This window comes from Acanthochromis polyacanthus, chromosome 2 (genome assembly GCF_021347895.1).
Source record: "Acanthochromis polyacanthus isolate Apoly-LR-REF ecotype Palm Island chromosome 2, KAUST_Apoly_ChrSc, whole genome shotgun sequence".
NCBI lineage: Eukaryota > Metazoa > Chordata > Actinopteri > Pomacentridae > Acanthochromis > Acanthochromis polyacanthus.
Window position 1 is genome coordinate 40,718,655 of NC_067114.1, and position 71,400 is coordinate 40,790,054.

The 71,400-nt window shown below is 38.5% G+C and overlaps 5 protein-coding genes and 1 long non-coding RNA gene across 7 annotated transcripts in view; 3 read left to right on the plus strand and 3 right to left on the minus strand.

Moving 5' to 3' along the window:
- Positions 1-4,859: 4,859 nt before the first annotated feature.
- LOC127532963 (high choriolytic enzyme 1-like) lies at positions 4,860-9,388 on the minus strand. Its single transcript, XM_051944892.1, has 8 exons — positions 9,377-9,388; positions 8,774-8,801; positions 8,623-8,673; positions 7,920-8,051; positions 7,036-7,153; positions 6,779-6,957; positions 6,263-6,344; positions 4,860-5,010 (listed from the first exon to the last, which is right to left on the minus strand). The coding sequence occupies exons 1-8, from the start codon at positions 9,386-9,388 to the stop codon at positions 4,860-4,862; spliced, it is 753 nt and encodes a 250-aa protein (XP_051800852.1).
- A 97-nt stretch (positions 9,389-9,485) lies between these two features.
- LOC110951641 (uncharacterized) lies at positions 9,486-13,645 on the plus strand. 2 transcript variants are annotated; one of them, XR_007940277.1, is made up of 4 exons: positions 9,486-9,569; positions 10,341-10,509; positions 11,804-11,957; positions 13,160-13,645. It is a non-coding gene; the product is annotated as an uncharacterized LOC110951641 (long non-coding RNA). The 2 variants fall into 2 exon arrangements; XR_007940276.1 differs by having other exon boundaries at positions 11,804-13,645.
- An 11,371-nt stretch (positions 13,646-25,016) lies between these two features.
- LOC110951640 (high choriolytic enzyme 1-like) lies at positions 25,017-31,362 on the minus strand. Its single transcript, XM_051944896.1, has 8 exons — positions 31,111-31,362; positions 29,559-29,586; positions 29,397-29,447; positions 28,608-28,739; positions 27,280-27,397; positions 27,023-27,201; positions 26,623-26,704; positions 25,017-25,616 (listed from the first exon to the last, which is right to left on the minus strand). The coding sequence occupies exons 1-8, from the start codon at positions 31,360-31,362 to the stop codon at positions 25,466-25,468; spliced, it is 993 nt and encodes a 330-aa protein (XP_051800856.1). The 3' UTR covers positions 25,017-25,465.
- Positions 31,363-43,447: 12,085 nt separating this feature from the next.
- LOC110951638 (NACHT, LRR and PYD domains-containing protein 12-like) lies at positions 43,448-58,713 on the minus strand. Its single transcript, XM_051944897.1, has 10 exons — positions 58,631-58,713; positions 58,439-58,555; positions 58,056-58,170; positions 56,711-56,776; positions 52,994-53,219; positions 49,433-51,218; positions 49,186-49,359; positions 47,258-47,431; positions 47,108-47,154; positions 43,448-46,135 (listed from the first exon to the last, which is right to left on the minus strand). The coding sequence occupies exons 1-10, from the start codon at positions 58,711-58,713 to the stop codon at positions 45,552-45,554; spliced, it is 3,372 nt and encodes a 1,123-aa protein (XP_051800857.1). The 3' UTR covers positions 43,448-45,551.
- Positions 58,714-63,598: 4,885 nt separating this feature from the next.
- LOC110951637 (troponin I, fast skeletal muscle-like) lies at positions 63,599-70,604 on the plus strand. Its single transcript, XM_022194813.2, has 6 exons — positions 63,599-63,617; positions 66,103-66,215; positions 67,602-67,730; positions 68,564-68,653; positions 68,902-69,078; positions 70,283-70,604. Exons 1-6 carry the CDS (start codon positions 63,599-63,601, stop codon positions 70,367-70,369), a joined length of 615 nt encoding a protein of 204 aa, XP_022050505.2. The 3' UTR covers positions 70,370-70,604.
- Positions 70,605-70,716: 112 nt separating this feature from the next.
- aph1b (APH1B gamma secretase subunit) overlaps positions 70,717-71,400 on the plus strand; it is an 8,810-nt gene continuing 8,126 nt past the window's right edge. The window contains exon 1 of the mRNA XM_022194810.2: positions 70,717-71,008. Within this exon, the coding sequence (XP_022050502.1) occupies positions 70,896-71,008 (113 nt within the window). The 5' untranslated portion in view covers positions 70,717-70,895. The remainder of the gene's footprint in view (positions 71,009-71,400) is intronic.

Consider the following 71,400-nt stretch of genomic DNA (forward strand, 5'->3'; position numbering starts at 1 on the left):
TATCTTTTAAAAGAGTTCACACCTGAGTTTGGAACCAAAATACCTGAATGCTACTGACTGTATAATGTAGTATATGAACAGTTGGGTTGAAAATGTATCATCTTTTCGTGAAAGCCTGGAAGTAATCAGAAAGTTTAAGGATTTGAGAATATTTAAAAGCATATTATACACGTACACTACCATTCAAAAGTAAAGGGTCTCATAGAAATGTCCTTTTTTTGAAAGAAAAACATTTTTTTCAATGAAGATAACATTAAATGAATCAGAAATCCTGTCTAGACATTGTTAATGCAGGAAATGACTATTTTAGATGCAAACAGCTGATTTTTAATGGAATATCTACATATCCAGCAACCATCACTCCTGTGTTCTAATGTGTTAGCTAATGGTGTTGAAAGGCTCATTGATGATTAGAAAACCCTTGTGCAGTTATGCTAGCACATGAATAAAAGTGTGAATTTTCATGGAAAACATGAAATTGCCTTCGCTACCCCAAACTTCTGAATGTGTATGTTTGTGAAATGAAGAAGACATATTTCAGGTTCTGCACTTTTCTAGGTCATCAATCAAACTGAAGCAGATTATTTACCACGTTTGTTGAGTTGCAGATGAAACTCAGCTGCATTTGATCGACTCATCAGAGGCTCAGTCAACTTAAATAACCTGCAGCTGTTGTTCACCTGATAGAAATAAGGTGGTGGCTCAAGCTTCCAGCAGAATGTCGACTCCAAAAATGTGAACGATTGCATCAACTAAAGGTACATGAAATCAGATAGAAGGTTTCTATTAGGGCAGTGCATGAAACTCTAAAACACTTTTTAGAAACTGGATCAGTATGATCCAAAGTACAAAGTGAGCACATCATCAGAAGATCAATGCATGAGGCTTTGTTCACTAAAAGACTGAAGAACAGCTTCAGCTCAATCTGCGTCTCTCCTGTGGAACCAGCTCCTACTTTGGGCTTGGAAGGTGGACACCCTCTCTATTTTTAAGACCAGCGACACCAAAAAATATATACATTTTAATTTCACAATATTCGTTCAGTTCTTGTGTATGATCTTTGGTTTGTTATGACGATGAATCTTTCACGTCTCGGAATGGAATTGTGACATTGTTACATTTTCTACCGTTGCTGTGGTCGTTGCTATGGACGCTTAGGAAGCTGTCCGCTTCCTGATCGTGGTCAGGAAAACACAGGGGAGAACTGATACATTTAACTGCTTCTATTTAAATAAAATGTGCGGAGACGGTCGTTCAGTCTTTCTTATTTACTGAAGAACGGTGCATTAAATTATTCCACTTATCACAGTTTCTTCTGCCGCGGTCTTTACCGGCTAACACATGAACAACAACATAACAACGTGCAGCACTTCCGGCACCTTTCTTCTTCGGTGGTGTCTGCGTAAAACAACGTGAAACAAACAAACTGAGGAAACATGTCTTTTGATATTTTGGCACCAGGACAAACTTAACTTCCCACAAGACAACATGGTTGCTATGTTCACATGCAGAGTACGATGCAATTGTGACTGTGATCATGCAACTATGACCTCTGATCTCCGTGAAGGCCAGAAGCGGGCCCGAGAGCCCACAAGACCCAGGCGAGCCGGCAGCGATCCCAGAGCAGAGACCCGAGCCACCAAACCACGAGAACGACCACGGATCGGCCCGGAAGCGGGCAGAGGGAGAACCCGGCCAGGACCCCCAGCGTCCAGCTGGGCCGGGCCCCAGGCGACCAAGACCGGCGGAAGCCAACCCCGCCAGGGGCCTGAGGCCCAGGGCGGACCCAGCACAGGACCCCGGGCCCCAGGCATCCAAGAGGCAACCCCCGCCCCCCAGGCAGAGGGCCAACACCACCAGGGGAACCGGCCACCCCAGACGGCCACCCCAGACGGCCACCCGGCATGGGCCGGTGCCTCCGCCGCAGCCCAAGATCCAGGCCCCCCACCCCCACCACCCACCAGTGCCCCCCTAAACATGAAAAAATAGGACATGGAAGTCATTTTACGTAGAATGATTTATGGCAGAATCCATGACCTGAATCAGGCTGCTGTTTGTTAATTATACTGAACATTTAAAAAGATGTGTATATCCTTGATTTCTCTTTGAAGTTTAGGGTAACCGGATTAAACAGTAGAAGATGGTTTTGCATGTAGATTTTGGAAAATGTCTGGAGCTGCAAATATAAAGACAACCGAGTTTCGCTTTAGTACCAGCAGTATAATCATAGTAAAATAATACAATTCTGCACAGAGGTAATAAATAATGATATAACAATCATGAAATGAAATGTTGCAGATAACATGTACACATGATTAGATTTCTAAAAATTTAACTGTTAAGTCCCTTTTCCAGAAAGCTTGTACAAGTTCAGGTCCAGAGGTGTGAAATGTAGTAAAGGTGTGGTAAACAAGATGCAGAATGCATGTGGTGATTTACAAAGTTCTAGCATGAAACATGTTCATTTGTTGTGAAAACCTGACTTATTATAAACAAGGATGCAATGAAAACTGACCTAAGCCACATTTGAATTGATTTAGTTCAAGTTATATTTGAGCCACATGCTAAACAAGAACATTTTTATAAATTATACAATGTATCCTTTAAAATGTGTGCCTAATATCTGCATTCTCATCAGAGTCCTTCCATTACGGGCTTTTTCATTTAGCCAAATTCAATAAATAAGTGTGGATGTTAGCAGGTTAAACTCAAATGATCATAAAACCCTCAGTGCATTATGTTGTTGTTCAGGTATGAGGAACTGCCCATCTCAGGCTTTTAAATGTAGGGACTAAGAATCCACTGTCATCTCATCCTGTTTAACCTGGCATGGGAAATTAAATGTTTGACGCTTTTAATTGCAGACAAAAGCTGTTTGGAAAAACCCCTGTGTTTCTGATTCTGCAGGTCCAATCAGTGACCGTGTGACCGTGCTGATTATGAGGAAATACGTGCGTCTAGGTGACATTGCAACATAATTGTGGTCTTATCGAGGTAAGAGTTTGGCAAGAAATCTGCAACTTTATTTAGCTGTGCAGTTTTTCAAGTTCATCTAGCAGCAAGTGTGAAACTACCACAGATGCACGTTAGATTCACTCCAGGATGCAGGAGTGTTTTCTGAAAAACAAAAGACAAGAAATTCTGTTACAAAAAAACAAACCTTTCATGGACAAACCTTGAATTTGTCTTGACATCAAAAATCATTAGAGTACAGTGTGAAGTGTATATTGGGAGGAAATTATCAAAAATTCCTACTGGATCTAAACTCAGCACTAATTCTTACATTTTCATGATTATTCTTTTGTCAGTGTGAAGAGACAGCGATCTGTGCCTCAGAATAAACTCTGATCTCTGTTCAACACTGTTTATACTCAGACTGTCATCACAGCTAGCAGTTAAAGTGAAAACATTGTTCGCACATTACTGTCATTACTGAGAATAAAGAATTTATTCATCTGTGAATCATTTCTCATGTTGTGACTGGCTGCTGATGAAACCCTGTTATTAATGCAGTCATTCTTGCTTCAGAGTGACAAAAACTCACTAAACATTGACCAAAATTCCCTAAAAAAGGAATTTCACAATCAGATAATACTAATTTAAAATTACAAGATTTCAGAGAACAAAAAGCATTGTAAACCTATTTCTATCAAGTATTTTTCTGCTCTGGAGAAGAAGTCAGTTTATCAGAGACATGTTGCCCTGTCCGGTTAACATTTTTGTCGAGGAAGATGAGCTCAAACACCTCAAAGCTTCTGACTGTTGTGGATTTTCCTCTACGGTCACCTGATCTCAAAGCATCTAAACACTTAGGAGAAGGTCAAACATTTCTGATATGACAAGAAGTCGTTCATGATCGAATAACCAGGTTTGAACAAACTGGTGGATCCATGCAGCTCCAGTGTAGCTGTTAAAGGCCTTCATTTAAAAGGCCCATTTTTATTGAGTTTGGCTGCTCTTTTATATATGGATGTGAAAAATAAAAGCAGTTTCTATATGAAGACATTCACTATTGTCGTTTCTCAAGCCCTCCAAGATTTGCAAAACACTAAGAATGTGACATACAACAAACATACGTGTGCAGAGTTCATTCCTGTTATATTTAGCTGTACTGCTCTCTACAGGCAGACAGCAGTAATTACAGTTTCAAACTACTTTGACAAAACACGCTTAATATTAATTCAAGAAACCTGCAAACGTGCTAAAAAAAACAACCAAAACGTATGATGCTGTGAAATAATGAAACTTTGATGCGCCCTTCTAGTAGAAATGTGAAAGATTTTATTGAGAAAACATGTCAAATGATTCCAGAAATGAAACAAATTCATTGAATATCTATCAAAAACAGCTAAATATCTTGTATTTTAACAAATAAAAAAGTTATAAAAAAAATAGAACACACCTTGCAGAAACAGATGTTGAACCTTCAAGTGTGGCTGCAGTTTTATGAACTAAACAGGCAAATTTCTGCCCCTTCATTGAGGTAGATCCTGATAAAAGTTGTTGTTGTTTTTTTTGTTTTTTGTTTTGCAGATCGTGATTCCAGATCAATGGAAAACTATCTGTATTATCATCTATCTTTTCATTTCTAAACAAAAATACACCAAATTCAACAGAAACTAACCTGTAAGTGAGGCAGAACTTCACATTTCTGAATCACATACAGTCTAAATGAGAATGCAGCAGATTTTCTGTCGTTCTGAGATGATTTTCTTTTACTGCAACAGAACAAGGTTGAAGTATTTTCAGGTTGACTCTTTCTGGCTGTTGTGATTCTGGTTTTGGAAAAAGAAAAGCAAACCCAATGAGCCGCGTGAAGTGTTCACTGGGTTCTTATGCAGTATACAGTATGATTTCATTCAGGGTTGTTTGTTTTTGTACTCACAGCATCTGTAAAGCCTGTTGACACGTTGGATGTCATTGGCGCTCATGGATGAACGTTGACCGAATTTCTTGTTTGGATCAGACTTGGCGACGATGGTGGGTCGGCCGTTTTTGGAGAAGGCGTACCTGAAGGAAGATTACAGATCAGTATGTTCAGATAATTAAAAAAAAAGCTAACCTTACATATTTAACATTTATAATTCACTATCAACTGTAATATTTCATGTACAGCATTTTCAGTGTAATGTGCACCATTTTATTTTATCTCATTTTCATGTGAATATTTATCATGTTTCATATTACTTGTTACATATAATTGCCAACATTAGTTGTTACTGGGCTATAATATTAGCTTATTTCTATTCAGTAATCTGTTGCATTTATATACTTTTGCTTTTCTATTTGTAGGCTGCATGTCTTGTGTAATTCTGGGTTTGTTTTGAGCAATAGCTACCACAAGAATTTCCTTTGAGATTAATGAAGTTTAGTCTTAGCTTAGCTGATAAGTTGTAACTTATCTTGTTTTATGTTCTCTTAGCTTCTCCCATCTTATTATATCTTATCTTACTTTAGCTTAGCTTATTACAGTGTTATAAGAGTGTGTGGCTCCGTTGTGAGAGAGAGAGAGCGATGTAATGCAGCAAGAGTGAGTGAAGATGAGTGCCGGTTAAGAGAAGAAGAGTTAAGAAGCGTAGCTTCTGGGTAGTGTAACTGTAGGGTATTGTCACAGTCAACTTGCAATAAAAGGCTGCAGCATTCTCAGACAAGGTCGGGCTCCTGAGTTTTGCCTTCCACAACTGCTGGTGAAGTGAAGGGGGTTAACCCCGAAGTGAACTACAGTAACTTTGGCCCTGGAGAACTGACCTCCCCTGTGCTTTCTGACCACGGTCGGGCAGCTGAGCAGGAACGGTTAACCACAGCTTATCTTATCTTATTTTAGCTTCTCTTAGATATGCTTCACTTATCTTGGCTTCTCTCTTAGCATAGCTTCTCTTTGCTCAGTCTATTTAACCTTAGCTTCTTGTAACTCATCTAATTTTAGCTTCGCTCAGCTTAACTTATCTTACCTTCTTTTATCTTGGCTTCTCTAGCTTAGCTTCTCTAAAATATGTATTTTATATCATATTTGAGGTCCTTAACTCCTTAAATGTTGGTTTTTAGGAAGGTTTTGATCACAGGACTTTTACTTGTACTGGAGTATTTTCACTGTGTGGTATTAAGTAAAGTCTTCTTCCACCACTGCCTAAAATAAGCTTTCTACATCTTAAAATATTCAAACTATAAATCTTTGGAAGTGTGGTAACTGAAACTGTCTGTAGCTGAATCTAACTGCTGATTTTTGCACTAAAAGACTGAAAACATTCACAGAAACACTCACTTGCTGTAATGCATGACGGAGCTGAAGTCGTAGGAGGTCTCCAGGTTGTTGGTCGGCACCTTGCGGAAGTTGCGTTCTCGTCCTTCACAGGAAACAAAAACGAGCAGAATATTTCAGCGCAAGTACAAATTTAACCGTAAGGGTTGAAATGATTATCATTACGAAACATTTTGGGGGAACAATTGAATTCTATGACTACAAACAAGACTAAAATACATTAATTTAACCCCCTGACCCCCAAAAACCCACCAGCAGATTTGAAATGCACCCAAAAAAATGCATCATTTATCAAAGTAATAAACTGTAAAAACAGAAACAAGCCTCAGGTTCATGTCTGATGTGAAACTCTATCAACTCTATCTGTCAAAAATAAGTTTAAAGTTGTGATACTTAATTGAAACCACATCTTTCTACATGTATGTTTTCACCAAAAATTACATGTTTGTAAAGTTTTTTAAAGGTGTTTTAAGGTCATGAGTGACTCAGCTGTAACCAGAGACTGAAGGTTTAGCCGACCTTCGATGATGTTCTCGTTGAGGATCCGGACGTATTGGTCTCTGTCTGATCGGGACTGCTCATGGTGGAAGCTGAGAGCATGGAGAATCTCATGCTGGATGATTCCTGTGAATAAACATCCATTCTTCATCAGGGACACTTTCTGTTGTCCGCCCTGACGGCCCACGTAGGACCAGCACCTGAACGCACCACGAGAAACACCAGTGAGAATCATGACGATGAGAAGATCCAACTTTGTGCTTCTTTTCTGTTCCTACCCATCTCCAGAGAAGAAATAGATATAATTAGGATGAGAAGTCCTCTGGACGAAGCGGATGCAGGTGAACTCGTGGAAAGTTTCCAGGGCCTTGATGATAGTGTCATGTTGGGACTGACCTACAACACGAAGAACACAAAGTTATTCAGCATCTCATCTTTTATCTCTGATGTTGAACACAGAGCTGACAAATCTCTCCTCCATCCTCATTTATCATCATCTCCTCATTCTCTTCACTGTCATCACCAGTTTCATCTTTGCTTCTTTCATAAAATGAGTCCAAACACACCTCAAAGCTTCTGACTGTTGTGTATTTTCCTCCACATTCACCTACATTTTATTTGTATAGTGCTTTTCAAAACACTCAGACACTTTACATATAAAATCAGCAAACTGTCACTTTATTAACACCGAATATTCAATTCATTTAATAAAAATATACAAACATATGCACAAGTAAGTAATAATATCAGTGATTCAGTTTGTAATGTAACTCATAAAAATGAAAAGGTAGCTTAAGATACAACAATTCTGTCATTGCTATATATCTACTGATGATAAAAAATTTCATCTATTTTTTGCATAATTGTAAAAAAAATTCCAAAAAAAGAACAGTGATGTGCTTTGTTTTCAAATGTTAAAAAGTTATATTATTCATTGCAGAAATACTGTGCTGTACTTTTCATTTCAAAAACTACTTATTTGATGCAAACATATGATTAAAGACACGTGAACATCAGCATCTGTCTCCATCTCTTAGTTTTAGTGAGTCCTGAACAACAGCAGTATTTTTACACACAATGAAGCTTTTGTAGATTCTACTTGAACCAAACAATGCTCATGTTGATGTTGGCGGTTTTCAAGAGTCAAAGTTGAATTTCTTACTGTATGAAGAGGAAATCTCATAGGGAACGTCGACGAAGCGGGAGGATTTGATCCACTTGCAGCTTGTGGATGTGCAGAGATCTGCATTCCTGGCAGAAGATGTCATGATATCGTCCTGCAGCAGCCGCGATTCTGCATCGAACAGACAGATATTTAGCGTGTGAAGATTTAAACCACAAAGCTGTTATTATGGGAGTTAATATTTCTCTGCTAAACTGTTCAATACTACTGGTTTTCCTGATTTTTTTTATAAATAAATACACATATAGATAATTCTATAGATAAATATAGGATGATAAAAAGAAAACTATAATAATAAATTCAAAAGTAATAAAAATTACAATAAAAGAAAATCAATAATAATGATAATTATAACAATAATTAAAATCAATAAACAAGAATAAATCTGTTGACTTAATAGAATGTGAACCATCTGTGCAATTCTAAATGTGTGTCTATGCATAAATGTATGGTTATTATTTTTGATTAGATTTTTATCTGTATTCAGTGGAAAACACTTTTGCTGAGCTTAAGGTTTTATCTTCAGGCTGTTTATCAGGAATAAAATAAACTAAAGCTAATTTTGAAATTTTTACTGAGAAATGTGCTTTTCAGTGTGTTTTTGTAAAACAACAACAAAAAAAACTATTTATTCTATAATATTCTTGTTCTAGTCAGAGGAGTTGGAAAACTTGTGTCTTACGTATGTTTTCGTTGACTTTTGCGATGAGGTCGGTGACGCTCAGAGACTCATCTGAGGGGAAACAGAAAATAGCAGCAGTTTAACTTTTAAATTCTTCATGTCAGAAAAGATCAAATTGGACTTCTAGGAAATGCTCTTTTGTTCTACTCACTCCTCTGATCTCCATCAGCAGTCACTCCCTAAAACACAAAGACACAATCACATTGAAGAAACAGTGTGTGCTGCTGTGGGACTCACAAAGCTGAATTATCTGAGAAATGCAAATAAAAAATTCACTGCAGGTTTGTAACAGGAAAACAGATCAAGATTAACGTCATAAATCTGGTCAGAGATGGAAAGTTTAGTGAGGATGCAGGATTATGCCGCTTTTAAACATTTAGAAAACGTGCATTTGTCTTTATTTTTGCATTTTTTTTGCTTTCATTTTGCACTGAGAGAATTCTGGTGCAAAAAATTCAAGTAGCAATAAAAAGGAGTTTGATTATAATCTATTAACTCAAATGCATTACTTAGCACTGATGTAAAAAGGTGCCACATGTGCATTTGAAGAAATTAATAAAAGAGGACAGGAGAATAAATAATGTCTATATGTGTTGAAGCAGTCGAATAAAGAGAGCTTTACTAATTTATTCTGCATTATATTCTGAATTAACTCCTGAATTTTATGTTTTCTTTTATGCAAATTTGGACATTTCAACCACAAACTGATGCAGAAAAGACAAAAAAAAATGCAGCAGAGTAGTATTAACCATACATCACTGTACATTTCTACTGTTCGGCGGTAACTAAAACACACCGCTAGGTGGTGCTGTAGCACTGCATGTTGTTCGGCTGAGCCAAGGCTTTCCAGCGATTTGTCTTTTCCAGGACACCGTAGTTTACATTTGTTCCGCAGAAGGCGCCATGTTGCGCTACGTATTATTCTTTTTCTTGTGCTGGTGTTGAAGGTGAGCAGTACTCCTGGCAGCCCACAATGTGTACAAATTCACAGGTTAAACTGCAGTTAAACCATTAATGTCTTTAAAATGCGTTTCTGTGAAGTTATATGCACTGGTCAGTCTGGTTTTAAGGACTGTGTGTTGAGAATTATAGCCTGAATGACAATTAACAATGTGTGCTAATGTCCGTGCTACGAGCAGGTAGCTTTGTGGGCGTGCAGTCGGACATGTTTATATTTCCTCAGGGTTAGCAGCTGCACGTGTGGCTTATTGGTTGTTTGTACTCAATGAATGGAAGGATAATGCTGTTATTTTGAGTACTACAGTATGTGTGATGTGTAATTTTTGTTATTCTCAGCCAGTTAAGAGAAACTGTTTACAGTAAATGTCAACATAGAGAAACAAGTATTTCTTTTATTGTTGTTGAAAGTTGTATGAGTGAGAGCAGTCGGCAACAATTAAGACCTCTTCTTTCTCTGATCCTCTTCTCTCTGCATGACACCCTGCACCCAAATACATCAAGGAACACAACGCAGAGCTATGCAGGTTTTGTGGAGGGGCGCTCCACATATTGCAGACACCAGAACCTTTGGGTTTTATTAGTATTGATACTTTATGGTGCATTTTTGGATTCAGCACATTTTTATTCATAGTATGTTTTACACTTCATAGTGCATTTTGGATCTTCATATATTTTCTATTTCTATATCGTGTTAGTGGTGTTCACGTTACTCTTCCCGTTTCCTGTTGTAAGTGTATTCATTTATTTCTATTCTATAGAAATTCCCCAGAATGCAGGAGATTCAGCGTTTGATGCTCAGAAGTTTTAAAACCTCAGTCAAACTCACCAGAGAGACGGCCGTCACCGAGAGGAAGAGGAGGAAGAGGAAGGCTGCTTTCATGATGCTGCTTCACTTCAGAGCTGAAACTGAACAGAGTTTGGTTTCAGGTGTGTGATGCTGGATGCTGCAGGTGTTCTGCTCTCTATTTAAAGGGAACTCACCTGGTTTTGGCTCCGCCTCCTTCAGTGGTTGTCAAAGTCACTTGTCAATCAGAGTTGTTTTTTTTTTAAATGGTGTCAATTTGAAAAACTGAACCAAAGTGTTCCAAGGAAATTAGTAGGGCTGGAATATCGAATATCCGACCATTCGGTCGAGACAGTGGTATCCGAGTATTTATTTTGAGATCAAAATATTCCGATGTGTACCCCCTTCGGACATTATGAACCGAACCAAATATTTGGATATTCGTCATTAATCAGGGCCGAATATCTGGAGCCCTGAAACTGCCATTCGGGCCAGCCCTTGAAATTTATGAAGGAATGCATGAAGAAAGGATTCAAATAATTACTCTACCAAAGAGGCGGAGACTCGGCAGAGTTATGTAATGATTGATGTGGGTTTGTATGTTTGTCTGTTAGCAACATTACTCAAAGACAGACTAACAGATTTGGACGAAATTTTCAGGGAACTTTAGAAATGACACAGGGACCAACTGATTAGATTTTGTGAGATAGCGGCACAGCGTTACTGTAACTATGACAACAAGTGAACACTACGTCAGCTGTCTGCTGATGATCACGTGATTGTGATCGTACTACAAATTGACAGCTGCAGACTTATCGGGACTTATATCTCAGAAATGCTACAAGGAACAACTGATTAAATTGTGAGGTTGTTTCCGAGTCCCATCAATTCCTGCCGACCGCTACATATTTAAGTCAAGCAATTTGGCATCCGTACATAACATACACATGCATAACACACGCCTGTGCTCAGCGCAACGTCATTTTTTCTTAAAGATTTCAATCGTCGGAAATGATACAAAGACTGAGCAGCCTTGTTGGAGTACTGCGCTGTCTGAGTGCTTTAGTTTTCTTACTGCAGTGAAAAGTTTATTATTACAGTAATAATAAATCATTATATTAAAATGTTGGTTATACATTAATACACCAGTAATGCTGGTGGATTAATGAAATGCATGCAAAAAAAATGTGTTTTGCATGTTAAAAAAATAAGCAAAAATGTCATTACAAACTGTTATTTTTGCTCCTTGTGCTTCATGTTGCATTTCACTTCCACATGTTCCATTTACAATCCTACTTAAGTAAAAACATAACTGCTGGTGCTCTTTCTGTATGAAAATTATCTCTGCATCTTATTTGTCCCGTTTTGATGGATGTTAAATTTTCACTCAAAGCCGCCAGGAGCTAGGTCTTTACAATAACCGCCGTCTCGTTACAGAGTGAAAGTAGCAGTTCCTCCTTCAGGTCAGAGATTGCAGCATCTGAGGGCCTCTTCAAAAGAAGACGTTCTGATGAAGTTGAAGGTGTTCTGGAGCAGGACCAGAAAGACCACGACCAAGCAGTCTTGAGATCTTAGGCAGTGTCTCCCTCAGGTGGGTGTCAGTGGTGTTCACGGTCAGGTCTGTGGTAATGCTGTCAAAAACAAAACTGAAAAAAATCTAGATTATAAATCAACATGTATCCAAAGCACTCTGTGTATAACGCCATAGTATAGGATGTAGTTCAGAAAATGTCAAAGTATAGGATACTTTTCAAGAATAACATAGTATGGCCTGTAGTTCATAGTGTAGCATGTCAGCAAAAAAAGCATAGATTATTATGTGGTTCAAAAAGCGCAAAATGCCATAGAATAATAGTTCATTGCACAAGTAAAAGTATAGTAATTTTTAAAACTGTTCAAATTCTTATATGTTGCTAAAAAAAAAAAACAAAACCTAAAACAAAAAAAATCAAATCAACTTTATTTATATGGCACTTTTCATACGATACAGTAACACAAAGTGCCTCACAGAGGATAAAAACAAGAACAACACAATATAAAACACTATGAAAAACCCGAAACCTCCCACCCCCCACGAATATACACACAGATACACAATCACATATACATTCACACTCATACGTAGACATACGAACAGACATACATACCCACACACACAAACATACCAACATACACACACCCACATACACCATCTGTCGGTAGGAGATATAGAGGAGACATGGCTGGGCACCGAAATCCGAGGTGAGGAAGAAGCCACCTTTGGGGGCCACGCACACCGAGAGGAGTCATGGACCATGACTGCAGGGGCGCCGACACAAGGACCACCCCAGCCCAGGCAGACAAGAGGCTCCGCAATTCATAGTAATATGTCAATTAAAAAAGCATAGTATAGTATGTAGCTCTAAAAACATCATAGTTTAGCCTTTGGTCCACAAAACGTTGTTCTGTCGCTGCTGTCTGAAGTAGGTGAGGAGCAACACAAAAACAGTCCAAACGCTGGTTTCCAGAGGGTTAGACGAGTGTTTATTTGAAAGAGTAAGTTTACAACAACACACCATGTGAGGGGGTTAAAAGCAAATGGGTGTTAGTAAAATAAAAATAAATAAACAGAACTAAAAGTGAACTTCATGTTGACATTGATGGGCATTCCAACCAGGAACAAAGTAAAAGATCATCAATACGAAAAAAAAAACCTCTTCCTGTTCACCTCTTAAAACCCAAGAACACACCACATAGCACCCTAAACTAAAACTACCAATGGGTTCCCCGTTTTCCTTTCTGAAAAATTCAAAGGTCCCTATCTATCTCCCCACACATCCACCAGCCACTGGAACACATCTCCAAAGTTCTGCTGAAGCTCAGCTTCCCCTCAGAAGAAGTACCGCCAGATGAAGGAGCCTTTTGAGAGGCAGCTGGCATCGTGATTGGACGGCACTTTGGTGTGACCCAGTCCAGCTTCAGCTCCAGAGACGGCAGGCGGGACGAGTCAACGGAGGCCGGGTGGACGAAGGCATGAAGCTGAGTACAATCCAGAAAACACCAGAGGAGGAGAGCAGCGGCCCAGGGCCAGAACAAACAGAGGAGCACAGTATGTCTCTGAGAAAACATCATAGTATAGCCTTTGGTATGAAAAAATGCAAAAACGCCATCATATACATCGTATACTGTACAAACAAGTCAAAGGAAAGATACATTGTAGTAATTGTGGGCTGACTGATTCACTGATTATCAGTATTTTATTTTTTACTGATTTACAGTAATAAATTATTTAAAAATGGCGCTACTTTGGCTCTGAACCTTTATCTGGCTGTGGTTGCTCTGTCTTCTGGAGTGATTTGATTGGTTATACGTCACGAATAAAACTCCTTTAACTTAAAGCCCCACCAAGGAAGATTTTTATGCTCGTAACAAAGTCTCATATTAATGTGGATGAATCTTCGTTATTTACACTTATTAATGCCCCCATTTTCGATTCATGAATCATTTTGGTTTTGTAAATATTTGTATTTTATTAATTTTTTGTCGACTCGTCTAGAATTTCCTGTGAGAGATGGAGCGATTTACAGCAAATACGGTGCGCGTGCGCTGACGGAGCGTAGCAGAGCGGAGCTAGTTGTTTTTAGCAGTAGCAGAGCGGAGAGTTGGTTGAGAAGACGGCACACATGGAGCGTGAAAGGAAATGAACAGAGCAAAGTCTGCCAGAATTAAGGTTGTCAGATCGACAACGAAGCAAAAGAAAAGTTCATCTTGGACAGGCATTTCAGAGGTGGAGAGAATTCCGGGAGCAAAAAGGAATCAAAACAGATGCCGAGCTGGCTGTGCTTCTCCTAGACAGGTACGTAACTTTAGCTCTTTGTAAGTTTGATACAATTCTTTTGTCTTTTGTGTGTGTTGCTTGTGATGTGTGGTTAGTAGACTATGGGATTAGTTTGACTGTGACTGGTTTAGTTGACTAACTTTGTGGCGAAAACACTGTGTGGGTATTGGCCGTTAGCTCGGAGCTAACGTTCGGTTAACTCCGTAGCTTGGAGCAGCTTTGACAACTCGGTTTTACAACATTAGACCGCGGAGTCATTTACACACGTTATTGTTAAGGACACAACCAAACTGGTCGGGCAATTATACACTTGTGTCATAGCTATGTTGCTCATTTACGACGGTTTGCGACAGTGCGTGCCGAGGCTCATGGGAAATGTAGCGTTGCTTCGGCAACGCTACATTTCCGCTAAAATCTTCCTCGTGGGTCTTTAACATCTGGAAACAAAACAAAAATGTATCAACAAAGTTTTCTGTTAGAGTTTGTGTTCTTCAAAGTTTAACTCCAAGATTTTAAATACTTTCATTTACTGCAAATAACATCTCCTCCAAATGTCTCACTAATAATCATTATCGGCCTTAAAAACCCACAAAACACCCCTCTATACTCGACCACACTTAGTACAGTCTGGTTCCCCTTCTATAAGGCTGTGTCTGAAATCGCATACTAACGTACTACATACTACATACTCAATGAGTATATACTGTATACTACGTACTATAAGTATGATTAGAATGCCAACCGTTCACACTGTAGTATACTAGTACGTTTCCCATAATGCATTTCAAACCTCCGACGACAAAAACCGGAAGTACGGCTATCAAATATCTCGGCTGAATGCCGGCTTCAGGTCGATTTTACGCTAACAAACAGTCGCATAATTAATGTGGCAATTTCAAGCCGGCACTCCTCATGCAGTTATTAGCCAGATTATGCGAATCGTTTCAATTGTTGCTGCAGGCTACTGGAGGTAGCTGCTACTTGTTCTGTATGCAAAGCGAGCTGCTGCAACTAGCTGCTAGCATTCAGTAGCACGTTGTGAGGCATCTGACAAATTTAAAACGTTGGTCAGAAAACGCCTATTTCTCAAATCTGTGGGGTGATTAGGATGACTACTTAACCACATAAAATAAAATAAAAATCGCCGCGGTCCGGCCACAGATCCCGCGGAGGCTTCCATTTTGGTGGGTAGCTCGCAAAGCATTATGGGGTGGTTGAGTATGACTAGTGTGGTCACCGCGCATACTTAAAAATTTTCTGGAAATAGTATACATCCGGGTATTTCTCGCGTACTAAATCTTTTCATACTATCTAATGTGAACGCACTACATACTTATGTTGACGTCACACTTAGTATGAGTAGTACGTTAGTATGCCATTTCAGACACAGCCTAAATCTGCTTGGAATCTTCCACTTCCTGCTTGTCAAAGTGTCCTTCTACCTGGATAGGTTTTGTTGGAGCAAGAAGTCCAGTTCAAACTTTTGAATGAAATCTACACAACAATGAGTTTCTAAGACTAAGATTTAATTTTGATGGATGCAAATAACTGTGTGTTCTGTGATGTGGATGTTGAAAACCTGAACCATGTTTTTTTTCACTGCAATGTGGTACATCCCTTTTGGTGTGACTTAAGGAGCTGGTTACTTTCAAAAAACATTGTTTTCCCCCTGACAGAAGATTCTGTTATGTTTGGTGTGTTTAAGGATGACAAGAATCTAGAATGTGTACTGAATGTTTTATTGCTTTTGGGGAAATTTTTTTATTCACAAGTGCAGATATTTTAATGATGTTTTTCCCAATTTATGATTTGGTTTTTAAGGGACTTATGGACAGTTAAAATAACTTTCTCCACTAAAACTAATAAACATGAGGTCAAATAGAAGGAACAGTTTTAAATCCTGCAGTCCCACGACGACAAGAATAAAGTTTCTGAACAAAAACTAAATCTGCTGGTGGATTCCATGAAAGTCCTAATAAATGGTCTGTATTTATATAGTGCTTTACTATACCTGCAAGGTACCCAAAGCGCTTTACATGATACGTCACATTCACCCATTCACACACACACATTCACACACTGATGGCGGAAGCTGCCATGCAAGGCGCTAACCACGACCCCATCAGGAGCAATTCGGGGTTAGGTGTCTTGCTCAGGGACACCTCGAGCACGACAGGGCGAGGATCGAACCAGCAACCCTTCGGTTGCAAGACGGCCACTCTACCCACTGAGCCATGCCGCCCCATGCCACACCATAAAGTGTGATACTAAAGGTTTGTGGTGCTAAAAATCTCAACGTAAAGATATCAAGTTGAACATCTGGATGGAGGTTGATAAAAGTTGGCCTCCCTTCATTTCACCTTCACCTTCATGAATTTTAGGGATGCTGGTTAAAGACCTGGGGCTTCATTTATAAAGCTTGCGTACACACAAAACAGGGCTAGAAAGTGGCGTATGCCACTTTCTACGCAAAGGTTGTGAGTTATAAAAACAAACTTGGCCCGAGAATGTGCGCACCGGTGCGCCAACCTTGATGCTTGATGCTTGCATACACACAAAACAGGGCTAGAAAGTGGCGTAAATCACAACCTTTGCGTAGAAAGTGGCGTACGCTGTGTACATTGTGATTTCTAAAAACAAACTTGGCGTGAGAATGTGCGCACCGGTGCGCCAACTTTGATGCTTGCTTACGCACATTTTGGAGACCGAGGGAACGGCAGTGCCGGAGGGTGAAGTGGAGAATTGAAACCAGATTGATCTCAAACCTTTATTGTTATCACATATTAGACTTGTAGAGCCGGATAATCATAAACCCTCATTGTTGTAAATGTTCATATAGTGCGCCATTCGGCCTACGACTATTTGCAGAACTATGTTCATATATCAAACTTCCATCTTCAAATGATATAGAGCAGTGAGTGGCACTGATTGATTACTAATTTGGAAAAGGCATGTGACAATCAGTCCAATCGCTGATCAAGCGGATAAATAGCGGGTGACAGCCGTGCGTAATGTGGCACAATGGATGCGCTGGCATTGCTGGAAGATCATGTTAAGAATGGAGAGAGATTTTATGGATCACGGGGATTTCCTGGCCCATGACGATGACTGGCTAATAAGCCGATTTAGATTCCCTAGAGCAGTGCTCTTGGATCTATGTGCTGAATTGGGCCCTGTCTTAGACCGACCCACCCGCCGAAACCACGCCATCCCGGTACAGACACAGGAGCTGACGACTCGGGGGTTTCTGGTGACACCGGCTCCTTCCAGCGGGAATTGGCCGACAGGTATGTGTTTTATATGAAGAATATATGAGGTTAGGTTTGTTGTCTAAATCCTGTCTGGGTCTGATATACAGTTAAATGATGTCCTTTCGGTCTGGGATATCACAACCAGCTGTCGGAAAAACGGATTCTTTTGTTACTGCTACTGAGGAAAAACACGACGCAAGGAAGACTCAGAGTCAAAATATTCAGTTAAGAATATTTAGTAAAAAATGCAAAGGATGGACAGATATGCGTGCACGCAGATTCTATCTTGTTCAGATGCTGATAGCAGAAAACTGCTAAAGCTCGACAATGGTTCTCTGCATGCAGCTGTGATCACAAGAAAGAATGAATCTCTAAGCTAAACATGAGTTTTTAAACTAAGAAATTGCAGTCTTCTGATTGGCCCCACGCTGAGACAGCCTCTCCGGATGTCTTGGGTCTTGTCCAATCACCTCCGTCTTCCTCCTGCAAGAGGTGTCTCTGAATGTGTGTGTATGTGGCCGCTCCCTGTGACCTTTACACAGATTTTTAAGAGCTCAGTTCTGCTGAGATCTGCAGATTTCTGTTCCATTTGGTGTTGAATTAAACTATTTTACTGATTCAGTTTTATTCAACTTAACTTTAAACAACAATTTGATAATTTAATCACACCTTTATGGCAGATTTGAATGATCCCATTCCCTTTATTGATTTACTTTAATCTTATTTAATTAATACCAGATTCCTATGTTCTTTCCCATTTTATTGTTAATTTAATACATTGCTAATTTAGATTCTTCTATAGTATTTTCTCACTAAGCTAACTATATTAATCCTAATTCTCAACAGTGTTTTATGGTTCAATACTTTAACTTTTATTCTTGTTTAAGCTTTGTAGTGGGGGGCCAGTTGCCCCACTACGTAAGATCTCTGTGTAACCTGATCACTCTATGCATTAACACTTTAATCCTAAGTTCTAGGTCTCAAAATATCTAAGTCTCACCATTGAAACATCAGAGAATCCAGGAGCCAAATCTGCAGGTGCCAAGATGTAAAGTGTTTTTTTTTCCGATACAGCACAGACACAAACAAACACTTGAGAAAGGTCCCGGGAGCCCTCTGAACCCACTGTCTGACAACTGAACCCCCTAAACCCTCCGAGCAGAGGTCAGTCCATGCCCTTAACCCATCTCTCTTTTTGCCACTGCCAGCTGCCAGTATTGCACAATTCAGGAAAGAGCGAATCTTTACTCCCTAATAATTTTAATTGGAAACTCGTGGCTTGCCGGCACCTCCCCTGTGGGAGACAGCCTCCCCCAAGCTTTCTTACGCGAACACCTGCACCCTTGTCTCCAAACAATACTTTTGTTGATATTGACAGTTATTCCAGAGGAAACAAACCACAGGCTATCTGTAAACCATTTCAGTCAGAGGGCAAAAAAGGACTGCTGTCAGATACACACACAGACACAGATCCATTATAGCAGTGGATTAATTTTTCCACATCAGCATCTAGCTGCTGTTTGAACTTTTCACCCTTTCTCTGCCTTTCTGTGCGTATGTGACAACCTGCACATCCAGAACTACTTTAATACATTTGAGTATAGAGTTAATACAAGTTGCAAGCACATTAATATATGATTAACACATAATATGATCAAACGAAGGTTAATAATGATTATCAGTAATAGTAAAAGAGTAATTAAATGATGATTGCAAGTAATGAATAAAAGTAATAACATGATTACTAAGCAAAAGTAATTAAAATGATGATTATAAGTAAGAGTAATAAAATAATGATCATAAGTAATAAGTAAAAAGTAATTAAAATGATGATTATAATTGATAAGCAAAGAGTAATTAAAATGATTATAAGTAATATGCAAAAGCAATAAAAACATGATAGTTTAATACACATGCAAAAATGAATATTCCCCACACATCCCTCAGCGCAATAATGCCAGCTGTTTTGGATGACACTGTAAACATGACCAGTCAATACATCAGGTTTCCTTACACTGTGGGTGAGCAGGCCAACATTAAACGGCAATTTGCAGCAATGTCTGGTTTCCCAAATGTATTCGGCATAAACTGACTGCACTCATGTTGCTGTAAGGGCTCCGAGTGAAGATGAATTTGTCTATGTGAACCGAAAAAATGTACATTCAATCAGTGTACAAATTATTTGTACATCGGACATGATCATAACAAATTTAGTGGCAGGGTGGCCTGGGTCAACACATGAATCATTCATCCTGACGCACAGCAGTGTAGGGAAAAGACTGCAGACCGGCACTGTGTAAAATGCCGTGGATCAGCAGCTTATTTATATACAGATACATTCATGAGTTACTTTGCATTGACCATTCAAGGTAAAATGTGGGTGTGTTGTGGGCGTGATGTGAGGTGGATCCACCTGTGCAATCTTCCAGCTGGTGTGTGATTTACAAAGAAATTGCGTGCAGCTGTGCTTACGCACAGTTTTATAAATCAGGGGCGAAGGGCATACGCCCATTTCAGATTTTCGGCGTACGCAAACTTTTAGTATGGATCCTACGCAATGTTTTATAAATGAGGCCCCTGCTCTTTGAGTCGTCTTCCTTCGAGTCGCTGTAAAAAGTCACTCCGTCCTCGCCGACTTCAACACCTCTTCATGACAACTTGTTCTGCTGCCGACCTCATGGAAACTCCAGAAACTCGGGAAAACCCCTTCGAGACTCGAAGAACTTGTGGAGACTCGAAAAACTTGTCGGGCGGGGGAAGGTGTGGTGGGTAGTGGGAGGAGGTGGGGGGTAGAGGGGGGAGGCCGCCACCCACCTCTCCTCCTACTCTCCGCCCTGACTCCACCTTGGCTTTACCCATGTCGTCACTTCATTAGAAACAGAAGCTACGATGTCAAAGGGACGACGAAATTCTTTCTTTTTATCTGATCTGTAGCTCAGTTGCTATGGAGTTGCTGGTTCAAGGCCTGACCCTTCTTAAATTTTTTGAAAAACTGAGACAAAGGAAGAAAAATGCCAGTGGTGGGTCGTGAACCTGCTACCATCTCTCTCTTATCATCTCTACTATCGCTCACTTATCCCCCTGAGCTACTCACTCAGATACTAATGCTTCTTTTTTTGCACATTTATCATCTATTTTTTGTCGTTTTCAAGGTTTTTTTTAACTCGAGTCTCGACTTGACCGTTTTTCTCAGGAGTTTGGACTTTAGACTTTGTGCTGGAGGGTTGTACCCTCAGTTCCAAGACTTTCCAAATCCTCCAGACCTCCCGAGTCCTCAGGACCTGAGCTTTCATACAGTCTGTGGGCTGAAATTTTCTAAGTCCCAAAGTAGATCTCTGGTAGATTTAACTTTCAGACAGTCCAAGGATTGATATCTTCTAAGTTCCTGAGTAGATCTCTGTTAGTTTGAGCTTTTAGACAGTCTGAGGACTGAAATCGTAAAAGTTTCTCAGTACTTCTCTGTTAGTTTGAACTTTGTGGTTAACAGAAGCCTTAAAACTTGTGACCATGAGTCTTGATTTCACATTTCGATCATCCATCTGAGTTCTTCTCAGACCTTCACCTGTGGGTTCTTTAGAAATCCTGAACAAACTTTGATTCTCTTCACTGAACAATAAAGTTTGTGGAGATCAGAAGGTAACATTAGTTTGATCGATGCCTTCAACTACTAGTAGACTTTATCTGGAAAATAGTTTTCTGAAATGAGTTTTTAGTAAATCTGTCCACAGTCAAACCAAGAACACAGAAAGAGGAAATGTTTGAAGAAACAACTTGATGTTTTCATTTCAGACTAGAAAACACTTTAAGACCTTTATCTGTTTTTGCTCTTTTTGATCGTTTTATCGTCTCTTCTGTTTAATTTGATCTTCTAAAGTCTAACTGGTGTCTTTTCAAATGTTTTGTCTTCAGTTTGTTTCTTCTTAAATGTTTAGTTTTGCTCTTTTCTCATCTGTTATCCTTTTCTAATGTCTGATTTGATTTTGAAATGTTTTGTCTTTTTAATGTTTAATTGTTGTTTTTTCAAATGTTTTATCGGCTTGGGTGAAAAAATTTCCTTTTCTTTCACAAAGTTTGATTGTTCAATGAAATCTTTAAGGTTTTTCTTTTTAAATGTTTTATCACCTTTTAATGTTTAATTTTCTTTTATTTGCTTCACTGTATTTTCTCTTTAATTCCTATTTAAAGTTTTACTGTCTTTAAGATTTAATTTTCTAATTAAACATTTAATTTAATTAATTGTTTTATCCTTTTAAAGGTTTAATAATGCAATTAAATGGTTTATATTTTTTGAATGTTTAATATTCTTGTTTGTATTTTTTAAATGTTTCTTTTCTAAAATATTTATTCTTTAATATTTGTATAAAAATGTTTAATTTCATAATTACATGTTTTGTATCTTCTGTTTAATTATCTAATTAAATATTTTGTCTATTTAATATAATTTAATTGTATTTAATGTTTAATTTTCTTTTTAAGTTCCTTTTTTCCTTTGATTTTATTGCTTTTTAATGTAGTTTATTTCTTTAATCTGTTTTTCCTTTCAAGATTTTAACCCCAACCTTAAAAATGAAGCAAACCCTTAAATCACAATAAAATACTTCTGTTGTCACAATCATGAGTTAGTCAGTTATTCAGTTTATCAATTCAACTTTATTTGTTTAGAAACTTTCACACAGATGACAAAACTAAACAAGCAAAGAGAAAAAAAATATGCTAAAACTATGATTAAAACTCAAACATTTAAAAAAATAAGATTTAACATGGTAATAAAATGTGTTCAGGGGATGGAGGGAGTTTATTGAAGTCTTCTTGGGCTCACATGGTAAATCATTTAAAATAGAAACTTGATATTCAGTCTAAGGAAACTGCAGAGCGACAGAAGAACCAACAATATCTCCTGTTTTCTCCTTTAATGAGTCAACTCTTCTTGTGCTTTCAGACCAAAGAACTACAGACTCTTCACAACCTGCTCAAACTCTTGGTACAGGACCTCACCACACGGGTCAACAAGGTTTCCTTCTCATTTCTACTCTGAAGCTCACCTTCTCCTGCTCAAACTGCTGACAAATGTTTGTACTGCTCTAAAGTCTGGTCTCCAGAACTTCCTAAAACTCTCAAAGTCTCTTCTGCCGCAGGTTGCTTTGTAGAACTGTTCCAGAAAACCTCACTAAACCACATGGAGGGGCCTCAAGATAGTCGTCCAAATGAAACCATACAAAAACCAAACTAGCAAAACCCAAATGCTAAAGTCTCCTGCAGCCTACCAGAGAAGCTCTTTAAACAGAATCAGGACAGGAACTCTTACCTTCTGGACAACCAACATTGGTTCACAAACAAGAACACAGAATGTGTCTGACCAAAAACCTCTGTAGACTGATTAGCATTAGCAGAACCCTATGATGTTTCTGGTTTACAGCTGAGAACTCGTTGCTATAAGTACAGAATATTATTTCTTATTTTAGCTGTGATAATTGTCAGTAAACATTCTAAAAAGTGGAAATTGATAGGGTTGTATATAGTGCTGTTCTTGCACAATATTTGTCACTTAATTGCCCTCAGGATTCTGTCGTTGAGCTTACCAGTTTTACATAACAGGCAGATGCTGCAGCTAATGATGCTGTAATTCACATAAACAAGGAAACAAGTCCATCATAACTTTAATGTTAACAGTCCAAAATGAAAAGGTCATATACAACTTTCGTATTGGGTTAAAGAGCTAAAAAAAAACAACCATGAAAAATAGTTTTTAAAAGCGTGAGGTCGGTAGCAGCTTTAATGTTTTCACTTTCCGGTGTCCCCCCCAAATATCTGTTGTACCCTCCTGTGCCCCCCCACTAAAATTAATCTGGATCCACCCCTGGTTCAATTGTTTACATTTTTCAGATTTAGGCATTGTTAACGATGTCTATAAGTTGGTTCAGGTTGTTCAGTCATTTTTTAAAGTTCTGCCCTTTATTTTAAGATTTACAGTTACAGAAAAAGTTATTTATAAAAAAAATGTTGCCAAAATGTTTTTGAACCGTACTGAATTTATTTGGTTCTGATAGTCAGTTATTGGTTACATGCAGATGCTAATAAAACTAGGATGTTACATCACCATGTAGCTATCACACTAATTCAGGTTTGACATTATAATGTTCTGGAACTTTGCTTTAATGCATTTTCTCAGACTGGACCACTTTGAATTTTAGTTGAATACTCCTGCTCTACTGGATTGCAATTGTTTTTTCCCCAACTTGTCAGCAAGTTTGTTTAGGTCTCTAGGGATGTTTTTCAATTTTTGTTCTGAAAATCTGACCTCTCTGTCAATTTTTTATCATTCAAAAATTAGTGCTTGATTCAGTCAACCGATAATATTGTGGGCCGGTCTGGGCCAAAAATGCCAGAGGTGATTTTTTGCCACAGTCCACCTCTGCCTGGAGGTGTGTTTGGGATCATTGGCCTGTTGAGAAATAAATAATGGTCCAACTAAGCACAAACCACATGGGATGGCATGTTGCTACAGGATGCTGTGGTAGCCATGCTGGTTCAGTTGCCTTCAGTTTTGAATAAATCCCCAAAAGTGTAACCAGCAAAGCAGCTCCACAGTGCTTGAGTGAGAAAAACTGCAACAGACTTCAAATTAAACATTCACTAAAATTCACAAAAAGGGAATTTCACAGCTAATACTAACTTAAAATTATTAGATTTCAGAGGACAAAAAGCATCTTTAAACTACTTTTCAAGTATTTTGCTGCTCTGAAGAAGTCAGTTTATCAGAAACATGCTGCCCCGTCTGGTTTACATCTTTGTTGAGGAACATGAGCTCAAACACCTCAAAGCTTTTGACAGTTGCGGATTTTCCTCTACAGTCACCTGATCTCAAAGCATCTAAACATTTATGAGAAAGTCAAACATTTCTGACATGACAAGAAACCATCGAATAACCAGGTTTGAACAAACTGGTGGATCCATGCAGCTCCAGTGTAGCTGTTCTTAAAGGCCTCCATGTTGGGAAAATTCATTTTATTGAGTTTGGTTGCTCTTTGAAACATGGATGTGAAAAATAGAAGCTGTTTCTATGTGAAGACGTTCACTACTGTCAGTAAGAATTTACAGCAAACACATTTGGAATTCATTCCTGTTGTGTTTAGCTGTACTGCCCTCTACAGGCAGTAATTACAGCTTAAATAAATAAATTAAATAAACGCTGTTTCTGTATGAAGACATTCATTACTGTCGTTTCTCAAACCCTCCCAGATTTGCAAAACAGTGAGAATTTGACATACAGCAAACAGGTGTGCAGAGTTCATTCCTGTTATATTTAGCTGTACTGCCCTCTACAGGCAGACAGCAGCAATTACAGCTTCAAACAGCTGCCACAAGCTTAATATTAGTACAAGAAACCTGCAAATGTGGTTAAAAAAATTAATTAAAAAACCCAAATGTACTGTGGTGTAAAATAATGGAACTTTACTGCCTCCTTTTGTTGAAAATGTGGAATTTTATTGAGAAAATATGTCACATAATTCCAGAATTTAAACAAATTCATTGAATATCTATCAAAAACAGCTAAATATCCTGTATTTTAACAAAAAAGTTATAACAAAAGAACACACCTTGCAGAAACATGTTGAACCTTCAAGTCTGGCTGCAGTTTTATGAACTAAACAGACAAATTTCTGCCCCTTCATTGAGGTAGATCCTGATAAAAGTTGTTGGGTTTTTTTCAGATCGTAATTCCAGGTCAATACAGTATTTTCATCTATCTTATCATTTTTAAACAAAAATAACACCAAATTCAACAGAAACTAACCTGTAAGTGAGGCAGAACTTCACATTTCTGAATCACATACAGTCTAAATGAGAATGCAGCAGCTTTTCTGTTGTTCTGAGGTGATTTTCTTCCACTGCAACAGAACAAGGTTGAAGTATTTTCAGGTTGACTCTTTCTGGCTGTTGTGATTCTGGTTTTGGAAAAAGAAAAGCAAACCCAATGAGCAGTGTGAAGTGTTCACTGTGTTCTTATGCATTCCTACAGTATGATTTCATTCAGGGTTGTTTGTTTTTGTACTCACAGCATCTGTAAAGCCTGTTGACACGTCGGATGTCGTTGGCGTTCATGGATAAAGCCCGACCGAAGCTCTTGTTTGGATCAGACCTGGCGATGATGGTGGGCCGGCCGTTTTTGGAGAAGGCGTACCTGAAGGAAGATTACAGATTAGCACTTCAGATAATATTGGGGGAAAAGTAACCTTAATATTTAATATTTGTAATTCACTATCATGTGTAATATTTTATGCTCATGTACAGCTTTGTCAGCATAACGTACAATATTTTATTTTTATCTCATTCATGTGCAGTATTTATCATGTTTCATATTACTTGTTACGTATAACTACCTACATTAGCGGCTACTGTGCTATAATATTAGCTTATATCAATTCAGTAATGTGTTGTATTTATATGTTTTTGCTTTTCTACTTTTAGGCTTATGTTCAGTAATTTTAGGTTTGTTATTTTGAGCAATATCTACCGCAAGAATTTCCTTTGAGATGAATAAAGTTTTGTCTTAGCTAAGCTGATAAGTTGTAACTTATCTTATTTTATGTTCTCTTAGCTTAGGTTCTCTTTGCTTACCTTCTTTTGTCTTATTTTATCTTATCTTACTTTAGCTTAGCTTAGCACAGCTTATCTTATCTTACTTTAGCCTCTCTTAGCTTTGTTTCGCTTGACTTAGCTTACCTTAGCTTCTCTCTTAGCCTAGCTTCACTTATCTCAGTCTATTTTATGTTAGCTTCTCTTAACTCATCTTATTTTAGCTTCACTTAGCTGATCTTATCTTAGACTCTTTTATCTTGGCCTCCTCTAGCTTAGCTTCTCATAGCTTAGCTTCTCTTATGTATGTATTTTATATCAGATTTGAGGTCCTTAACTCCTTAAATGTTGCTTTTTAGTAAGGTTTTGTTCATGGGACTTTTACTTGTACTGGAGTATTTTTACTGTGTGGTATTAATACTCCTATTTAAGTAAAACTTTTGAATACTTCTTCCACCACTGCCTAAAATAACAAGCTTTCTACATCTTAAAATAGTCAAATTAACAACAAACTATAAATCTGTGGATTGTGGTAACTGAAACTGTCTGCAGCTGAATCTAATTGTCGATTTTTGCACTAAAAGACTGAAAACATTCACAGAAACACTCACTTGCTGTAATGCATGACAGAGTTGAAGTCGTAGGAAGTCTCCAGGTTGTTGGTCACCACCTTGCGGAAGTTGCGTTCTGTTCCTTCACAGGAAACAAAAACGGACAGAGTATTGTATTTCAGTGCAGTTGTAAATTTAACCACAAGGGTTGAAATTATTATCGTTAAGAAACATTTTGGGGGAACATTTGAATTGAAACAAGGCTACATTAATTTAACCCTCTGAACCCCAAAAACCCACCAGCTGATTTTAAAGGTACAAAAAATGTTGTTGGAAGATACATTCAGCATGGTGAAACATGTTTCTGAAGTTTATGTCCACATTGTAGAGGTTTTAAAAATGAACTCGGCTGAACTGCAGGCTGTGTTTACACAAAGTACAGACTGAAGGTTTAGCTGACCTGAAATGATGTTCTCAGAGAGGATCCGGATGTATTGGTCTCTGTCGGATCGGACCTGTTCGTGGTGGAAGCCGAGAGCATGGAGAGCCTCATGCTGGATGGTTCCTGTGGATAAACATCCGTTCCTCTTTAGGGACACTCTCTGTCCTCCACCCTGACGGCCCAGGTAGGACCAGCACCTGAACGCACCACAAGAAACACCAGTGAGAATCATGATGCTGACAAGATCTGACTTTGTGCTTCTTTTCTGTTCCTACCCATTTCCAGAGTAGAAGTAGAGATAGTCACGATGCGACTTCCTCCAGATGAAGCGGATGCAGGTGGACTTGTGGAAGGTCAGCAGGGCCCTGATGATGGTGTTACGTTGAGACTGACCTGCAACACGAACAAGAACACCAACTTGTTCAACAGTTCATCTTTTTTTTTATCTCAGGTTATGAACACAGAGCTGACATCTCTCTTCTCCCTCCTCATTTATCATCATCTCCTGCCTCTCTTCACTGTCATCACCAGTTTGATCTTAGCTTCTTTTATAAAATAAGCCCAAACACACCTCAAAGCTTCTGACTGTTGTGGATTTTCCTCTACAGTCACCTGATCTCAAAGCACCTAAACATTCATGAGAAAGTCAAACAAGACAAGAAGCCGTTCATGATCGAATAACCAGGTTTGAACAAACTGGTGGATCCATGCAGCTCCAGTGTAGCTGTTATTAAAGGACCTCACATTGGGAAAATCCATTTTATTGAGTTTGGTTGTTGTTGTAAACTTGGAAGTTGGAAAATTAAAGCTGTTTCTATATGTAGACATTCACTACTGTCACTTTATTAACACAGAATATTCAATTCATTTATTAAAAAATATGCACACACAAGTAATAATATGAGTGATACAGTTTGTAATAAAACAGGTAAAAAAAATAAAAAGCGTATCTTAAAATGCAACATTATTATTACTATCCCAAACAAATAGTAATCAAGCAGTGAAGATAGGATGATCTTTGTGTCTTTGAGAATCGTCACTTTTTTTTAGGTTTTCTTCCTATTAAAAGTAATAAAATTATAGTTGTCTATAATTCAACTCCTACAGTCCAAACAGGTGCCACTAACAGTTAATTCTGCTCAGCTTTAAAGGAACAAAAAGAAAAATATGTATTTTAAAAAAACCCTATGAAGTTGGTGGGAGCTGACAATTATCTGACTCCATGACAGTCTACACCCCAGAGAATCATGGGAAATGAAGTTCCAAAACTTCAACTGAAGGAACACCATATAATAATAACTATTTCTGCTGCACAAAACTTTTTTTTTTCATTTAAGTAAAAATTTTGAGGCTCTTTTGACTTTAAAAACTACCTATTTAATGCAATCCAACCATACAACTAAAGTGAAGATCAGCATCTGTCTCGATGTACTAGTTTAAGTGAATCCAATAACAACAGTATTTTTACACACTGCCGAAAGATTTTTGTGTGATTCAGCAACCTCTTTTGTCATTGCAATGAAGCTTTGGCAGATTCTACTTGAACCAAATGACGTTCATGTTAATGTTGGTGGTTTTTAAGAGTCAAAGTTGAATTTCTTACTGTATGAAGAGGAGATGACAACAGGAACATAAACGTAGCTGGAGGTTTTCCTCCACTTGCAGCCTGTGGCTGTGCATGGATCTGCATTCCTGTCAGAAGATGTCATGATATCATCCTGCAGCAGCGGCGATTCTGCAACAAACACACAGAAGTTTAGTGAGTGAAGATTCAAACCAAAAAGCTGTTATTGTGGGAGTTAACCTTTCTCTGTTAAGCTGTTCATTATTACTGGTTTTCCTGAATTTTTAATTTAAAAAAAAAATTGAAATCTCATGAGTTGGTCACAGTTTTGGTTTTGGTTTTTTTCAGTTTTGTTTTGGTTCACATCAATATTTTCGGTTAAAGTACTTAGAAACTGACAAACAACGTGTGTAATTATGTAAATATATGTACAAATACATGGAAAATAAATGATAATAATAAAAATATACAATGCAAAAATAATAACAAGAAAAAGGAATAAAAATAATACAATTATAAATAAATAGATGGCAATAAAAATATCAAAAAAAGAATTGAAGTAATTATATATTGATTTAATGGAATGTCAGTCCCCTATGCAATTAGATTTGCATCTGTATTCAGTGGAAAATACATTTTTGCAGAGCTTGAGATTTTGTCTTCAGACTGCTTATAAGGAACATAATCAACTAATCCTAATTTAAGGCAAAGATGCAGCAAAAGTTTTGAAATATTCACTGAGAATTTTTTTTTCTCAGCGTTTCATTTCAATATATATTCTACAGTGTTCTTGTTCTAGTCAGAGGAGTTGGAAAACTTGTGTCTTACGTATGTTTTCGTTGACTTTTGCAATGATGTCGGTGACGCTCAGAGACTCATCTGAGGGGAGACAGAAAATAGCAGCAGTTTAACTTTTAAATTCTTCCTGTCACATGTCAGACAGAAAAGATTAAATTCTGCTTCTAGGAAATTCTCTTTTGTTCTACTCACTCCTCTGATCTCCATCAGCAGTCGCTCCCTAAAACACAAAGACACAATCACATTTAAGAAACATGTTCTTTTTTGCTATAAGCACTAAGAGACAAAAAAAACTAAATTATTTTATTCATTATATATTTTTTAAATTAATTGGCTGATTAATCAGTTATCTGTAGAGGCAACGGCTTCAAAAAAATCCTTATCGGTCAGGCCCTAATACATATGTCACTGTATATTTCTAGTGTTAGCATTTGACACTTTATGGTGCATTTTTGAATTCAGCTCATTTTTTTATTCATAGTGTATTTGACATGTTACTGTGCATTTTGTATCTTTGAATTTTTTCTATTACATTTTATATTTCTATATCGTGTTAGTGGTCGTCATGTTACTCTTCCTGTTTCCTACTGTAACTGTATTTATTTATTTAGTTATTTTCTGTTTTCTATTCTGCAACATAGAAATTCACCAGAATGCAGGAGATTCAGCGTTTGATCCTCGGAAGTTTTACAACCTCAGTCAAACTCACCAGAGAGACGGCCGTCACCGAGAGGAAGAGGAGGAAGAGGAAGGCTGCTTTCATGATGCTGCTTCACTTCAGAGCTGAAACTGAACAGAGTTTGGTTTGTCAGGATTAAAGTCTCTGAGGAGAGGATGAAAATAGGTGAGAGCAGCTTACCTGCAGTTCAGGTGTGTGATGCTGGATGCTGCAGGTGTTCTGCTCTCTATTTAAAGGAAACTCACCTGGTTTTGGCTCCGCCTCCTTCAATGTTTGTGAAGGTCAATCAGAGTTTTTTTTTTCCAATGAAGTCAAGTTGAAAAACTGAGCCAAAGCTGTCCAAGCAGGAAACACGTGAAGGAAGTATTCAAATAATTACTCTTCCAAGGTGATAAGATCATCTTTGTTTCTTCACATTTTTACAGCAGCAATAACCATATGTTTTTATTATGATAAAGTGCAATCTAAAATATAATAACTCCAGTGTTAATACACTGTAAACAACAATTTAAAGTGGTTTGTAAAATGCATGTGGAAGTGCATAAATTGCTGTGCAAATTTTGTTCTGGTTGAGATGATGATATGATATAAGTCCGGTTTATGTCAACAACAGCCAGTGATGCTGATGTTGTGAAGTCTTACTGCAGATGGTGTGAATGACCTGTGATAGCACTCCTTCTTGCAGGGTGGGTGTCTCAGTCTGCTGCTGAAGGAACTGCTTAAAGCCCCCACAGTCACATACAGTGGGTGAGAGGGATTGTCCATGATGGATGTGACCATGACCAACATCCTCCTCTCACCCACCTCCTCTGTGGAGTCCAGGGAGCAGTCCAGCACAGAACCGGCCCTCCTGACCAGTCTGTTCAGTCTTTCTGCTCCCCAGCAGACCACTGCATAGAAAACAGCAGACACTACCACAGAGTCAGAAATGTCCAGAGCAAAGTTCTGCACACTCCAAAGGACCTCAGTCTCCTCAGCAGGTGGAGACGACTTTTTCCTCCCCCTTCTGTATTGTGTGTCCAGTTTATTGTTGAGGTGAACACCCAGGTATTTGTATGAGTCCACCATCTCAATGTCCAAACCCTGGAAGTTCACCAGCACAGTCTGAGGTGTCTTCCTCCTGCAGAAGTCGATGACCATCTCCTTCATCTTACTGGCATAGAGCTGAAGATGGTTTCGCTCACACCAGTCAACAAAGATGACAGTCCTGTACTCCCACTGGTCCCCCTCAGATACACAGCAGACAATGGCTGTATCATCGGAGAACTTCTGGAGGTGACAGCTCCCAGAGTTGTAGTGGAAGTCTGATGTGTTCATGGTGAAGAGAAAGGGGGAGAGCACTGCCCCCTGTGGACCTCCATGCTGCTGACGACCACATCAGACACACAGTCCTGAAGCCTCACGTACTGTGGTCTGTTGGTGAGGTAGTCGATGGTCCATGCAGCCAGGTGACAGTCTACTCCCACTTCTTCAAGCTTCACGATGAGCAGAGAAGCTGGATTGTGTTGGAAGCACCGGAGAAGTCAGAACCTGACCCTCACAGTGCTGCCGGTGTTTTCCAGGTGAGCCAGCGATCTGTGCAGCAGGTAGATGACTGCATCACTGAGTCACTGACAGACAACATTGAGGGACGTGTACTAGACAATATAACAGTACAATATGCACTGAGTTCAAGACAGATTCATGACAAAACACATCATAGGCATCAAAATGGATGTGCAAAGCATGAAGCAATAAAGTTAAACTGTAAAGACTAGAACATGTCCTAAAAGATGAGATTTCCATAGTATTTAAAAGACGTCTCAAGTCCTCCAGGGGAGTCAAATGGGCCAAGTTCAGACTCTGCTGTAGTGAGTTCCAGGTTAAGGGGGCAGAGTAAGAAAAAGCTGTTTTGCCGAGTTCTGTGCCGACTGATGCGACGGTGAAAGAAATTTAATAAATAAACGTGTGGGGAGCAGATGAAGGATGGATTTGTAAATGAAATGATACCAGTGGAGAAGTCTGCACGTGAACAGTGATGACCGGATAACCGTGGCGTACAAAGTGCAGTGGTGTGTGAGAGGTTTACAGCCCGTTATAAATCTAAGTGCTCCATGACAAACAGCAGTTTGAGAGAGTTGGTCGAGACATTCCTGTAAACAATAACTCCACAATCAAGTACAGGCACAAAGGTGGCCGCAACAAGCCGTTAAAAGAAAACAGGATTTGTTCCTGAAAAAGAAACACAATTTTCATTTCAATTTCTTTAAAAGATTTTCGACGTGGGTTTTAAAACAGAGGCTTTCGTACTTCCTGACTACGAGGTCACAAAGATCTCATGTCAGTGGCACCAGTCTGATGCCATGACATGCTCCACAGGCTCACCCCAATAGTGTGTCTTTTCCACCTGTACTTTTGGTGCTGTACATGAACAACTGCTGGAACACAGATGAGTCAAGGTTCATTGTAAAAATTGTAGATTGTTCAGTTATTGTCAGCCTCCTGCAGCACCAGGATGAAGGCACGGCCCTGTGATGAACAATTTCATTGAACGGTGCAATAATTCATGCTTACAACTAAACTTCAGTATAACTAAAGAAATGCTGATCAATTTTCAAAAAAATCCAGCTGTCCCAAAACCTACTTTCATTAATGTAACAGCAATGGAGATCGTAAGCCAGTACAAGCATTTAGGAACCATCTTGGATGACAAACTAACTTTTGAGGCCAGCACTGACTGTATCTGCAAAAAAGCCAACCAGAGACTGTTCTTTCTAAGGAAGCTGAGGGATTTTAATGTTGACTGTTCACTTTTGAAAATGTTTTATTCATCCTTAATTGAGTCAGTTCTAACTTTTGCAGTGATTTGCTGGTACAGGAACCTTAGCATCAGCTGGGGAGCATTGTCAAACTTAGCCAAAATAATCACCGGCACTAGCCTGCAGCAGCTCGACAATGTTTATCAAGCAGGAGCTGTTCAGAGGGAGAAGATCATCTTCGCCGACCCACATCACCCTCTGTATGCAGAGTTCCAACTTTTGCCATCTGGAAAGAGGAATACTTTCCCTATAAGAGGCCAGATCCAACAGATACCTCAGATCATTTGTTCCCTCAGCTGTAGGGTTTCTAAATAAGCTCCAGGCTTGTGTCCTACCTGTAGGCTACATATATAGTCACGATAACTCACCTGATGACATTTATTATTTATGTCTATGTTCCTGTGTATTGTACTGGATAGTTTTATGGTATGAATTGCTGTTGCAAATCAAAATGCCCAAATTGGGACAATAAAGACTTTCTAATCTAATCTAATCTAATCTAAAAGAAAGAAAACACTGGGCCTCATTCATGAAGCGTTCTTAAGAACAAATCTGTTCTTAGAGCCTTCTTAAGAAGATTTTTGGCATTCATGAATGTGTTCTTAACTGACCTGTTCTTAAAAGTAAGAACAAATTCTAAGAACACTCAGGAAGACTCTTACACACAAAAAATCTGTTCTTTTAGAATTTTCTTACAGTCAAAAGTGATCCAAAAATTTACATTTCTTTCTTAAAATGATTCAAATATTACCACAAATTATTTAATTTAAACCTAGATTTATTCAAGTGAATTTTAGTGATCAATGGTTTTATAGTTCAGTGCCAGTTAAACTCAGAATCAGATTTCGTTTGTTGATTAAGTCAGTGTTTTCCGAAAATTTTCTCTCCTGTCAACTCTTAGGGTAAATGGAAGTGTACATGAAGTAATCTAAATATGAAAAAAAAATAGCACACAGATGTAATTTTACATCTTGACGCTTTGACTAATAATCCAGCATCATCTTTTAACCTGGCATGTTGAATTAAATGTTTGATGCATATATTTGCAGACAGAAGCTCTTTGGAAAATCTCTTCTGTTTCCCGTCAGATGTTTCTGATTCTGCAGGTTCAATCAGTGACCGTGTGTCAGTGAGATATATTGCTGATTACGAGGATGCATTACAACATTATTGGGGTTTTACTGAGGTCAAAGTTTGGAAAGGAATCTCCACAGTTGTGTGTCACTAATTCCTGACCTGAATCAGGCAGCAGGTGTAGGTAAACACTGTTATCATGGAAATGGTGGATTATACACAGAGATGCAGAGATTACAACTATCTGAAAATTTGATAATAATTAACTGCTCTATGAGAAGACTGTGTCCTAATCTTGCCCCAATAAGTGCACCAATAATGTCATTTTCTTCAGTGGTGCAACTCACGACTTAGAGGCCACAGAACTGGTAACAGTCTCTCCTTGTTTGTTTTGTCCTTGCGGATATGCCACAGCACTGTAGGCCTTTTCACTTGCATCACAGTAGACATGTAACTTTACAGTGTGGGACTTTTGCTCTATCTCGATGTGGTACCACCTGGGAATGGTCACCAGGTGGAGCAGTGGTAGCTCTGAACACCACTGTTCCCGTTTCTCAGTCAAATCAGTGGGTAATGGTTCATCCCAACTGCGCCCTCTCTCCCACATTTCTTGGAAAAGGCACTTCACTCTGACAGTAAAGGGAGTGAGAAACCCATTGAGGTCAAATACGTGGGCTGATGTCTGTAGTACACTTCTCTTTGTGTTTTCCCTGTTCTTTAAAATGTGCATTAGTCCCTTTTGATCAAACACAAAATCATCTCTCTCTGGTCTCCAAACGAGTCCGAGCACTTAAAGCATATTTCTATGTTACTCTGTTGAGCTCTACTCCAGTCTCTTTCCACATGGCTCTCAGGTCAGGTGAGTAGGTAACCCATTTGCAGAGTTTCATGCCAGCCTGAGAGAAAATTTCCTTTGCTGCGGTTGTCACCTGTAGAGCTTCCTGCACAGTAGGTGAGCTTGAAATAAAGTCATCTACATACAGAGAGTCATTGAGTGTCTGTACTGCCTTTGGTTGTTCTGTTTCAAACTGCTTGAGATGTTTTCTTATGGTAGCAGCGAGCAAGAATGGGCTGGGAGACACTCCAAAAACAACTCTGTTCATTCTCAGGATGCGTACCTCATTTCTGCAGTCCTTGGTTGGAGGTCCGTGAAGCCACAGGAACCTAACAGCGTCTTTGTCCTTTTTTGCTAGGGAAATCTGAAGAAACGCCTTGGCTATACACACGTGGACAAAATTGTTGGTACCCCTCAGTTAAAGAAGGAAAAACCCACAATTCTCACTGAAATCACTTGAAACTCACAAAAGTAACAATAAATAAAAATTTATTGAAAATTAAATAATCAAAATCAGCCATCACTTTTGAATTGTTGATTAACATAATTATTTAAAAAAAACAAACTAATGAAATAGGGCTGGACAAAAATGATGGTACCCATAACTTAATATTTTGTTGCACAACCTTTTGAGGCAATCACTGCAATTAAATGATTTCTGTATTTGTCAGTGAGCGTTCTGCAGCTGTCAACAGGTATTTTGGCCCACTCCTCATGAGCAAACAGCTCCAGTTGTCTCAGGTTTGATGGGTGTCTTCTCCAAATGGCATGGTTCAGCTCCTTCCACATATGTTCAATGGGATTCAGATCTGGGCTCATAGAAGGCCACTTTAGAATAGTCCAACGCTTTTCTCTCAGCCATTCTTGGGTGTTTTTGGCTGTGTGTTTTGGATCGTTGTCCTGTTGGAAGACCCATGACCTGCGACTGAGACCAAGCTTTCTGACACTAGGCAGCACATTTCTCTCCAGAATGCCTTGATAGTCTTCAGATTTCATCGTACCTTGCACACTTTCAAGACACCCTGTGCCAGATGCAGCAAAGCAGCCCCAAAACATTACTGAGCCTCCTCCATGTTTCACCGTAGGGACAGTGTTCTTTTCTTCGTATGCTTGGTTTTTGAGTCTATGAACATAGAGTTGATGTGCCTTACCAAAAAGCTCCAGTTTGGTCTCATCTGTCCAAAGGACATTCTCCCAGAAGCTTTGTGGCTTGTCAACATGCATTTTTGCAAATTCCAGTCTGGCTTTTTTATGAGTTTTTTTCAGCAGTGGTGTCCTCCTTGGTCGTCTCCCATGAAGTCCACTTTGGCTCAAACAACGACGAATGGTGCGATCTGACACTGATGTACCTTGGCCTTGGAGTTCACCTTTAATTTCTTTGGAGGTTGCTCTGGGCTCTTTGGGTACAATTCGAACGATCCGTCTCTTCAATTTGTCATCAATTTTCCTCTTGCGGCCACGTCCAGGGAGGTTGGCTACTGTCCCGTGGGTCTTGAACTTCTGAATAATATGAGCCACTGTTGTCACAGGAACTTCAAGCTGTTTAGAGATGGTCTTATAGCCTTTACCTTTAAGATGTTTGTCTATCATTTTTTTTCGGATGTCCTGGGACAATTCTCTCCTTCGCTTTCTGTTGTCCATGTTCAGTGTGGTACACACCTTTTCACCAAACAGCAGGGTGACTACTTGTCTCCCTTTAAATAGGCAGACTGACTGATTATGACTTTGGAAACACCTGTGATGTCAATTAAATGACACACCTGAGTTAATCATGTCACTCTGGTCAAATAGTTTTCAATCTTTTATAGAGGTACCATCATTTTTGTCCAGGCCTGTTTCATTAGTTTGTTTTTTTAAATAATTATGTTAATCAACAATTCAAAAGTAATGGCTGTTTTTGATTATTTCATTTTCAATAAATTTTTATTTATTGTTACTTTTGTGAGTTTCAAGTGATTTCAGTGAGAATTGTGGGTTTTTCCTTCTTTAACTGAGGGGTACCAACAATTTTGTCCACGTGTGTATGTCAACAACTGCCAGTGATGCTGATGTTGTGAAGTCCAAAATTGTCCGAAATTGTCCGTAGGTGTGAATGTGAGTGTGATTGTCTGTCTGTATATGTAGCCCTGTGACAGACTGGCGACCTGTCCAGGGTGTCCCCTGTCTTCGCCCGAGTCAGCTAGGATAGACTCCAGCACCCCCCGTGACCCTAGTGAGGATAAAGCGGTGTATAGAGAATGGATGGATGGATGTGGCCAACTAATTCTTTGTCAAGCAGAAAATGCTGTTATTTTATGATGATTGCACTGTTGTTACACCAAAATAACAAGAATTATTGGTGTCAGCATGTTTCACAAAGCTACCAAAACTGCTCAGTGTCTGTTTTTTTAAATAAGTGGACAGCTTGGAGTCTGTGGAAGCATCAAACTTACAAATGTCAGTTTCATGAACATTATGTTATTTTTCAAGTATGAGGAACTACGTATCTCAGTTTTTAAACTTAGAGACCAATAATCCACTGTCAGCTTTTTGTGTTTAACCTGGCATGTTGAATTAAATGTTTGATGCTTTTATTTGCAGAAAAAGCTCTTTGGAAAATCTCTTGTTTCCGATCAGATGTTTCTGGTTCTGTAGGTTCAATCAGTGACCGTGTGTCTGTGTGATATTTTGCTGATTATGAGGAAATACGTGCATCTAGGTGACATTATGACTTAACTGTGCTTTTATTGAGGTCAAAGTTTGGAAATGAATCTGCATCTTTATTTAGTTGTGCAGTTGTGTGGCACTAACCCAGGACCTGAATCAGACAGCACGTGTTGGTAAACACTGTTATCATTGAAATGGTGACTTATACACAGAGATGCAGAGATTACAATTATCTAAAAACTAGATAATAATTAACTGCTCTTTTGTTAAGATTTCCAAGGTGTTGATGAAGTTTTCCCACCATCAAGGCTTCTGCTGCAGTTGTTGAACCTCAAACCAATGTTACTTTAAGCACAATATATCAGTTAGATTTTTCTAGCCAGTCTTAATTTTCTCTGGGCTGTAAAAGAGGATCCTTCAAGTCCATCCAGCGAAAAGTGTGAAACTACCACAGATACACTTTAGATTCAGGGTGCAGGTGTGTTTATAGAAAAATAGAAAAGACAATAAATTGTATTAGAAAAAACAAGAATTTCACGAACAAACCTTGAGTTTGTCTCCGCCTTCTGCTGAATCTGACGCTGTGTTTCCTCGCTCATATAGTCAACATCAAGGATCATACTGGAGGACATTACTCTACAGAAGTGTATGTTGGGTACAAATCACTCAATAAAAAAACCTTCTGAACATAAACAGGATTAAACGTGGAAAGTTTAGTGTATGTCAGCACTACTGAAGTGGAGATTTGTGCCTTAGGAAAATGATACAGTTTTGTAGAAAACAGTCCATAAATACAAGACAGTAATTAAAATCTCCAAATGTGAATAAAATGTCAGGCCTGCTGCTGCAGGCTCTAGTTAGGGCTCCTCTTTCCCCCCGCCTTTCTGTTTTTCCTGATGAGGTGTGCGGCGGCACGTGATGACTATCTGCAGTCAGTATCAGCTGAAGCATGAGCCGGTGGCTTGGAGCCAGTCAACATTGTTCCCTACTAAAATATAAGCAGACGCTCCCCCTTCCTCATGCCTGTCGTCGCAGCCTCCAACCACCAGCCTAACACCAAACCTTCTCCAGCCACTACCCCTGTCATGCTTCCCAGCTCGCCTCTTTCCACCAAATCTGCTTTGCAACCTAAGTCTCAGTCCGTGCTCTCCAGACTAGCTTTAGTTCTCGTTCTGTCAAATTCTGTAGATTAGTATAGTTTGTGTTTCTTCAGTGTGTGTAATCACTCTTCTGTCTTTAGTCTGTTTTGCCAGCCTAGTTTGTAATTCTTAGTCTCTAGTTCAGGTAGTATGTTATCTTAGTATTCTGTAGATTGTATTTCAGAGTATTGCTGTGGGTTCATACACTGTTTAGTATTCTTTGTCTCTCATTCAAGTAGTATATTCTTCTTAGTATTCTGCAGATAGTAATTCAGAGTTCATCCTGTGAGTGTAGTCACTCTCTTGTTTCAGGCACAGTATATGTCTGCAGTTGTAGTTATTGTTAACTGTACTTGTACTCTGTATTTCCTAGAATGTTTAAGCTTCACTTTCCTGTCTAGGTGTTACCTGCAGGATTAGTCATCTGTAATTTCGTACTTCGGAATTCCCAGTGTTTTTGACTCTACTTTCCTGCCACAGTGTGGCCTGCAATGGGTTAGTTATACGGCCTTGTAGAAACCTTTGTTTATTCCGCCAGCCTCCAGAGGTACCTTAGAGTTCATCGGTACCTGTTTCACCAGTAACCAGGTTCACTTACAGTTGTAGTCTTCTGGTTCTATTTTGTATTCTTGTACCTATACTTCCTTGTAAATAAAACTATTGATTTTGGAATCTTTTTGTCTCCATCTCTTTCCTGCATCTGAACCTTATTGAAACCGTAACAAAAACAAGCCTTAGTACATTTATACTGGGATTTACAAGTCGATAAATAAATGTGTGTGCCTTTATTAATTAGTTTAGAACTGTTGGTGCTTGCTGGTGAAAGAAGTGCTCAGATCTGTTCCTTGAGTAAGATTACCAATACAGCAATGTAAAAATACTCCATTAGAAGTAAATGTTCTGCATTAAACAGGCAATTTCTCAAAAAAAAGTACATAGCTGCAAAGAGGAGTACAAAGCAAAGCATTCCCTCTGAAATATAGTGAAAGGGAAAGGGAAAGTAGGAAATACTCAAGTAAAATACAAACTATACTTAAGTCCAGGACTTGAAAAATTTTTTTACTCTCAACCTCTATTTCTTGCTAATATTTCCCTCAATGTTCCCTGAGATTCTAACCTGAATAAATATTAAATTTAATGTTAAATTTGTCCTGCAGATGTCGCCATACTGACTGTACTCCATCCATCCATTCTCTATACACCGCTTTATCCTCATTAGGGTCGTGGGGGGTGCTGGAGTCTATCCCAGCTGACTCAGGTGAAGGCAGGGGACACCCTGGACAGGTCGCCAGTCTGTCACAGGGCTACATATACAGACGAACAGTCACACTCACATTCACACCTACGGGCAATTTAGAGTGATCAATTAACCTCAGCATGTTTTTGGACTGTGGGAGGAAGCCGGAGTACCCGGAGAAAAGCCACGCATGCACAGGGAGAACATGTAGACTCCATGCAGAAAGATCCCAGACCCAGACCATTTGAACCAGGGATCTTCTTGCTGCAAGTCGAAAGTGCTAACTACTACTAGAGTTCCTGTATTAAAGAGTTGCGACATGACGGTCCAAAACATTTGGTCACGTGATCTATGGGCGCCATTTTGTTTCCAATTCATGAACGCCGGGTTTTCCTGTTAACGTTGTTTACACCGCAGAGTGTATTTCCAGGTCTTCCAACGCTTCCTAAATTCCATGAAGAATGACGGGCTGTTGTGCCTTTGGGTGCACAAATCAGTCAGAGAAGGGATTCCACATGTTTAGGTTTCCCAGTGATCCTGAAAGAAGGAAACTGGGGGAAAATAAAGTCCGGAGAGTGGGATGGAAACCAACTTCATCATCGTTTTTGTGCCAGGTTAGTCCCATGTATGTACTTTCATGTTGTGATGTATGGGTGAATGACAGATAGAAAAGTGCAAGTCAAGTGACTGTGACGGCGATGAGATGAAGAGAGATGAGGAGAGATGAAGAGAAATAAAAAAAAAGATAAAATGTAAGATGAGACGATGGAGAGAACCTATATAAGATGAGATGACGAATAAAAGAGATGAGAGATGATATGAACACTTGATGAGAGAGATGAAGAGAGATAGTTAAAGAGAGAGAAGGTAAAAAGAAAGACTAATGAAGGAGATGGGGGCACCAAAAGAATATACCAGAATGCCGAAGCAAATTATTTCGCATTGCTCAAATAAGTCTAAATAAGTGTCCCTTCCCCCTTTCCGTTTTTCCTGTCTTCATACACAAATCTGTCCTCTAAATTGTAAAAAAAAAATCATTATTATTGATAAGCAATCATCCTTTTTTACTTTTGAACGATGACTCGAAAGCTTAGAATGTAAAAATCCAAATAAAACACATAGCGCACTAAGCGAGTACACACACAGTCACGGGTGCATTAGTGCGTGGCACAGTGAATGGAAACAACATGGCGTCAGATCTCCAGTTGTCGCAACTCTTTAATACAGGAACTCTAACCACTACTCCACTGTGCAGCCCCCTGACTGTGCTTCAAAGTAATAAACCATTTTCAATGCAGTTTGCAGAGCAGATATCTTGGTTTGTTATAGCAGGAAAAACAGGTGAAAATTGATTACAAATTATTAGGTGAGTTAGTGTCAGAGTTAATACCTTATTTTTCCATCTTTTGTCTCATTTCATTTAGATTTTGGCAGCTGCATAGTAATTAGGTAGTATTTTAATTCATTTTAATGAGTAACTAATAGGTTTTCTGGAGTTAATCTTCAGTGTTTGGCTTCATAAATTCCATATTTTGTACAATATAAGTTATTTCATGTGTATTCACAGCAGATTAAGAATGACAGATGTGAAATGTAGATATTTCATCCTAACAACACTAAAGCTGTCAGTATTATATAACTACTACATGTGAGGGGAGAAACTAACAAGACTTAGAGCTGCTCAGAGATAGCCTAGCCGCGCTAGACAACCCACGGCAACGAATTTAATTCTCTGCCAGGGTGGGTCTAGTTACCCTCCATAAGGCTCGAGGTTGGATGCTCCTAAAACTGGCCGGACGAATCACCATGAAGTGTAGAGTCAGAAGGCGGGCGTAATGAAGTGACGACAGAAGCGCGATGATTCTGACAGAAACAACCGGAAACAACTAGCCTAATCGCGCTAGACAACACACGGCAACAAATTTAATTCTCTGCCAGGGTCGACAACAAAAACGACAACAGTCGTTGAGCTCCATCAGCAGCGACTCTGAATAATCTTTCTGTTAACATGTCTGTAATATACTTGAGCTTCACCCATTGACTGTATAAATAAGGCTTCACCGAACTACTGCATCCCTTGATTTCTAGGAGCCTATTCGTTGCGCTGATTGGTTGTATACCTACCCAATTGCTGCAGAGTGATTTGATAGACAACCTTTTAGCCCGCCTCCCTCCCTGTCGAGCGTGCCTAGACCCTTGCGTCTTCAGAGCATGGGTCTAGCGCGGCTAGGCTAGCTCAGAGATAAAACTGGAGTAAAAGCTGTGTCATTAGTAGAAGTTGCTTTCAGTGAAACCAAGCAGTCAGTGAGCAGTCAGTGTCTGATGTCTGCTGACACTCTGATGGACCAGAGCTGCTTTGTGCTGCAAGTTTGTGTTACTAGTTGTAAAAGTACATCACAACTTCCATCTGTGCACGTGTGCAGACTCATGGATGCAGAAATTAGGTTAATTCTGTCATGAGAATAACCATAAAATCATTTTTAAACTCACTTAGAAATGGCTTCAGATTTACTTTTGTCCTAAAACATTTAGTCTCCAATAACATGATTCTGTCTACTTTTCTTTTCCCTCATATTTTACTTCTGGCTTAACTTCTAGCAGCTGAAGTAGAGTAATCATAGTGGTTGTCAGCATCAGTACGTGATGAGTTCAAGTGTACGAGCTAAACAGTTAAAAAGTTTATGATCTATGGAAACAAAGGAGGAACGTAGCCACCATAAAAAATGTTTTACAGATGTTATGGAGGGCTCAGATGATTTTTATGTATCATTCTTCTAATGTGATGTATTTACAAAGGTGGAACATTTTGCCTGCAGTGTTAAGAAAATGTTTTGGGGAAAAAATGAACACGTCAATCCTAAAATAGAAGAAAGAATTCAAAGTAACGTCCACATCAAAAATCTGTACTTTTGTAAATATTATTATTTTTTAAATGTAAGAATGTAAATTATACAATCTTAAGATTTATTTTAATCTGGAAAAAATGTGTAATTCAAATGTTGACTGTATGAAAAAGGTTCTATTATGACGTTACACTGTTTTGTTGTATATAAATCAGATAAAACATACAATTATTTTGCTGATATTTTCAACTATATTCACCATTCCTTCAGTTTTAAATGGTACAGTTTCTGGCATCCTCGTTGCTTGATTGTTGCCATTTTTAAAAAATATATTTCTTTACAGTGCACTCTGGTGACATATTTTTACTTTTTTTTAAAAAACATTACATTGTTAAAGGTTTTATGAAAATTTCCTGTATTGGCAGCACCGTTTCCAGAAAATCACTGTAAAATGACGCCCATCTTTCTGTTTACTGTTTCTGTTTACTTTACAAAATATCTGAAAATGAAACACTAAACATTAATAATCATAAAATATCACAATCATAATATGCACAAAAATGCAGAATGACAAAGACAGAGTGACCAAAAGCAGAAGTACCCAGACAGGAGAAGTGTGGCTGAAAGAGCAAGTACATGTTTGTGTGAATGACAAGGTTCACTGCTTTTCTGTAATTTAAGCTTCAACATCTTCATTTTATTTCTTTTGTACTTTAAAATGTTCATGCAGATTATCATAATTTCTGAGTATTATATTTCGTCTCACTCAGAATGAACAAAACCTCGAGATTCCAGTTTTGTGATCAAAACGTTTATTACAAAATCACTTTCAACCATAAACATTTTTTACATCTTCATTTCTGTGCAAACTTCCATCAGTGCTCGGACAAAACCCTGAATTAAAGTCAAACTGCGTGTCAACGAAATTTACGGCAATAAATAAGTGAACTGTGAATTCCTTTTATTACAGAAACAACAACACTGAGACTTCAGCACTCAGTCTTATTTTCTTTCTCTGTCTTCACGATGCCTTGACTCTTCTATTATATTTTGCGTTCATGAGTGGAGTTATATATTTTCTATGACGGAATAAAACCCAAACAAGTTATCAACACTGAGGCTGTATAAAATTTATCAATTATCCGTCTGGTCCTGTCTACTTTTTGTTTCATTCAGGCTTTGCTTTTGTTTTTGATAACTTCCATTTAAATTCCACTTGACTTTCCCTTCACCCTTGATATAAATAAATACGGTAAATATTTTTATTTTGCATTTATGCATCGGATGATATATCTCTAATGCAGTTATTATATTTAAATGTTTTCTATGAGCACAAAGAATTGGAGATTCAGGGCTATTCAGAAAACTTTTGGCTGAGATTAACTCACTAAACCTATTATTAGGGATGGCTGATAAATATATATATATGCATAAAAATGTAGTATCAGTCATTATCGTTTTCGTTTATTTTTTGTCTATCATGAAAACCAATAAAATAATGTCTGGATTTCACCAGCATTTACCAGACTTATAGAAGGAGGGAAGGGGAGTGTGAACTGTTGCTTGAGACAATTAAAAAAAAAAAATATATGGCATTTTTTTTCTATAACTTAAGTTGAAGTTTCTTACTTTGCACAGGCAATGTTTACATTTGGAAAGCCTTGTTGCATTTGAGAATGCCTCCATTGGGGCATAAACCAGACATGATGTGTTAATTCCACTACAGGAGATATGTGGTTTTATCTAAAACTCGTTAAATAACCCACATATATCGGTATCGGTAGATATTGGAATCAAAAATTAAGCATTGGGCAATATCGGCATTTCAGTTATCGGCAAAAAAAAAAGCCAATATCGGACATCCCTACCTATCATTTCTTTAAAATGTCCTTTTCAGGCATATTTTTGTTGTTTTGTTTAGGCTTATTTTATCTAACTCCATTCTTCCCTCTCTTTTCTGTTGAATTTGACCAGATTATTTTACAGTATCTGTTTTCATAATGTGTAATAACATTGTTATTGTGCTTTAAGTTACCATTTATTATTATTATGTTGAAGGGTGGATAGTTTTTTGTCTGTATTTATAACAATGGAGCAAAGATCTATTGTTGTACATATATTTTAAATGACAAAAATGAAATTATCTCAAAAACAGAGGTTTGTACCAAAGTGCATATTCTCTGCCGTGTTCAGTACCTTTGCTAAATGTGCTCTGATGGTGTTTTTGTTTGTGCTGCATTACTCTTCACCTGCAGATGTGATAGTCCTGTGTGGGTCGGTTAGTTTCATCCATCTACAAACAGTCATAAGTCAAGTTTTAGCTTCACAGTCATTACAGATTTCTGGTCTGTTAGTCAGTTCAGGTCTGTAGGCGTCAGTCAGCTTTACACAAATCTCTTCCTCTCACAGTTGCTCGTTAAAAAAGTTTCTCACCTGGACAACTCATACAGATGCATACAAAAACTGGTTTTAAAGCAGCACTTTTGATATGTTGATGTAGTGAAACGGGTTGCACAGTGGTTAGCACTGTTGCCTCACAGCTACATGATCCACAGTTCGCATCCTGGCCTGGGATCTTTCTGCATGGAGTTTGCATGTTCTCCCTGTGCATGTGTGGGTTTTCTCCGGGTTCTCTGGCTCCCTCCACAGTCCAAAAAATGCTAATTGGTGTTTCTAAATGATTTGTCAATGTGAGTGTGATTGATTGTCTCTATGTGTAGCCCTGTGACAGACTGGTGACCTGTCCTACCTTCACCCTAAGTCAGCTGGGATAGACTCCAGCCCCCCACGGCCCTAATGAGGATTAAGCGGTGTGTAGATAATGGATGGATGGAGGTAGTGAAACGTAAATAAATATGTACAACAGAAAAAAAAGGATTTGAAACTTGCAGGAGCCTTGTGCACGCTGCAGGAGCCACATTTCTACACCAACATTCACTCTACTACCTGAGACAGAGCCACTGAGGACGATAACAACATGGAGTCGTTTCCAAACTCCAGAACTCGTCCAAACCCAAAGGCAGCGTAAAGCGGTTCAGTGAAGGTGCAGTGGAAGGTGTGGAGGTGGATCCGTCTGATGGAGGAGACTGTGTAGGGCAGACAGTAGAAGGACACAGTACCAGCAGCCCAGTCCACATACACTGCTACTCTGTTAGAGCCAGACGATGGAGGTGTTGTAATGTCTGTCGGTGTGTTATCGTGCCAGGCGGTGAATCCCTGAGCTGAGCAGTACAGACTCCAGGACTGATTGTTCCATCCGATGCAACATTCATCGCTGCCTCCCTTCCTCCTGATTCCTCGGTAGCTCACTCCGATCCTCACCCGTCCTCTCCACTGGACCTCCCAGTAGCAGCGTCCAGTCAGATCATCGCTGCACAGCAGCTGCTTCCAGATGTCGAACCTTTCTGGATGATCAGGATACGGCTGCTTCTCCTGCACCACCACAATCTCTTTGTTGTCTTTGGACAGTTGGAGGTTTCTGTCTGCTGTGTTTGGGTCCAGTGAGAGCTCACAGAAATCTGATGGCAGAACAAAACACCAGTAGAAAACCTCTTCTGGAGGATGTTGATTTACGACTCGTGCTGTTGGTTGATTATCTAAGATGGCTCAATTTTTTTGCTTTGGTGTCATCTTCAGGATGAAAGTCAAAAATACATTTCAAATAGACAAATCTCTAAAGTTTTAAGTCAACAATCAGAGGATTATGGTCCATGGTGACAACATTGGACTGATGTTTTTCAGATGTTATAGGTTATGTTTTTGTAAACATTCCTGTAAAGGTGGAACATTCTGTCTGAAATATTCTGAGCACGTTTTTAGGATGTTGTTGAGGGAACACAGTATATAACATTTTTCTAGAAAACATTCCACGATAGCAAAGGAAGAACTTCTTCAAACCAACATTCCAAAAAAGTTATCCAGATGTCATTGAGGCCTTGGATGACAGAACGATTTAAAATGTTCCTCTAATGTGATATACTGAGGGCAAAACATTTTGTCTTTTTGTTGAGGGAACACCTCTTAGAACGTTCTATCTGATGTTTCACCAGTGATAACAAAGGAAGGATGTTTTCAATGCAACAAAAAAAATGTTTTCAGGATGTTATTGAGGCCTCAGAAGAAGAACATTCTTTATAAGATGGTCCTGTACTGTGATTAATTAAGAAAGGTGGATCATTCCACCTGCAATGTTCTGAGGGGAAGTTGTTGAAGGAACCCATAGAATCTATAAAACATTCCCCAGTATCATAATAAGAAGAATAGTAATTCCATAATAAAGAAAGAATGTTCTGAACAGTCAAACAGCGTTCTCACCAAACATTTTTAGAACATGTTCAATCATCCTACCTTGAAGAACATTTAAAGAAGATTTTTTTTAAACGATTACAAGCGACAGTTTTCCTCTGGGGTGTCAGACACAAGATTGGCATCGATAATTTGATCCAAGTCTTGGCGACAAAATGCGTAAGAAGAAGAAAGTTTTAACTTACATCTAAGGGGAGCTTGATTCAGTCTGATCTTTCCACAATGATCAATCCTGTGGAAGCAGTAGAAAGAGACAAATGAACAAAGGAGCCAAAGCATGCATTGACGTACACTTGGTTTGATGTCTCTCTACACACTGATAAAATGAAATATACTTGAAAATTTCCAGTTTCCATTTGGGGTCCCGCAGACCATCGGACAGCAGCTTCAGTGCTAAGTCTCCTGGATGGTTGAAGCTCAGGTCCAGCTCTTTCAGGTGTGAAGGGTTGTTGCTCAGAGCTGAAGCCAGGAAAGCAAAGCCCTCCTCTGTGATCAGACATCCTGACAACCTGCACACAAAGCTTCAGGTTAGACTCACGCCTTCGTTAGTAACAGACGCTGAAACTACAAGCTAATATCAACTGCATGATTGAGAGGTTCACCTTCAGGCTCTGCTCAGTTTCTACCACAGGGAGAAGGCAAGTGCTGGAACTAATGTTGAGTAAATTGTTGACCATTTTCTTCATTTATTAATTAGTTGTCTGGTGCATAAAACGGTTAAACATGTGTTTCCAAAAACCCAACACGATGTTCTCAAATGTGTGGTTTTGTCCACAATCCGAAAATATTCAGTTCACTGTCATAGTGGAATAAAGAAACCAGAAAATATTCAAATTTAAGAAGCATGAATAAGAAAAATTACACTTCTTTTCTTTAAAAATGACTTAAATCGATAAGCAAAATTCAATACTGACATCTTCACTCCACTACTTAAAACAATAGAGGATGACCTTCTTCGCTGGATGAAACTACCACAATCCATTTCAGGTAGAATAGCAATCATTAAAATGACAATCCTTCCAAAAATAAATTACCTTTTTTCAATGATCCCAATCCATCCCACTCTCACCTGGTATAACTCCCTAGACTCAATAATCACTAAGTTCTATTGGAAAAATAAAACACCAAGGATCAAATTAACCACTCTTCAAAAGCCAAAATTACTGGGTGGATTAGATGCGCCACATTTTTTTTATTCCCATGGGTATACTTTTTTTTTAATCTTTAAGATAAGATAAGATAGACTTTATTAATCTCACAAAGGAGAAATTTAACATTACAGGGCTCTTAGAAACAAAAAACAGAGGAGTGCAAAAGTCACGAAAGTGCAAGAACAAGATAATAAATATTGCACATAATAACAACTACACAGTAGTGTTATACAGTCTGATGGCAGTGGGGATGAAGGACCTGTGGTAGCGCTCCTTCTTGCACTGAGGGTGTCTGAGTCTCGTGCTAAAGGAGCTGCTCAGCTCCACTACAGTCCGGTGCAGTGGGTGGGAGCTGTTGTCCATGATGGACATATATATGGGTATATGTGTGTATGTGTATATATATGTATTAAAAAAAGGTAATAATCATGGAGCAAATAACACACACAAGCTATAGACAGATTATTGGTTTGGTTGATATTATGTCATTTTGGTTGTTTTTATCTGACTCGATACTCAGCATTTTTCAGATAATCAATATCACACTTGTTTTTTTTAAAACTGATCTGATAAAAGAAAAAACACATTCAACTTAAAATGCACCATTTTTTGCTCTAATTCTTTATCTGTAGTCATTACTCTGTTGTCTCCAACATGTCCCGTTCACAGCACTATCTGGTTACATGACACAAGCAACGATGTATCAGTATTGAAGGAATAATGTCGACAAGTTCTCTTTTCATGAAGCATATTTAAGTTATAAATAAACAAGGGAAATTCAACAAAAAAAAGGAAAAATAATCAGGAAATAGCATATGCTTTAGCTTGTTTATATTTCCTTAAACTACTTATAGTCAGTTTAGATGGTGCTAAACTTGGATGTAGCATTTGGATCCCTTCAAAGTGGAGAGAGGGGAATTGTTCGGGTTCAACATTTGCATCCAAGAAGGTCAATGTTGTTGTTTTATCAATAGAAACAAACAGGCCTGCCTTATTGCAAGATGTAAATCTTTTTCAGACCTTTCAGCCTGCAGGTTACTGCTTTGAGGTTGTTGTTGTTTCCTGCCGCAAAGGACATTTTGAAAATGATTACTTATTCACCAAATACTGACCTGAGAGTCTCCAGCTCACACTGTGGACTCTTGAGTCCCTCAGAGAGCAGCTTTACTCCTTCATTGTGCAGGTCGTTGTTGCTCAGGTCCAGTTCTCTCAGATTACAGGTGTTGGAGGTTAAAACTGAAGCCAGAACTTCACAGCTTCTCGATGAGAGGTTACAGCTGCTCAGCCTGAAGAAAAAAAGGGTGAATACAAAGCATAAAGTGAACATAACTTAACTAAAGCCTCCATTTGTGCACCTACAGAGATGTTTTGGATGCTTTGATCACTGGCAGCAGCCACTGAAGTCCATCCTTAGAAGTAGAGAACTTCTTCAGGTCAAACACGTCCAGGTCTTTCCGCGATGACAGTAAGATGAAGACGAGCGCTGACCACTGAGAAGGAGTGAGTTTGTTTTCACTGAAGCTCCCTGATCTCAGATACTGTTGGATCTCCTCCACCAGAGAATGGTCATTTAGTTCATTCAGACAGTGAAACAGATTGATGCTTCTCTCTGGAGAGGGATTGTCCCTGATCTTCCTCTTGATGTTCTGCACCAGCACGTCTTTGATCTGTGGTTTGCTTCTTGTCTTCTTCAGAAGGCCTCGTAGGAGCATCTGATTGGTATCCAGTGACAGACCCAGGAGGAAGCAAATGAACAAGTCCAGGTGTCCATTTGGACTCTGTAAAGCCTTGTCCACTGCCCTCTGGTAGAGGTGCTTTAATCTAGTTGCATGTCGCAGTGGCAACCTTCTTCTTGTCAGCAGATTGACACCACTGTTGATGAACATCAGGAAGACATAAAGTGCAGCCAGAAACTCCTGAATGCTCAGATGGACAAAACAGAACACCCTCTCCTGGTTCAACCCTCGCTCCTCTCTGAAGATCTCTGTGAACAGTCCTGAGTAGACTAATGCAGCTTTTATGTCAAGGCCACACTCTTTCAGATCTGCTTCATAGAAGATCAGGTGTCCTTTCTCCAGCTGCTCAAACGCCAGTTTTCCCATGGCAAGAATGATCTTCTTGGTTTCTGTGTTCCACACTGAATCCGTCTCAGTTTTTCCGAGATACTTGACATTGCCCTGTTTGGTCTGAACCAGCAGAAAGTGGATGTACATCTCAGTCAGGTTGTGGGGAAGCTCTGCTTTCTCTTTGATCCTCAACACGTGGTCCAGAACTGTAGCAGTGATCCAGCAGAACACTGGGATGTGGCACATGATGTGGAGGCTTCTGGATGTCTTGATGTGGGAGATGATCCTGCTGGTCTGCTCCTCATCTCTGGATCTCTTCCTGAAGTACTCGTCCTTCTGTGGGTCGGTGAACCCTCTGACCTCCGTCACCATGTCAACACACTCAGGAGGGATCTGATTGGCTGCTGCAGGTCGTGTGGTTATCCAGAGGCGAGCAGAGGGAAGCAGCTTCCCCCTGATCAGGTTTGTCAGCAGCACATCCACTGAGGTGGACTCTGTAACATCATACAGGATCTCATTGTTGTGGAAGTCCAGAGGAAGGCGACACTCATCCAGACCGTCAAAGATGAACACAACCTGGAAGTCCTTGAAGCTGCAGATTCCTGCTTCTTTGATGTCAGTGAACATGTGATGTAGAAGCTCCACCAAACTGTAATTCTTAGCTTTCAGCAGACTGAGCTCTCGGAAGGTGAATGGGAATATAAACTGTATGTTGTGGTTAGCTTTTTCTTCAGCCCAGTCCAAAGTAAACTTCTGTGTTAAGACTGTTTTCCCGATGCCAGCCACTCCCTTTGTCACCAGTGTTCTGACTGGTTCGTCTCTTCCAGGTAAAGGTTTAAAAATGTCCTCGCATCTGATGGTGGTTTCTGGACTTTGTGGTTTCCAGGATGCTGCTTCGATCTGTTGGACCTCGTGTTGATCGTTGACTTCTCTACTGTCGCCCTCGGTGATGTGCAGCTCGGTGTAGATCTGGTTTAGAAGAGTTGGGTTTCCTGCTTGGGCAATGCCCTCAAACAAACACTGGAACTTTTTCCTTAGGGTAGATTTTAATCTACGTTGGCAAATTGCAGCACAAGATTCTGAAAAAAACCAACAGATATTAGGTCAGTGGATTTGAGGTAAATATGTGAACTGACTGCAAACATTCCTCGGAGTTCTGGTTTGTGAAATGGACTATTATTGAAAGTCACTCAGATATTCTATACCCATATTAACAATGCACATTGTGATCATTTATTCTGCTCTTTATTTGATGCACAAGGTGATCAAAAAGTTCTGGGACTGTTAGTGGAGCATGTCACGATCATATGTGGGCAACATGTGCGGGAATCAGCTGTCACGAGTCAGGAGATCACATGTACTGCCAACATCAAAACCTGTGCTACAGATGTTTGGTAGCCTCTGACTAACAGTAGGTGCACATTTTTGATTTTTCTGTGGACTTAAAACATTCACAGAGAGCTAACATCACAATCTGTGCAATCAACCTTCATGTGGAGGATCATCTCTGGTGATAAGAGGAGGGTCTGTGGCTACCACTAAGAGAAGAAACAACAGTTTTCACAGCAAAAGAGTTGCAGTCTTAAGACATGGACAAGCTGTATCGGATCAGCAGTACCAGGATCACGCTCACTGTTTTCTTTGACTGTTGACTGTTTGACCTCCATTATTAAATTTCCAACCACAGTCATTTTGCACAAATGAGTGAGATGCGATCACGTTAGTCCGATCATGCACAGGTTTTCACCTTGCTCTACCTCCTTGATTGGTCCCTTGTGACTTCCCCCTCTTCCCCGAAATGAATTTCAAGTTGAAAGGTTGTCTTATTGACACAGTTTAGGAGGATTCAGTAGATGTAGAGGATTTAGTACTCGTCACAGATGGTGCTTGTGCCAAAAAGCACTTCAGATTTCCTTCCATGGTTATCAAATTAAGAAAATACAGAGCAGTAGCGACTGTAGATGGCTTGGTGACTGTTGTTGTCTGCATGTCTAATTTTAACTAACAGCACTTGCAGTTTACTGGGAGTGATGTAACCCTGCACAGGGAGAAAACATTGATGGAAATGGTGGCCAAATTTAGATCAAGTACAGTTTCAGATTTTTAATGGCACAGTCTCAGCACTTTTTGATCATCCTTGTAAGATGTTTGGGATGACTGAGATCAAGTTTTTGTCATTTAAAGGAGAAATAATGTTGTACAGAACCATCCACTTCATGAGGAGTTTAAGATAATGTCCACAAGCTGCTGTTTTCAGGCATCTAAAAGACTGCATGTCTCTTTTATTCCTTGTACTGTTGATATGCTTCATGGAAATAAGCACCTCTGCTGTGTTTTTCCTGTCTTGTGTTAAGGAAAAATTGTCGGTAATAGGTCATTTCCAACCAACATACAGAAGGTCATCCCTTGACTCCAATTGGAGACACACAGAAGCACACCAACTGCTCAGACAGACAACTATTTGCTGATATAGCAACAACAACAAGGTTAGATCCTGCCTCTTTTCTCTTTCAGACAGTATAAACCCTGCAAGGACAGAGAGACTCCTCAGAGTTGATACTGACAATGCACTTGTTATGTCAATTCTCCTGAATTCAGTAAAGCATTTTTCTCTACATCAGTCATCTGAGTGTTCCTGAGTTCGCCTCCGGTGTTTCCTCACCTGACATCGCAGAAATTCCCTAACATCTTGACATATTAGCACATCTGCATTTGGTATGGTTTTGTGTTCGCTGAACAAATTTCCCCCAATGGGACAAAACATTACTCTTGAACATTGAATGCAGATGAATCTAGAGCACTAAGCTGAGACAGATTAATTCTACATTTGAGAAACGAGTTAAATTTATCTTACTGCTCTGCAGAGACTCAGCCAGCTGCTCATGCTTCTGTTTCCTCAGGAAGTTCAGTGTGATTTTCAGAAGTGCATTTCTGCTGCTGCTTGTTTGCTCTTCTTCTCCAGGCGTGTCATCATCGTCCTCTCTCAGCGTCTCTGAACCTCCACAAAATTCTGGACTCAGGATTTTCTTGAATTTCTTCAGTTCACTTCTCGTGAAATTAATTATTTCCTCCTCAAGCACCTACAAGAATACAGAGCAGCAGTTACATTTTTCTCACAGTGATGGAAGCAAAGATTTCCATCCACCTGTCCTGAACACTCATCTGACAGCTGAAATATGAAAACTGTTTTCAAGTAAATCTGTAGCCAAACCAAAGCAGGCTTTCTGCTCCTTGTAGATTCAGAAGATTTGTGAAAAAAAAACACATTATGAAGCCAGACTGGACTTGAACACAGATATTGTATTATTGTATCTGATCTAATGTTATATGATGGTACTTTGGATTTATTGATGCCACATTTAATAGCTGACCTCATAGAATAAGATCAATAGTCAAATAGAGAAATTAAACCATTTCTTGAAAATCTTTTCAAAAAAAATCAGCTGCTTGTCTTTACTGAGGGTGGAGACGTTAACCAGACATGCTTTTTTCAAACTAACCAGGTAAATCTCACCCTTCACAGTGCTCCTAGACAGGAAACATTGAGTCTGCAATGAATAATAGGCTTTTAACCATTAAATTAGTACTTCAACTATTTTGAAAATTCATTAATTGACTTGAACAGTGAAAATTATGATTCCCAGCTCTTAAATATTTTCTGGTTTTGTTGCTCCTCTGTGACAGTAAATTGAACATCTTTGGATTGTGGACAACAAGACGTTTGAGGACGTCATGTCGGGCACCGACGCTTTTTTGTTTTTTTTTTACCTTTTTTCTGCTATTTTATATACCAAACAACTAATCGAAATAATGAACAATAATGCTGAGCCAAGTGAGCATCGTTCTAATTAGAGGAACTAGTTTCAAATGGAATACAATTAATAAGGAAAGTTTTGCTGATTGGTATCATGAATGTTTATTATCCCAGAAAGAATAACTTTGAAGCCGATCAAACAGATCTTTGTGAAGACATTTTGTGTCACACCAGGAGGAAAAATCCACGTGAGATTAATTTCCCTCATGATGACTCACTTCATTATCTGTCAAACTGGACAATACAGGTACCACATTATAGAACATTATTCATCAAATAAAGTCTTAAAATATTACATGGCAAAGGAAAAACATTCTCAAAAGAACATTCAGAATGTTTTAGGAAGAAAGTCTTTAGGGAACTTTATCCTGACTTAAGAGGAACATTCTGGGTACCTAAGTAAAACGTCCCAGTGGAAATATTACGAGATATTTGCAGGACTTTCTCTGAATTTTCATAGAACAGCTGTCATGAAGTTTATCCATCAAGGAGCTCCTGTCAGTTCATTTTCTTTTCTGTAGTTAGAACCAACACCTGATTTGTTGTCGTATGAAAGCTGCTGATCAGTTTTTCACTGCTGTCTGTTAGTGTTTGATGTGTGTAGTTTTAGGCATTTGGTGGTAGACTTTGTGAAAGAACGAGGATGCCTTACAGTCAGTAGACTCAGTGCAGCTTTTTGACTGTTCATTTGGACTATTTCTTGATGAACTTTCTGTAGAAGGCAGGTTTTTACAGATCCTGCTCTGTAACATACTTTTTTGCTGTGTAAAAGTGGATCATTCATGCCCGCTTAAGAAGCTTAAAGTTAATTAAGTAACCTGGTGCTAAAATCACCAGTACAGTTTGCATGTTGTTAAAGGGCGTCATTTGACGTTGAAAACTATGCAGGTAAGGAACTTCTTTTCTCTTGTAAAGCCAAAAGATACGGAAGCAATTTCTGATAAAGTTTAAATCCCACTTTAATACAGTTTGACTTCATATTGTTTTGGCCAAAGCGGGGTAAACTCATGTAGTTACAGCTCTCCAGCAACATACCATGAGGAGTGTTTTGGTTTTGTAAAAGAAAAGGACTAAAGAATGAAGTCTAACCGGTTTTTCTAGGAAATGCTTTTCTGATTAACTTTCCAATCTTTAAAAAAGATCAGTACATCTTTATTTGTTGTCTCCAGCAGAGACTTTCTGGTGATGAAAGAGAGATAATAATAGAAAATGACAATTAAACAAAGGGCTGCCGCTGGATAATACATGAAAGAGCCTTTATATACTGTAGTCAAAGCAGTGACAGCTGTCTGTAAAGGACGTAATGCAAAAATGTATTTATTATGAACCACATCAAAAGCCTGAGATGTATTTACCTGCACTTTAATGTCAAAATGCGTCTCTGTAGTGACTGAGACATTCTTTTAAGATCTCTGTCGTGTCTTTTAGCTCATTGTTTGGAATTAACTACCTGTAACTTCACACTCACGGCTGTTGTTAGTTAAAAACAAAAGCTGATAAAAAATCCACAGCAAACTCCTGCTGAGAAGAGTTGCATCAGTGCACACTTCTGTTTTTATGTTGACAGAAACCAAACAGACCAAATGACACATGAGGGACCTTCACTTTAGCCAATGAGGAAACTGTCAGGGTTTATTGAACATGTTTAAATATGAGGGACTTTCCAGATGTACTTACTGATGAGGAGCTTTGTCATCACCGGGGTGTGAATAAGAAACATTTTAAAGAGCTCTGAGTGCCACTAGGGTAGAAAAGGGCTATTTAAATCCATTTAAAATCAGATTTATGTAAAAATTAACAATAAAAGATAACTTATTTATTTAAATTATGGGATGAACAGTGATATTGACATCATCATAGGTATAAATACTTCAAAATGAAAAATTATCTGGCAAGCAAACAAGTGTTAGATAAAAATTAACATGTTTTATACAGAAGAAGCAGTTTTCTTATTCTGTATTTTATATCTGCAGCTGCCATTGGATTATCATGATTAGAGTTTGTTCAACAATATTTTAATTTTACAACATGAGAGACCTGATAACCCTAAAAAAAATGATGTTATTCAGTCGGAATCGGCCAAAAAGAGTTGGAAAGTCACGGATTATGCAACTAATTTAGTGTCTGAGTAGCGTAAAATTGAATTTAAATGTAGGAAAAAGCTAGCCTAGCCGCGCTAGACCCATGTTCTAAAGGCACAAGGGTCTAGGAGCGCTCGACAGGGAGGGAGGCGGGCTAAAAGGTTGTCTATCAAATCACTCTGCAGCAACTGGGTAGGTATACAACCAATCAACGCAACGAATAGGCTGACGGAGTTCCTAGAGCGCCGGCGGATTGTGGCTAAGTCCCGTTAGCTTCCCAACCAGCGGAGCCAACTGGTATATTAAGGATTTGCCATATCCCATCGGCATAAGTCCAAATACGTCTTTCTTCTCAATGAAACACTTCAGTGCTGTCCTTTGTTTATCTTTCAAGTTGAATTTTAGCTTCAAATCTTTAAGGGCTGTGGCCAAAGCCGAGTCCAAAGATAACTGTTTATTGTGCGCCGGTTGTTTCTGTCCGAATTGTCACGCCTCTGTCGTCACTTAGTTACGCCCGCCTTCTGACTCGACACTTCATGGTGATTGGTCCGGCCAGTTTTAGGAGAATCCAGCCTCGAGCCTTATGGAGGGTAACTAGACCCACCCTGGCAGAGAATTAAATTCGTTGCCGTGGGTTGTCTAGCGCGGCTAGGCTAGGAAAAAGCTGCATTCTTACCATGAAAACAGAGTCCAGATGTGCTTGACGTCGATCACCAAGAACCTCTGAGTTCTTCTGGTCAGTGTGGGGAGGAGTGTGAGCAAAACTGAACAGAAAATGAAGAGTTGTAGGAAAGTCAAAGGAGAGCATTAAACTGAATTTATACTTTATATGAACCACTGTAGATGAATGTTTGGACTAGCATTGGCACAGACTTCATGAGTTTTCTCTCTAGCTCTCTTTATATTCACACAGCTGTTTACTTATTAACAACAACATTCAACACTTTAAATATCAGCCTGTCTGAAAATACACAACATTCATCGCATCCACTTGCACAAAAATCAGTTTGTGTCTGAGAAGTGACACAAATAAATGTTTTTGAAGTGTTTTAAAACTGTGTTTTTCGGTTTTTACAAGAGAAAAGACTTGAAACTGGTTTGGTTTACTAAATTTATGTGTGATTACCTGATATTTTCTACAGCAGATTCTGAACTTAGATAAGAATGTGAGAAAACAACAGCTTCAGGGCAAACGTGTCTAACTATGCTTTTTATTTTTTAATTCTTAAGATTGAGAGCAATCCAAAACTTGCCAGGATACTAAAACTCAGTCTTTGCCTGTAACACACACTCCTTAACTGTGTCCATTCACAGAGAGAACGAATGCTATTATTACACCAAGTTACAGAATTCATCTTAATACTGTACAGGACAAACTTTTACCTAAACTGTTTTTCTACTAAAATAAAGTGTCTAAAGTGTTAAACTGTCACTCAAATGTCCTCTCACTGGTCTACTTGTTGTTACACTGAGCCTGTAATCTGCTCTGTAATGATGCGTTTACAGATTAGATTAATTTCCTTAAATAGCAGCTTCTAAGAATAAACTAGTTACCGTAACAGCTGGTTCAACCGGTTTCGGTGTTATTTGTTTCCTTAGTGCTACAGACTTTAAATGCACTTCCTGGAATGGATGATTCAACTAAAGTCAACATCAAATGTCTGCTATGTTTTAAAAGTTGTACCATTCATTAACAGAGTGGTATCGCTAACTGAACTTTGGATTGTCTTGTTTAATTTGGCTTCAACAGATTAAACATCCAAAATCCAGGTTATGAATTTGCTTTAAATGCTCACATGTGCTGATCAGAGTCGCCTCCATCCTTGAACTCAATCGGTTGACGTTTAGATGCGTCACTTTTCATGGACAGACAGCCGGGTGCAGGAGAATCTGGTCTCTTCTGGTTCTTTTGGCTTCAACACAACATAGACATTTTACTTCAAACTTCAGTTTGTAAACTGAACTTGATTTCACAGTTCAGCAAAGTTGTATGAACAAAAGCAAACATTAAATTCTCACATGTGCTGATCAGAGTCGCCTCCATCCTTAAATTCAATCGGCTGGCGTTTAGACGCATCACTTTTCATGGACAAACAGCTGGGTGCAGGAGAATCTGGTCTCTTCTGGTTCTCCTGACTTCAACACAGCATAAACACTTTTACTTCAAACTTCAGGTTATGAAATTTAATAGGTGAAGAAGTGCTCAGATCTTGTACAGCACAGAAATATTCCTACAGTTTTTCAGTCATCAAGGACATGCAGTGGATTAAAAAGTGCAGCATTTCCTCTCTGAAATGTGAGGAAAAGTGGAAGTTTGAAGTAGCAGAAACTGAAAGCCTACTTAAGTGAAAAATGTGATTAAATAGTGTCATAAACGTCACAAAAACAAACATTAAACGCTCACGTCTGCTGATCAGAGTCGCCTCCATCCTTGAATTCAATCGGTTGACGTTTAGATGCGTCACTTTTCATGGACAGACAGCTGGGTGCAGGAGAGTCTGGTCTCTCCTGGTTCTTTTGGCTTTAACACAAGAGGTTAACTTGATTTTAGATTTTGGAAAACAACAATTACCAGTTAAAGATCTCTTCATCTCACCTGTTGACTCTGGTCTGGGTGTCATTTTGCCCAAACAGAGCTGCTTTGGAGGTAAAAACTCCATCCTCCATCTCCTCACTCATTGTTGAGGCTTTACAGAGAGAAACTGGGTTGATTTACTGCAGCAAAACTTCATTAAAAGACCAGTCAGCTCAATAAATGTGAATAAAATCAGCAGTGTGGGAGTCAAAGAGTTCACCAGACACTTAATATGTAGTTTGAGAATCTTACCTGCCAAACTCACATCCAGGTAAGATCTTTAAAACAGTGTAGAGACGTTATCCTCTGTCTGTTCCTCAGAGTCTGAGTGTGACTGATCTGTTTTTTAAAATATTTCCTCCTCTGCTATCTTTATCAAATCAGTCCAACCTGTCTGAGGAGGAAACAGAAACTCAAAGCACATTAATGTAGATCCACTGAGTCACCACTAGATGGAGCTATAGCTGCCGAGACTCATTAACCACGCCTGACTTACGTCAGCAGGGTTACTGCATTCGCTTCGGTATCTGGCTGGGTAAGTATGTATGTGTGTGTGTGTGTGTGTGTGTGTGTGTGTGTGTGTGTGTGTGTGTGTGTGTGTGTGTGTGTGTGTGTGTGTGTGTGTGTGTGTGTACTTGTTTCTGCTATACCGGTGGGGACTTTGACCTGACTATTTGCTATAAAGGTGGGGACTTGTTTCACGGTGGGGACCTAAAATGAGGTCCCCACGGGTGGCAACACCGTTTTCTTGGCCATATTGTTGTTAATAAAAAATGTAAAAGTGCAAAAACGTTTGTTTAGGGTTAGGCATTGATTTGGTGATGGTTAAGGTTAGGGTTAGGGTAAGGGTTAGGAGTTAGATATGAATGGGAGTCAATGGTAAGTCCCCACCGGTATAGAAAAACAAACATGTGTGTGTGTGTGTGTGTGTGTGTGTGTGTGTGTGTGTGTGTGTGTGTGTGTGTCCGGTCAGATATCTCTGCAAGTGTTGAAGTCAGGATGATCAAACTTGGCACTGAAGATCAGTCTAAGGTCCCCTGCTCAGATGTGGAGTTAGAGGTCAGCAGATCAAGTAGGAAGGGATATACGTAGGATGATCAAAATTGATACAGAGTATCATGCATGGGCGTGGTTCTGCCCTCTACTGAGGGCTCGCCTAGTTTATATCCTGCTAGAAGCGTTCTGGTATGTTTATTAAGGATTATACATGTGAAACAATTAAATATCTGTAAAAATCTTTAGACAACATGTTACTAAACTACACAGAAGAAATCAAACCAAATCAAATATGTCCTTCTAAATGCAGAAGTCTCATTTTGTTCTTCTCTAAAATTCTTAATAACATGTCAGATGTGACAAATCTTCATTTCAGCTTTTGGACAGTAAAATATTTTATAGATACAGCATGTTTGTGCTGTTGTATCTATGAAATGTGTTTACAGAGAAAGAAGGCTGTGATATCTTATAGTGTGATATTCATACCTACATGTTACATTTAATTTCATTTCTAAATATTCTGCTCATGATAAATAAAATAGAGGAAAAGGTGATTCACAATTGAGACACAACTCTGTCTACACATTTTATGACTGAAAAGCAGTAAAAAGAAGATAAACATTATTTTACACCTATTAAAATATAAATATAGAATAGAAAAATTATGGTCTGTCACTTCCACCCAACAACCAATAAAAACAAGAGCCATATGAAGTAATTCATCCTTAATGAAGCTAACAACATAGGGTCTAAATATCCTTTATTTATACATTTTCTTCAACTGAAATATATTTATACAACCTTTCACATCATTTTGTTCAGAATTCCACAGTTTGATGCTGAACACTGAAACACACATCTGCTTTAGGATGACCTAAAGACAAACACCTGTTGTCTCGTACATAATGAATAATAGCATCAGCAGCTCAACTATATCTTTCAACTGAACGGATGCTCTTAAATCTACTTTTATATAGCTGATAGAACCATTTATCCAGTTTCCCACCCATGTTTATCTGTTATTAATCACTGATACATTGTCTTTGGCTGCTTAGTTCTGCTGATGATTCATTACTTCTAGTTAATTGACTTTTCTGTTCAAGTCTGTTCAGTCCACTCGTTCAGTCCACAAGTTCTGTATTTAAACTGTGATTCCTGTTTGTTTCCATGTGCTGATTTCCTCGGCTGCTGCAGAAGTTCTCTGAGCTACTTGGACCTCTGGTTGGGAATCAGTGGACCAGACAGTAAGTTTATGGACAGTTACACATGTTCTGACCTGCCTGCTGTGTTCAACAGCATGTTCAGTTTGAAATAATGGCATTTTCCCTGAACTAAGCTGCAAAAACTATTGTTTTCTATTTCATGTTATTATTGTGTCATTTTTAAAGTTTTTGCAGACAGCATGTTCAATTTGAATGTAAAAAAAATATTTCAACAAATGAATTATTTCATATTGTAGGTTTATTTCAGATACCGAAATATGAAATATCACTGCACATCATAAAACAGCATAAAAACAAGAGACAGAGAGCAGAGACAGAATTTACTCATATTGGCAGCAACTTTATTGAAAATTAAATATTTCATAGTATGATATGGGTATTATCCCCTAAATAAGACATGAAAAATCCTATTTTTCATTTTTTTAAAGTGGTTATATATATAATTTTAGGTTTATTTAAGACACCTAAATATGACGTGTCACAGTTCACATTCTCTCTGATTTTAAATACAGTCACACATATTGTCGGTAGAAACCAACACCCCAGCTGCAGGACTATGAATAGTTCATGCAACATGTTCTAACAAAGATCATTTCACTAAATTGTCTTTGTTATTTATTTATTTATTATCAACATATGTGGGTCAGACAAGTTGACTTCTACAGTGATGAGAATATAGCGGAGTCCACTGTTTATTCTTTTTTTAATTCATTAGTTAACAAATAGCGCCGCCATGTCCGGAGCGTTAGCGCGGCTGCTGTTCTACCCGACGTTAGCCTACAATGTTGTCATGGAGAAGATTTCCTCCAGACAGTGGTTTGACCGAGTGGACGAGACGGTGATTCTCGGAACGCTGCCGTTCAGGTCGATGACCAAACAGGTCAGAGAGACACCGGACTTGTCCGGTAACACCGAACACCGACTGTTAAACATTAGCATCTTCTGCTAGCGCACCTGTTACTGAAAACTGCTCACCAGAGGGGTGGTGCTGGTGGTGCTGACTGAACCCATTATGTATGTGTGTATATATATATATATATATATATATATATATTTTTTTTTTTTTTTTTTTTTTTTTTTTTTCTTTTAGTAACTTTGTTATAGAACCCAATTTCACTGGGGAAAATTTGGAAAAGTATCAACAAACAAAATTGAATTAATACATAAAGAAAAAATGAAAAACACTAAGCCAAAATTATTTAATACAAAGTTATGATTTTATTTATTTAATTAATGAATTAATTAGCTTTAAACAAAAGGCCATACGATGCACAGCAGATCATCTGTAGCAACAGCAGCACCCCTCAGCACTTCTTTCCAGACAGGACGGGTGAAGGTCTCCTCTGAGAGCTCTGAGATGTGAGCTCTCACACGTTCCACGGCTTCATTCGCAGCTGGGTCCTGCTGCTGTATCAGTGATTCCAGCTCTTTGGTGCTGCAGAACTTCTCCTGCAACTCTCTCACCACCTTCTTGCCCACCTTTTTCACATTCTTTATATCCAGGCTGTAGTATTGAGGAGTGATGAGTCCCTCCATCACCTGGTTGACCAGATGTTTAACGCAGGCGTCTTGCTCCTGCTGGTTCCAGCTCTGGAGAGCGTCGCACTTGGTCAACACTCTCACTGTGACCATAGTGACGACAGGGGGAGCTGATCTCCACTTTCTGCTCTGACTGTAGCCTCTGAACAGACAGAAAGATCGGCTGCCTCCATCGATGGACGTTGGGTGAAGTTGAATTTGATTTTCATTTCTTTTCTCTCTGTTGTGTCTTCAGATTAAGAAGCTGCTGATGTTTTCCTAACAGTGTCTCTTTTTTCTCAAAGATCCTCTCTAGCCTCTGTGGAAGTTTAAAAGTGGAAGTCAGCCATTACAACACACAAATACAGCTTCAAACGTAAGAGCAAGTTGGGCTCAATGAAGGAAAGATAAAAATCAGTGACAAAGTTACTTTACTGGAGTAAATGAAATTTACTTTGTGGTGTTGAAGGCGTCAAACAAGATATTAAAAAAAAAATTCATGAAGTCATGTCCTAAATATTTAGATTTAATATCATAAAATCATTTAGTCTAAATGGTTTATCTTGTGCATTCTAACAGGGATCCTTTGACTTTATCCAAGTCGATCGTTGGAAATCGATCGTTGAAGCTACAGTGAGTCTGTTTAATGTTTGTCAGACAAACCTGGTGGCAGCAGAGACCTAAAAACTAGATGCTTCAAGAGGAAACTCCTTGTGTCTGTGTGCATTTTTTCTCTTCCCTCCCAGGAAGGTTGAGCAGCTGAACATGATGGGAACTAGGGGCAAATAAATCCTCCCAATTTGGAGCCAACAGCTGCTGGTAGGCTTTTAATGGTTCAGCACCAACCGGACGCTTCACCTGTCCTCAGGGTCGGCCACAGCTTTGATTTTAAAGTTGTTTTTTTACACTTTAAGCTAAATTTTTCTTTGTTTTAAATCATCTCTTCACACATGTTTGCATGTTTGGCTGCTAGTAAAATCAAAACCCTCTACGGTGAAGCTCCTGAGAACATTTCTCATTTATTGTGTCCATATAATAATCTAGAATATTTCAGATTTACTAACAACAAACACCTAATAAATGTGCAGAAATGTTGACTTAAAAGGAACCTTTTGCTCTTGTTGCTCCTGAATTTACTTTCTTTGAAATTATTTATTTTCAATTTGGAATTTACTGAATAACAGCTAATTACTGCATATTTACTGTTTAAAAATAAGAATATTACTGTCAGTCAAGTTATCGAATTAGTAAAATGGTTGACAGACCAGCTGGTACACTGTCACTGGTCTAAAATTCCCCTTTTTATTCCGCTAAGAAACGCGGCAGAGTTATATGACGAATGGCATGGGTTTGTCTGTCTGTCTGTCTGTTAGCAACATTACTCTAAAACTTACAAATGGATTTGGATGAAATTTTCAGGGAAGGTCAGAAATGACACAAGGACCACGTGATTAGATTTTGGCAGTGATGCAGCTTATAGTCTGGATCCAATGAATTTGTTGAAGACTGCAGCATCACTGTAACCATGACAACGAGTGAGCACTACATCAGCTGCCTGCTGATGATCACATGATTGTGATCCTACTACAAATCCACCGCTGCACTCATCAGGACTTATTCATGGGAAATGATGCAAATTAGCCCCAGTATACTGGGGATAAGTTATGTTCTGTGTTTCTATTTCATGTCGTCTCTATTCTGTTGTTTAGTCTGTTCTTTGTAACTGGATAGAAAACATTGAAATCAAAAAGTCAGTGGTTCCAGTTAATAACTAATAGACTTTGTTGTTTGTGAGGATTTTTATACTCTGATTTAAGTCATGTGTACCTCCAAACAGGTATATTTATTATACTCCGAAATTAACACAGTCAAATGGTAATGTCAGCTGGTGATATTTCCCAAATCACTTGTAGCTGCATGTCACAGTAACACAAAACTAAACAGACTAAATAGTCATTATGTGAAATACAAAAGCAAAAGTAAAGTTATTGTTGAACTTTCACCACTGATTCAGCAGATTTGACAAGAGTACAATAAAAACTCAAGTACTACTAGATGATCTGATCCAAGTAGAACAAAGTCAGGGAGGTTGAAATAGTTTTTGAAATATAAATTTATTAAAATGTGAATAAACCAACAGCATAATGAAAAATAAAGGTGAAATGTTTGATTTAATCTGACTTTGGTTGGTGATTTTAAGCCATACGGAGTGTGGAATGTGGCTGGGATTGAGCTGGGGACTATTTTCAGCTGCGGATTAATACACATTTGTTGCCCCGCTGACTGTTTGCAGCAGCAGGTCGCTGTGTGACGGAAGAGTAAAAATAAACTGCAGTGGTTTGTTCACGAATGAGAGCAGGAGTCAGTCAGTGTGATTCACTGCTGCGTTTTTAATAGACTTCAGGCTGTAAATACAAACTAAACCTGCCAGAAGGTTTGAGCTGTTGCTGGCAGAAATACAGAATATTAAACTTAACTGATGGACATAGCAATTTACCTTTACCTAAAATGTGCAAATGAACACATTGAAACTGTTTTTAATCTGTATTTTTTTATTTACTGTCATTTCACAGAGGTTTTCTGTTCATTTAATAACAGGTAGGTACTTTATTGAAACCTCAAGAAACCAGCAGTATATTAAACATATAGAACATATAGAAATAAAGGATAAGAGCACACAGGGGATATAAAACCTATAATTCATAATTATGTGCAGAAGGTCAATACTAAAGCTTAAAACTGTGCAGATGGTGTGCAAATTGGCAGAAAAATCTAAATCAAACAAGAACTGTGCAAATAACCAGAGATGTCCATTTATATACACTACCATTCAAAAGTTTGAGGTCACTTAGAAATGTCCTCATTTTTGAAAGAAAAGCAGTTTTTTTTCTCAATGAGGATAACATTAAATTAATGCAGTAGAGTTTGAAAAGTAAATCAGACTGTACAGCAAATAGTAAATAGTGTTTGTTTTTTTTACAACACTTGACTATAAAGTTGACACTGTTGTGGTGTATTTAAGGATCATTAGTTTACATCCATTTGTCATTTTTTGAAGAATTTTTTTTGCATATTTTCATATTACCGTATATGCCAGTCAGAAATTTGGACACACTCTCTCATTCAATGCTTTTTATTTATTTGCATGATTTTCTACACTGCAGATTAATACTGAAGATTAACACTATTTTTAACAAGATAATTCCATATGTATTCTTTTATAGTTTTGATTTTTTCAGTATTAATCTACAATGTATAAAATAATTAAATAAAAAGCATTGAATCTATCTATCTATCTATCTATCTATCTATCTATCTATCTATCTATCTATCTATCTATCTGATATTTGTCATTTGACATCTTCATTTTTTCATTTTGACAGTTTTTGAGCATTCAAACCTTCCACTGTTATGTTTTTGTTTTGTTTTTAATACAGTTTTTTTTCCAGTGTATTATAAAGCTGTGTGGATCCTCTTCATGCTACCAAAGTGTCCAAAGATGCTTCCAGAAGAAAATTCCTGAAGCGTTTGTTCCGGGTTCAGCTGCTGCTGTCGACCCCTCGGCCTGAAGACAACTGGTGGTTAACACACACACACACACACACACACACACACACACACTCTCTCTCTCTCTCTAACATCTATAAAGGGACCAGAAAGCTTCGGTATTTCCATTCATCTCTTTTTTTCTCCACCGGCAGCAGGCAGGATGGCAGAGTAAGTCCTGATTCATTTATTCGTTCATTTGCTAAAAAGTCGACTTTTCTACATTTAATAAACTCACACAAATACCCGAAACACATTTTCCCTCCTCATTTGTTCTTCTGTACAGGAAAAAGATGTCGCAGAGTCGGAGGAATCATCTCAAGGTAGAGTCAGAGTACATTATATCCCCATCATTGATTGACTTCTGTAAGTCTGTTCGAGGAAAACATGAAACCAAAACAGTGTAACAGCAACGGGCCTGGTGTGGTTTGATATGAATGAGAAGTTTGCACGTTTGGTTTGTGCACACAAGTTAGAGTTCTAGTGTGTTAAGAAGCTTTTAGGCTGAAATTAGAGCTTATTGTGCAGCTCTGATGCCACTTTATTAAAAAAAAAAAACAGCCAGAATGAGACAATGAAAGGGGTATTTTGAAAAAAGATTAATTCATTTTATTCCAGTCTCCCAGCTCATTGTAACATGTGCTCTGTAGCGCACACTTTAATCTGCTCTATCAGTCCCTGTTGTATTCTAAAGAGGACATCTGCAGCTTTTAGTCCTTCACATAAAATATGAAAACCTCTAAGAAAAGAAACACAACACAGCATAAAAAGACACCTTTAAATGGATTTCTGTTTTTATAGAATAAGATACACTGTCAAAAAAAATGTGAAAATAGCAGCAAATACCTGTAAATACAGTAAAACAGTCACGTGTAAAGAGATTATTTACTGTTTAGCCTTTTTTTTTACAGTGACCATGTAAATTAACATTTCTTTTCTGCAATTACTATCTGTAAATTAACAAAACAGGGAAAAACTGTGAAATTACCATTCAAAGTTATTTACTGTTTAATAATCCTTAATATACTTTAAGAATGGCAAATATCTATAAAATAAAGATATTTTTGCTGATTTACAAACAGCAAAAATAGTGTAATTTTAATGTAAGCACTGTAGAATAATGACTTTAAAAAATGTAAAGTTTAAAACCAGTTTTTGGTAGTCTGTAATTCAGTACTTCTCTAGTTTGACTACGTAGGAACTATATCGTTCCCAAAAGAAGTTCCAGAAACCAGCAGCATATTAAACATACAGAACCAACAGAAATAAAAGATCAGAGCACACACTGGATATGCAGATATAAAAAATATAAAAAGGCATAATTATGTACAGAATGTGTATTAAACTAAAGCTACAAACTGTGTAGATGGTGTCCAAGTAGGCAGAAAAATATAAATCAAAAAATGTGCATTAATATATGAAATTTAACAAAACTGTGAAGAGCTGTAAAATAACTGAATAGTTTTTTAAAAATGCATTAAAAACTGTTTAACAAATCTACGTTTTTACAGTGCAGTTTAAGTGCAATGAAACAGACAAAATTGTAAAACAGAAATTCCAGTTGGTGACATGTTTAACTTAATAAAACTCAGTCTTGACTTCTGATTTAAAAGAACCGAGAAATGAAGTAGAACTCCACCTGATCAGACGTCACCTGGTCGTCATCTGTCACTGTAGTGATGAAGGTCTGACCCTCCTCTTCCTCTCAGAGTTTGCTGCTGCACATCGGCCAGGCGATGCTGGAGGAGGAGGCTCAGGAGGCCGAGAGGGAGAAGATGAAGTACATGGAGGAGAACTGCCCCGGTCTGTCCATCCCAGACAGCATGCAGGACCTCCAGGTAAACCTCCAACACCTGGACACACCTCAGACACACTGGTCCTCATCTCAGCAGGTTTTTCAGCTGTAGCTCATACTGTACACCAGCTGCTTTGGCTTCAAACAACAAAAAATGGGTAGAATTCTTTTTTGTGTGTATGTGTTCTTGCATTGATAAGTTCATCCACAGGCTTAAATCACTGCAGGTTTAGAACAACGGGTAGGTACTGTAGATGGTCCAGATCTGGAATGAAGATGGGGTTGTAACTGTTCTAATAATTCCTGGGTAGGTTTTCTGTGGGTCAGATGAGGAAGAATCTGGTTTGCCAATGAAATCACAATGTGAGGGATGACCTTCTTAACCTTTGTGTTGTCCTGCGGGTCAAGTTGAGCCATTTCAAAGTTGGAAAATGTGGCAGAAAAAAATTTTCACAGTGAAACTTCTGATGTCTACATTTTCAACATTTCAGTGTTAAAAATGTTTAAGAACATTCACAAAAAATCAACCAAAATCCAGTGAATTTTACTGGATTTGGGTTGATTTTTTTGTGAATGCTCTTAAAGAACATGTTAGAGGTTTTACTGACATATACGTAATCACTTTAGATGTTTTTAGGATTTTTTTGGAAGATTTTTACTCATTTTTTGAAATTATATGATATGATATGATACATAAACTATATAATAAATAGTTTGTCAAGTTTGTGTAAGGTGCTATGTTCACAAAATAAAAATATATTAAGACAAAAATAATTGAACATTGTCTTTGTAGTATGAACAAAATGCTCAGAATTAACTGTTTAAAAACTTCTATTCACAATATAAAGTCTGATTTTTATGTTTCTATGATGCCAGGATCTCTGTCGGAAACTTCACAAGCAGATTGATTTGGTGGACGAGGAGCGTTATGACATGGAGATCAAAGTGAACAAATCCAACAAGGAGGTACACCTTTTAAATTCTGTCTTCCATATGATTTAACACAGCTTTGAGTCCAAACAGATAAAAGACAGTAAGTTTCATACCTAAAACACAGATCTTTTTACTCCACATCCTAAACAGAAACTACAAAATTTAAAGACCACACATCATTTCTAAAATGTAGCTACATCTTGAAAACCATCAGTGCCGTTTAAAAACACAGATACTCGGTCACTTTAGAAAGTGACCTGTTTGAGTGTTTTCTCTGTCAGATCGATGACCTGAAGATAATGGTCCAGGATCTGAAGGGGAAGTTCAAGAAGCCGGCTCTGAGGAAGGTGCGGATGTCAGCCGACGCCATGCTGGCCGCCCTGCTGGGCTCCAAACATAAAGTGTCTTTGGACCTGAGAGCAAACCTGAAGCAGGTCAAGAAGGAAGTGAAGGAGGAGGTGGGTACTTATACATATATACTATATATAATATTCATCTGCAAGCTTCTAAAAGTACATCTGAGTGTCTTAAAGAGTGAACAGCCAGCAAATATAGCAGGAAAAATAGTGTAATTTTACAATGACACATTGTAAAAGACCTAATTATTATTTGTAAAAACACAGATTTTTGATGTGCATATATCCATTTTTATAGTCAACATGCAAATAAATACTTTTTCAGTGACTTTTCTAGATATCTGTAATTTAAGAAAAGCAGTTATTTTTTAGTGAAGATAACATGAAATGAATGATAAATCCAGTCTAGACATTGTTAATGTGGTAAATGACTATTCTAGCTGGAAACGGCTGATTTTTAATGGAATATCTCCATAGGGGTACAGAGGAACATTTCCAGCAACCATCACTCCTGTGTTCTAATGCTACATTGTGTTAGCTAATGGTGTTGGAAGGCTCATTGATGATTAGAAAACCCTTGTGCAATTATATTAGCACATGGATAAAAGTGTGAGTTTTCATGGAAAACATGATACTGTCTGAGTGATTCCAAACATTTGACTGGTAATGTATGTCAAATAAAGATATTTTTTAGCTTATTTTAAAAGTTCACAGTAAAACTAGTATCATTTTGCAGTCATACATTGTATAAAAACAAACCAACATTTGTAAAAATGCATATTTTCTATTGTGGACATTACTGACAGTCAACATGTAAATTAATACTTTTTCTCTGTGCTTTTAAGAGATATTATCTGTAATTAAACAAAGTGAGGAAAATGTATGAAATGGCCATTACAAAATGTATCACCATTTTTGAATTCTTAATGTGCATAATATTACTGTCAAAAATGGTAAATATATGTAAAATAGTTATATTTTTGCTGATTTAGTTACCTTAAGAGTAATTTTACATTTATGTTAGTCATTTATTGTCAATGAACAAATTACCATTTGTGGCCAATATTTATTACAGTTTTTACATGTATTTCTAATGTGTTGTATGTAAATGAAGACTTTTTTGTGTGATGTTAGTACTTATTAAATGAGATTTAACAAAACAAAAAATCTGTAAAACAACCATAAATTGTCAAAAAAAGTTAAATACTGGTTCAAAAAATGTTGTTTTGTAATGTAAAAGACACAAATCCACTAAAATAGAATCAAGCTGATCATTGAATTCCTCAAACACGTTTGTTCTTCTCAGGAGAAGCAGACGGGCGACTGGAGGAAGAACGTGGAAGACAAGTCTGGGATGGACGGCAGGAAGAAGATGTTCGAGACAGAGGCTTAAATGTCATCGTGTTGAGCTGCTGTTATTCTGCCTCGTTTTTTCAGTCTGTAGAAATGATTTTAAAAAAGGAATGAATCATGTTGCATTTTTTGTGTTTAATGTCACTAACTGGATAAATAAAGAAATAGAAATTAGAATTAGTCCACACAGATAAATCAATATTAGCTTATCTGGCTGCACCTGGTAACAATGACAGAAGCACAAAAATAGAGTAAAATAAAACTTCAAAGAAGGAATCACCCTTTAATATTCAGTATGCTGAAGATGGAGGACGTGCAATGTCAGGAAATGTACAGCCTGTTAACTGTAATTATTTTATGTTGCAATAAAGTTTTTTGGGAGGAGGTTAGTCACATGACACGTGACGTCACGCAAACCCTGCGATTCAGTGGTGTTGAAGCCGAGGTTCGCCTGCGACAACAGGAGGCTGATATTAGCCACAAAATACCGTCAGACATTATTTAATTAGCTTTTTACGGAGCCAGACAAGGCACGTTAGGCCGCCGATTTACCGCGAAGAGCCAAAATGACGGCGGCTGTGTTTTTCGGCTGCACTTTCATTGCCTTCGGCCCGGCCATCGCGCTGTTCCTGTTTACCATCGCCCGGGAGCCGCTAAGGGTTATTTTCCTGATAGCAGGGTGAGAAATAAACCTTTTAATCATCACAGCAGGTTGTATGTTATTTATATTTATCATAGCAGGACAGTGTCGACGCTTCTACTGTGTTTAAATACATAAAACTCCGTATTTGCCAGAGCTAGCTCACTTGCCAGCTAGCTAGCTACCTGCCGCTTCGTTAGCTAGCTGAGCTGTTGTCTTTTACTTCCATTTTCTGAAATCCTGCTTTTAAACTGTCTCTTTATACGCAACAACACAACACGAGACGTTCTGACTCACACATATACACAAACACAACATATACAGGCCGTAATATCCAGCTTTTGAGTCCAAACAATCTTAGGTGTCAGCCTTTTTAACATTTAATGCTAACTTGCTGTAGGGCGACAGACTTGGTTTTCCAGTTCACTACA

Excerpts from the sequence above, each read along its gene's own strand:
- LOC127532963 (XM_051944892.1), bottom strand. Across the intron at positions 7,154-7,919 it reads TGAGATTTCCTCTTCATACA|GTCAGTCCCAACATGACACT; the intron begins GTAAGAAATTCA and ends TTCGTGTTGTAG. Across the intron at positions 6,958-7,035 it reads TATTTCTTCTCTGGAGATGG|GTGCTGGTCCTACGTGGGCC; the intron begins GTAGGAACAGAA and ends TGGTGCGTTCAG.
- LOC110951640 (XM_051944896.1), bottom strand. The coding sequence starts at position 31,362 with ATGAACACATCAGACTTCCACTACAACTCTGGGAGCTGTCACCTCCAG. Across the intron at positions 29,448-29,558 it reads TGCTGATGGAGATCAGAGGA|ATGAGTCTCTGAGCGTCACC; the intron begins GTGAGTAGAACA and ends GTCTCCCCTCAG. Across the intron at positions 27,398-28,607 it reads TGTCATCTCCTCTTCATACA|GTCAGTCTCAACGTAACACC; the intron begins GTAAGAAATTCA and ends TTCGTGTTGCAG.
- LOC110951638 (XM_051944897.1), bottom strand. The coding sequence starts at position 58,713 with ATGAGTGAGGAGATGGAGGATGGAGTTTTTACCTCCAAAGCAGCTCTG. Across the intron at positions 53,220-56,710 it reads ATCTGGACTCTGTTTTCATG|GTGCTTGAGGAGGAAATAAT; the intron begins GTAAGAATGCAG and ends GTATTCTTGTAG. Across the intron at positions 51,219-52,993 it reads GGCTGAGTCTCTGCAGAGCA|AATCTTGTGCTGCAATTTGC; the intron begins GTAAGATAAATT and ends GGTTTTTTTCAG.
- LOC110951637 (XM_022194813.2), top strand. Across the intron at positions 66,216-67,601 it reads GTCGGAGGAATCATCTCAAG|AGTTTGCTGCTGCACATCGG; the intron begins GTAGAGTCAGAG and ends TCTTCCTCTCAG. Across the intron at positions 67,731-68,563 it reads ACAGCATGCAGGACCTCCAG|GATCTCTGTCGGAAACTTCA; the intron begins GTAAACCTCCAA and ends CTATGATGCCAG.